The sequence below is a fragment of the Schistocerca cancellata genome, chromosome 10, assembly GCF_023864275.1.
Source record: "Schistocerca cancellata isolate TAMUIC-IGC-003103 chromosome 10, iqSchCanc2.1, whole genome shotgun sequence".
In the NCBI taxonomy this organism is placed as follows: Eukaryota; Metazoa; Arthropoda; class Insecta; order Orthoptera; family Acrididae; genus Schistocerca; species Schistocerca cancellata.
Window position 1 is genome coordinate 102,310,533 of NC_064635.1, and position 72,089 is coordinate 102,382,621.

The 72,089-nt window shown below is 39.8% G+C and overlaps 1 protein-coding gene across 1 annotated transcript; it reads right to left on the minus strand.

Moving 5' to 3' along the window:
• Window positions 1–3,328: 3,328 nt before the first annotated feature.
• LOC126106542 (zinc finger protein 865-like) lies at window positions 3,329–46,326 on the minus strand. The gene is made up of 6 exons (XM_049912880.1): window positions 46,160–46,326; window positions 45,584–45,727; window positions 42,824–42,909; window positions 38,733–38,794; window positions 25,448–25,953; window positions 3,329–4,321 (listed from the first exon to the last, which is right to left on the minus strand). The coding sequence occupies exons 1-6, from the start codon at window positions 46,160–46,162 to the stop codon at window positions 4,076–4,078; spliced, it is 1,047 nt and encodes a 348-aa protein (XP_049768837.1). The 5' UTR covers window positions 46,163–46,326; the 3' UTR covers window positions 3,329–4,075.
• Window positions 46,327–72,089: the final 25,763 nt, after the last annotated feature.

Here is a 72,089-nt window from a genome sequence, read left to right on the forward strand (position 1 = left end):
TCTTGCAAAAAAAAAAAAAAAAAAAAAAAAAAAAAAAAAAAAAAAAAAAAAATATATATATATATATATATATTTAAGTTAGCACTGATGTGTAGGGGGGAAAAATTTCATATCGTCAAATACAGCTTTAGTAGTGTACTGCTTGACACCGTAACGTCAATTAAATATCTTGGAGTAATGTTGCAAAGTGATATGAGGTGGAACGAGCATGGAAGGATTGTATTAGGGAAGGTGAATGCTCAGCTTCAGTTTATTGGGAGAATTTTAGGAAAGTGTGGTTCATCTATAAAGGAGACTGATGTAGAAGACTGCTGTGACCCATTCTTGAGTATTGTTTGGGTGTTTGGGATCCCCACTAGGTTGAATTAAAGAAAGACATAAAAGTAATACAAAGGCAGGCTGCTAGATTTGTTACTGCTGGTTCACTCAACACATGAGTATGCTTCATGAACTCAAATGAGAATCCATAGAGATAGGACGACATTCTTCTCGTGAAACAGTGCTGGGAAAATTTAGAGAAATGGTATTTGAAGTTGACCACAGTACGATTCTACTGTCACCATTGTACATTTCACTTAAGGAGCACAAAGGTAACAGAAATTACGGCTTGTACGGAGGCATATAGATAGACATTTTTGCCTTGCTTATTTGCGAGTGTAACAGGAAAGGGAACAACAAGTAGTGATACGAGATATCCTCCGTGAAGCACCATATGGTGGCTTGTGGAGTATCTATGTAGTTGTAGACGCAAATGTAACAGACACGACCAACATTTGGGCTAATATTGTTGAAGTACAGCATGGATAGCATCAAATAGTAAAGTATGTTCTCATTTAGTAAGCATTCTTGACTCCGCACGTACCATGGTATGGGAGAACCAGTCCCACAGCTTCCCGCATGTGAGGCACCTCTGACAACACCGTCATCAACAGAATGTATAACTCGATCTTCTTTCCTTTTATAGCACCCGACAAAGCTGAATGGCTACTTTGTAAAAATACTGTACAGGGAAAGGGAATTCTTGATCTGGCAGTGCACCTCAGAATACATCTTTCAGCACCATTTTGTTCAGTAATTAATTATTGTTACCTAAAGGCTTGTATCCTGTTACATTCAGAGGGAGGAAGTGTATAGCAGTTACGTGGGAGATCATGTAGCATCTCATTCAGAAAATAATTTAAACACACAACTCTCACAACATATAACAAGTTTCTGCATATGTGTCAGAAAATAACTGCACATCAGTTAGGCTTATACTCCCACAAAACATCTGAACAATTTTCTACTTCTCCCGCAATGCATCTCACATTACTTTCAAACATACAATGCATTTCTCATTTAGTTCTTCATCTTTAGGACATCCCTGGGACAGTGCGAAATTCTTGAGCAACACTGATTTTAAACTGCGTTCAGGTGCGTTTTATTTATTTATTTTTATTTATCAGGTTCCGTGAGATCACATGAGCCAAAGCTATTTGGTCATGGAATGAATCAGTAGATAGTTCACAGTGTACAGAATAGGAGTGTGCCACAAGCAAATGTTTCAACTTAGATTTGGGGTTTATCTTTCAATGTTTTAGTTTCCTCTGGAAGCCTACTGCAAATAAAACCTGTCGAACAGTGCACACCTTTCTGCACAATGCTTAAGGAATGCTGTTTGTATGTGTACTGTTTAGTGTTCACTACATCAATGTTGTAGTTTCTTCTGAATGAGTCAGTGCTGTTGACAATAAGTCCCATGATGAAAATATACATACAGAGATGGCACACTTAGAATTCTGAGTTACCTGGACAATGGCTTTCACAAAGTTTGTGAATTAACACTGCAGATCAATCTGACCACTCTTTTCTGAGCTAAGGGCACAGATTTGCCACACAATATAACACCATACAAGGGAACAGTGTGAAAGAAAGCAAAGTGAGCAAGCCTACACGTTTCAGTGCCAGGCACAGTGTAGATACCAGCAGTCAGCTTTTCCAAATCATCTTGAACATGATATTCCCAAGAAAGCTATCCATCTAACCTCTAAGAATTTAAAATGGTTGACTTTACGGACACTTTGACCACCTTAGACACTAAAATTTCACTTTTACACGAGTTCCATTTCAGACACTTGCAGGTTGGCTCGTAAGTTCATAGTGTTTTTGTTTTGACTATTGGTATTTCATATTGCTATGGGTTTATTTATAGATTGTCATTTTTTATTTGTGGTTCACTGTTGCTATTTGAGTTAACATATTGTCATTTGGAGATAGTGAGAGAAGCTGTGGATGCTAGAATATGGAGTGCCAAGTGGAGAAATCTGAATATATTAGACATATTGTTCTGTTTGAGTTCAACAGAGGGCTGGCAGCAGTGGAACAGCTAGAAACATTTGCACTGTGTATAGGGATAATGCCATTGGATGCAGCATGGCAAGAAACTGTTTTTCTCGTTTAAGGAGGATCATTTTGACGTTACTGACTCTCCATGCTCAGGAAGAGCTTCAGGGTTTGTTCAAGATCGTTAATAAATGCATTAATCCATAATGGCCCGTGTCAGTGTACTCGATACATGTCAAATGTGACGAACTGCGGTCATTCCACTATTGCGTGACATTTCCATGCAAAAGAGAAGGTTCAAAAATTGGGTTTATGGGTACCACATGCTCTAAGCCAAAATCACAAAAATCAGCAGGTGGTCATATGTGTATCTCTGTTTGCTCATCATCAGCTGCCTCATGCACAGTACTGACCATTCCTATCCTGCATCATTACTGGTGATGAGAAAATGGTGTCCTTTTGCTAACGTAAGGAAAAGGAAGGAATGGTTGAGCTCAAACAAAGGAGCAACTCTCCATACGAAGACCTGTATGCATCCACAAAAGTTAATGTTATGCATCTGGTGGAACAGTGACGGTGTGGTGTACTACAAACTGCTTCCCTGAGATGTAACCATCACAGCTGGCATTTACTGTAAAGACCTGAGACATCTTGCAAACACAATCCAAGGAAGTAATAAAGCAGTTAGGTTGGGAAATCATTCCACACACATCTTATTCATCTGATCTCGCATCCTCAGACTATCACCTTCTCCGTTCTCTATCAAACAACCTTCAAAGAATTTCCTTACCGGACAAAAATGCTCTCTGAACATGGCTCGACGAATTCTTCGCCTCAAAATCACATGATTTCTACAATTTTGGAATCAAAAAGTTTCCCCGTCTTTGGCAGATTGTTGAAAATAGTGAAGAAGAATATATTACTGATGACTAAATTCCTGTTATGTGTATTTGTTTGTTTATTAACATTATGGAAAAATACCACAAAGTTATGCACCAACCCAATACATGAACTGCATTTTGCCACGTTTAAGTGCTAATCTGTTCTCTGAAAAGAACCACATGCTGATGTTACCAATTATCCTATTAGTCAGCTCATTTGCATTCCATTCCGAGTCTTTCACAATAGCCCGTATGTCACTGTGAAGAGAACAACTGTAGCCAACTGCTGTGGCCGAGTGGTTCTAGGCACTTTAGTTCGGAACCACGCTGCTGCTACAGTTGCAGGTTCAAATCCTGCCTCGGGCATGGATGTGTGTGATGTCCTTAGGTTAGTTAGGTTTAAGTGGTACTAAGTCTAGGGGACTGATGACCTCAGATACTAAATCCCATAGTGCTTAGAGCCATTTGAATCATTTTTAACAACTGTAGCAGATCATTGACGTATTTCAAGAAAAGCATTGCACGTATGCACATTATACAGTAATTTCATTTAACTAGTAACTTCCTGATACTTGGCATCAAATCGAGAACAGAAATATAAAGAATTATATGTACCACAATAATGACAGCTAACCTGCTCCAGTGTTCTCAGTCAGTACACTTATAATGGATGCTAATTGCCATTGCTACTTAAACAAGCCTCCTTTTACTGCCCCCAAAAAGCCAGGTACAGCTAGGCCGCATTTTAAAAAAAGAACTCATTCTTGCCTACAGCCAGAAGATATACAGCTACAAGACGTGAACTGTTCCTGTGCACAGACCACGTGTTCCACATTAGAAGTGAACCATTACATTTACTGACTGGCACTTATTCACGTTCCAAACACGCCGACCAGAATCTGCTCTTCCATGTGCTCCTTCATGTGGTTGTGGAGCCTTATCTTCCATGTATACTGACGAGTGCAGAATGGGCACTTGTGTTTCTCCTTGTGGAAGTGCTTTGTATGATTGCTGAGTGATGACTCCGATCCAAAGTGTGACTTGCATATTGTGCACGGAAATGGCTTGAAGGTATTCATGCGCATGTGAACGTCATAATACTGCTCTTCGGAGAAAACCTGAAAATGTGTGAATAATACATTACATGTGTGACAAAAAAAATGAGACCATGCAAACGAGAGTACAGATAAATGTCTTGTGCACATCTAATCACATAATGTAATTTAACATAAATGACTCAATTACAAGTAAAGAAACTGTCCAACATGGATACTGATTGACCATCTGATGCCTGTACATGCACCAGCAGAAACATTGGATTTATAATGTACTGTGTGAAGTATAAGAAATCAATATTATGATAATAATAATAATTATTATTATTAGATAATTAATGAATAACAATCTGGTTCATGACATAACATATTTTTCATATTATATGTAAATAAAAATGTTATAAAGCAGCGGCAGAACACACGTGTAAAAGACAGTTGCAGTTGGTGTGCTTTTGGAGCCGGTAGCTCCCTTTTCGGGCAGCAGGGTTGAAGTGGAAGGAAGAGGACTGAAGGAAAAGGACTGGAGAGGTCTAGGAAAAGGGAAGATTTCGGGAAAGTCAGCCAGAACCGTGGGTCAGGGGAGACTCGCCGTACGGGATGAGAAGGGAAACTGATTCGGTCTGCCTTCTGTGAACGCAAATTCTCTCAGTGTTTTCCAGCTCTGACAGATGTGATTGCTGTTGAGATTTTAATAAACCGAGAGAAGGGCCCCGAGCATTATTTAAATTTAAACCTCCATCCCCGTTTAATAGGTTTCCTGACATCTTTATTTCAATAGACTCATTACTTATGCTGCCCCAGAAACTTGGCATGTGCAGCACAATACTATCTCACCATAATTCATTTCATGATTATATTTGATGCTGTGCTTGGTAACAGCTGACTTGCTCAGTTACTTTAGTCAGGTCTGTCACTCTCTTTCCTTGTGTCTCCCATTGAGTCTTCTGAGAGTCTGACCAATGTAAGACATGAAACATTTGCATGGATGGGATACACACCTCACTTTTTATCATAGCTGAAGGGAGCAAAATAAACTGAACAAAAGCGATTTTTGGCTTCTCTTCCACGGTCTCAGCCTCAACCTCTCACTCAGGCATTTTTTACTTTGACTGCATAGCCCACTCAATTTAATGATCTGAGTACTCATTCTTTCAGAACACCATTCCTACGTATTGTCATTCCCTGGCAGGGCTTTCCTTGTCTGGAAGTGTTTGAACTTTATGGACAAGAGTCTTTAGCACAGAATTTTCTTTGTGACACATGATGTGATGGCTCAAGGTGTGGAAATAGAGATCAGTGTATGAAACTCTGCAAGGTCATAATAGTGTTCTGTGTAGCTTCGAGTACATTACTGTGGTTCCATAACCTAGGTAGCAAGGGACCTCTCACTACGAGATCTCGATAAAAAGATATGAGACATTACAGCGTGTAGAGGTGCATTTAGAAGGTCATTTTTCTGGTTCTCAGTACACAAATAGACTAGCAAAGAAAACATAATATTAGTAGAATGTATCCTCCACCATGCACAGTACAGTGACTTGCGGAATATTTCTACATTTACACAGACTGTCATAAAATGCTATGGGATGCATGTATGTAGGTTTCACAAAATACATCCATGGCCCTTTAACTGACAAATGATAGTAGTACACTCTTTTGAAATGTGTAGTGAAAAGCAATTGTAAATGCAATGAAAACACAATACTTGTTAAAACAACAAACATCACTATGTTAGACATGTATGCTCAACCACACAGATGATGGTAGAAGATGAAATCAAAAGAATAATGGAGGTACTAATACGAAAACTGTGACCTAACTAACACAAACACTGACACAGGGATCTGCCAGTTCTACTCTTAACTAACATGTTGATGAAAGGTAGTTGGCCCTCTTTTCAAGTTCCATAATGAATTTTATATTATAATGGAAACAGTTTAAATATTCCAGGAACTCTTGAAGCTTTTCTGCCCCACATGCCCACATCACAAACATGTCTTTTACTTACTGACAGAAATACACTTGTTTTAACTTGGAGGATTCTAGTGCCTTTGTTTCAGTTTTACTACCCAGTGTCACACCATTGATTTCTTCGTAATATTTTCCAGTGAGCAGGAAATAAGAAGATACTAGAGCTAAAAAGTTCTGTGAGACAATTATCTAACTTTTCTGTGATTTTTTATAAGGAATCTGAAAGTGAAGTCTTGAAACTGATCATAATATCTGCATCCCGTAGCCACAATTGAATGTGGCTATGTACAAAGGCAGTGGAACTGCGAATGCGGAGTTCGCACTTCCCCAAATATTGCTGAAGATGCATTTCAGTATTTTGCCAGCTGGTACATAGGTGTGCCAGTATTATTAACTCGCACCAGCTGAAGAAGACGGCTGGGCCACATGTCAAAATATTGTGCAGAAAATGCAGCAGAACACAGGGAAGCTCATTACAAATGCTCTAATTTTAGAAGCTATTATAATAATGATGTATGATCCAGTGATAGGAAATTTCTTTTTATTGTACTTTTTCAAAAAGAAACTCTATTATAAAAAGAAAATGTGTATATAAGTAGAATATAAAATATAAAATAATTATTAAATGTATGAGAGACACACTGAAATGAATAGTAACTCAAAATCAGGACAACTGTAATAAAAGACTAATATTCTATAGTAACAGTACTAGTTTCCAAAATATTATGAGATTGTTTGAAGTGAAAGAGAAAAGCAAGCAACTTATAATGCAACAAACCACATCAAATCAGTGGAAAGCAGTGAATTTAATTGTAATGAATCTTCTTATAATGTACAGTTATTATCTGATTGTTATGGAAATATAAATGTATATGTGGCAGAGGTCATGGAGGGTAATTTCTGCGTAGAGTAATTGGATAACCAGGCTGTATGATTTTGTCTTGAAGTGAAAGAGAAAAGCAAGCAAATTAGAATGCAACAAACCACATCAAATCAGTGGAAAGCAGTGAATTTAATTGTAATGAATCTTCTAATAATGTACAGTTATTATCTGATTGTTATGGAAATATAAATGTATATGTGGCAGAGGTCATGGAGGGTAATTTCTGCGTAGAGTAACTGGATAACCAGGCTGTATGATTTTGTCTTGTCCCATACTTTACTAAATCAAAGTTTACACTTAAGTGTCAAGTTATTCAACTGCAAAACCTGGACCATTATTTGCTCCTGCTGAAATAAGTATTAAAGTTTGCAATTTTAAAATTTAATATCTCTTTATCACTGGTACCATGAGGTACTGTGTTATTGGTAAATTATAATAAAAACATGTCAGCTTTTTATAGTAAAGATGGATTCCTGATACGTGCAAAAATCTTAAGTACAGGGTTATTACAAATGATTGAAGCGATTTCACAGCTCTACAATAACTTTATTATGTGAGATATTTTCACAATGCTTTGCACACACATACAAAAACTCAAAAAGTTTTTTTAGGCATTCCTAAATGTTCGATATGTTCCCCTTTAGTGATTCGGCAGACATCAAGCCGATAATCAAGTTCCTCCCACACTCGGCGCAGCATGTCCCCATCAATGAGTTCGAAAGCATCGTTGATGCGAGCTCGCAGTTCTGGCACGTTTCTTGGTAGAGGAGGTTTAAACACTGAATCTTTCACATAACCCCACAGAAAGAAATCACATGGGGTTAAGTCGGGAGAGCGTGGAGGTCATGACATGAATTGCTGATCATGATCTCCACCAAGACCGATCCATCGGTTTTCCAATCTCCTGTTTAAGAAATGCCGAACATCATGATGGAAGTGCGGTGGAGCACCATCCTGTTGAAAGATGAAGTCGGCGCTGTTGGTCTCCAGTTGTGGCATGAGCCAATTTTCTGCGGGCTACACGTGAAACTTGCCCGCATGCGTTCAACCGTTTCTTCGCTCACTGCAGACCGACCCATTGATTTCCCCTTACAGAGGCATCCAGAAGCTTTAAACTGCGCATACCATCACCGAATGGAGTTAGCAGTTGGTAGATCTTTGTTGAACTTCGTCCTTAAGTGTCGTTGCACTGTTATGACTGACTGATGTGAGTGCATTTCAAGCACGACATACGCTTTCTCGGCTCCTGTCGCCATTTTGTCTCACTGTGCTCTCGAGCGCTCTGATGGCAGAAACCTGAAGTGCGGCTTCAGCCGAACAAAACTTTATGAGTTTTTCTGCATATCTGTGGTGTGTCATGACCATATGTCAATGAATGGAGCTACAGTGAATTTATGAAATCGCTTCAATCATTTGTAATAGCCCTGTACTAACATCAACACTTTTTGTAATGAACTTTTTTTAGATGGAGAAAGCAAGCCAAATAGTATATGTGTTTCATTATCACCACTGGTGTTTTATATTTCAATAAAACAAAATACATTTAGTGACAAAAGTACGCATTTTCTTGGAGTCATAAGACAGTTTTAAAATACCTTCACTGATTTCAGAAATAAACTCAGAAAAAAAGCAGGCCTCTTGAAAGAAGTGTATAAGGTGGGGAAGAATTGTGTAAACCAACACTGTAGATGACTGCCAATAAAATGTTCCTTATTGCTGATTATTACCCACTGTGTTATATCTATTATTTTACAGGTATTCTGTCATTTTTCTTTCAAGAAATATATGAGTACATAGCATACAAACCGCAAGTGACTGACACAATTTTCTTCTTCTTATTGTCTATACTTTCTAACATATAAACTACTTCTGAAGTGCCAAAATGTACTAGAACAAATAAAATGTCTATAAAACGCCACACTGTGAAACGAATTTGCAGTAAGACAGTCGCATTTCCTGAAATCCATCGCTCATGGCCTCTGGCCTGCTGAGAAGCACCGCAGTCCTGGGCTCCATAACCATGAAAACACACTGCATTATGTCACACACAAACTCCATAACAGATACCCACAGAAACGGCCTGCAGTTTTGACTTGTCAGGGAAATCTACTCTCGTGGCCAGCTATTCGCAAGACACAGATAACATGTTGATGAAATGAGACCACGGTGATCAATCTATTCAACAGATAACTTGTTCAAATACTCTGAGAATCAATAATAATGAGGATAGGTAGCAACTCACTGTAACGATGATTGCTGAGCCGCAAACAGACACATAGAGAAGACAGTCATACTCTCTCAATTTAATTTTCAATCATAGCTTTTGTCAGAAAACACAGAGCACACACACATTCACACAATCACTCAGACTCAACTCATGCACACATGACTGCCATCTCCAGCCACTGTGTCAGCAGTCTCTGAGAATCAGATCCAAACAAACCACTCCTCATGCCTGCCTGCCTCTTGTCGACAGCTGCTAGGCTCGCAGCAAGAAGTGGTCGCAGCACTGACTCCAAGCTGAGGGGAGTGGGAAGAAGGATAGAAGAAGTGGTAATGAGAGAATAGGGAAGTGCACATGCACTCAGCTGCATCCAGCCAGTGACGATGCACAACTCCTTAGTAAACAAATCATTTCATTTACGGAGACAAAAATGAGATTTTCCAGTGTTTTTTTTTTTTTTTTTTTTTTTCAAGTTTCCCTGATTTTCCTGACATGTTTGATATTCCCTGATTTCCAGAACCTGTGGCAACCCTGCCTTATTTGTGTACTAATTGTATGCTTGGCGAATAAAACAAAAGAGTGGAAAATTATTTGGAATTGTTATTGATGAAATTCATGTAGTGTATCTCTCAATTCATAAGCAATTGCAAGTGCCAGTTTTCGGAAATGTCATCCATTATATTGCCACAAAATTATTGCCAGTGAAATCTTCAGCAATGATGTTCCCTTTCCCGAGTGATATTCATATGAAGAAATCTCACTGTGACAAACCTGAACTTATGTGATGCTCTTGGTGTTCACAGTTTCTATGTTTCGAATGTTATATAGTCAGTATTATCCATCCACATAAGAATAAACTGTAAGAATTAAGAATTGATATGAGATTTAAATAGAAAATTACGAAAATTTATAAAAGGTTGTAAGCACTGAAAACACCATAGACATATACCCACATCAAAAAAAGTTTTGCATCACCTTGGTTCCGAGAGTTCCAAAACCTATACAGAAAATTGGAATAGAGATCAACATAAACATCATTTCTGCCTTTTTATTGCTCATGAAAACCACACATTGCATGCTGTACCACCATACAGCGAGACCTTCAGACGTGGTGGTCCAGATTGCTGTACACACTGGAACCTATAATACCCAGTAGCACGTCCTCCTGCATTGATGCATGCCTGTACTTGTCATGGCATACTATCCACAAGCTCATCAGCGCACTGTTGGTCCAGATTGTCCTCAACAGCGATTCGGCGTAGATCCCTCAGAGTGGTTGGTGGGTCACGTCGTCTATAAGCAGCCCTTTTCAATCTATTACAGGCATGTTCGATAGTATTCATGTCTGGAGAACATGCTGACCACTCTAGTTGAGAGATGTCATTATCCTGAAGGAAGTCATTCACAAGATGTGCCTGATGGGGGAGTGAATTGTCATCCATGAAGACAGATGACTCGCTAATATGTTGCTGACATGGTTGCACTTTCGGTTGGAGAATGGCATTCGCGTATCGTATGGCCATTACGGCGTCTTCCATGACCACCAGTGGCATACGTTGGCCCCACATAATGCCACCCCAAAACAGCAGGGAACCTTCACCTTGCTGTACTCTTGGACAGTGTGTATAAGGCGTTCAGCCTGATCGCGTTGCCTCCAAACACATCTACGACGATTGTCTGATTGAGGGCATATGTGACACTCATCGGTGAAGAGACCATGATGCCAATCCTGAGCAGTCCATTCAGCATGTTGTTGGGCCCATCTGTACTGCACTGCATGGTGTCATGGTTGCAAATAACGACCTCGCCATGGATGTTGGGAGTGAAGTTGCACATCATGCAGCCTATTGTGCACACTTTGAGTCATAACACGATGTCCTGTGGCTGCACGAAAAGCATTATTCAACATGGTGGCATTGCTGTCAGGGTTCCTCCTAGCCATAATCTGTAGGTAGTGGTCATCCACTGCAGTAGTAGCCCTTGGGCGGCCTGAGCGAGGCATGTCATATCCGTACCCCCTCCATGTCCGAACAAAAATCGCTTTGGTTCACTGCGAGATGCCTGGGCACGTCCCTTGTTGAGAGCCCTTCCTGGCACAAAGTAACAATGCAGATGCGATCGAACCACAGTATGGACCATCTAGGGACAGTTGAACTACAGACAACATGAGCTGTGTATCACCGTCCTGGTGGAATGACTGGAACTGATCGGCTGTTGGATCCCCTCCATCTAATAGGTGCTGCTCATGAATGGTTGTTTACATCTTTGGGTGGGTTTAGCAACATCTCTAAACAAGCAAAGGGACTGTGTTTGTGATACAATATCCACAGTGAAAGTCCATCTTCAGGAGTTCTGTGAACTAGGGTGACGCAAAACTTTTTTTGATGTGTGTATTATACGTGTTTGATACTTATTGCGAAACTCAGTGGTAATTTTACAATTAATATAATGTCATTGTATTCCCTAACTTGATAAGAAACATTCTTGTAGTAACCTTCTATGGATCTAGGTAGATAAATGAAAAATAGGAAATAAAGTAAAAAAGGAATGATGAGGTTTCGAACACAGAATGAAAAACTGGAAGTCCACAATGCTAGCCACTATGCTACCAGTTGGAATTGGGCAGAACCTACTGCATGTTGAAAGGCATCAAAATTACATCTAAAACTTTGATGGTCATTCGCTCATAAACGGTTGAGTATCTACGGACAAGCCGAAGACACTTGTTCACTTATATTGACTCCTTGTCAACTGAGCAAAGTTTCTGGGAAATCAGGTTATGGCACCTGCCGTGCTCTCCTCATAAGCAAATATGCTACCTGCCATCTTTGCTTCACTCAGTGTACAGTACACAATCTAAACAAACCTCAGACTGTTAATAAGGTAGTGCCACAGATTTCTCAATGGTCATACGTAAAGTGTATTGATGGCTCTTTAACTGACATAAATTCAGCTGATTATAATAATATAATCCTCTGAAATGCGTAATGGAAAATATAATGTAAATGTGATGACAACACAATTATTGTTAAAACAAATCACATCAGAATAATAGGTGCGTTTTCAACCACAGATGACGGTAGACGATGAAATTGAAAGAATAACAGAAGTACATACAGATACGTGTGTGTAACACTTTGTACAGATATGAAATGGAATGATCATGTACATCCAGTAATGGGTAAAGCAGGTGGTAGACTTTGGTTTACGGGTAGGATACTGTGGAAGTGCAATCAGTCTACAAATCACTCTTGTAACCCATTCTATAAAGTTGCTCAAGTGTGTGGGATACTTACCAATTAGGACAAGGTGGGATATTGAACATATACAGAGAATGTCAGCACAGATGGTCATAGGTTTGTTTGACACTTGGAAGAGTGTCACAGACGTGCTGCCGAAACTGATCTAGCAGACTCTTGAAGATAGACGTAAACTATCCTGAGAAAGCCTACAAATGAAGCTTCAAGAAACAGTTTTAATGATGACTCCAGAAATATACTACAACCCCTATGTATCACTCACATGGTGATCACGAGGACAAAATTAGAATAATTTCAGCATGCACAGAGGCATTCAAACAATCATTCTTCCAATGCTCCATACATGAATGGAGTGTCAAGATACCATGATAATCAGTACAGCAGGGCATACCCTCTGCTATGCATTTCACACTGGTTTGCAGAGTATAGATGTAGATGTAGATACTAACACAAGCACAGGTTGTCAAAAGAGTAATCCTTGCAGACAATCTCAATGAACGGATAGACAAACCAAACACTAAAACAGAAGTGATCTTTGAAACCCTTGAAAGAGCAGTATCAACAAATCCAAGCTCAAAACCTACAAAGCATCTAATGGAACAAGCACAATAGACTTTGTATTATTTAGAAACGAAGGCGTAATAGCAATTAACCAAAAGCACGTGGGACATCACCGGTAGCCCCAATAGGAAAACATATACCCATCACAACAAATGTTGAATTTAATTGGCCATTACCATTAACTATTCCGAGTAAAAGAGGATATCCGGCAAATTACACATAGGGAAGTTAAAAGAAAGCCTATGAAAAACAGAAAAAGCTACATGTTTAATACAGCTACAACATGCAAAGGAAGCAATGAAACTATGTACAACAACTCTGCAATCCTGTCAAACTGAAATAAAAGACAGGAAATCACACCCACGGTTTGATAATGAATGTTATAATGACCAGCAGAAGATGCTGGTTGCACTACACCTAGCCAAAACCACTATGCAACAATATGACCTGTCACTATTGCCAGGCACAGGAGGTCATACAAAACACTAATAGAGAAGAGGAAGGTGGGCCATACAGAAGAAGATGCTAGACAATGAGCATAATATGCATAACCTTGAGCATGAGGAAGCAGACTGTGAATACAGTACAACATAAATAACAGAAAGTCACATCCCTCCAACAAGACAAGAAATGCGCCAGTTGTTAACAGAAGCAAAAATCTTCAGGGCCAGACAACATATATATATACTTTCCGGGACTGGATCAGATTCTGAATGTGGCTCTCCAGCAGGGATACGACTTCCTCAAATCCTGCCCTGAAATGAGATCCATCCTTCATGAAATCCTCCCCACTCCACCAAGAGTGTCTTTCCGCCGTCCACCTAACCTTCGTAACCTCTTAGTTCATCCCTATGAAATCCCCAAACCACCTTCCCTACCCTCTGGCTCCTACCCCTGTAACCGCCCCCGGTGTAAAACCTGTCCCATGCACCCTCCCACCACCACCTATTCCAGTCCTGTAACCCGGAAGGTGTACACGATCAAAGGCAGAGCCACGTGTGAAAGCACCCATGTGATTTACCAACTGACCTGCCTACACTGTGAAGCGTTCTATGTGGGAATGACCAGCAACAAACTGTCCATTCGCATGAATGGACACAGGTAGACAGTGTTTATTGGTAATGAGGATCACCCTGTGGCTAAACATGCCTTGGTGCACGGCCAGCACATCTTGGCACAGTGTTACACCGTCCGGGCTATCTGGATACTTCCCACTAACACCAACCTGTCAGAACTCCGGAGATGGGAACTTGCCCTTCAGCATATCCTCTCTTCTCGCTATTCGCCAGGCCTCAATCTCCACTAATTTCTAATTTCAATTTGCCGCCACTCTTACCTCACTCTTTGCCTTTACAAATGTCTGCTTGTGTCTGTGTATATGCGGATGGATATGTGTGTGTGTGCGAGTGTATGCCTGTCCTTTTTTCCCCCTAAGGTAAGTCTTTCCACTCCCCGGATTGGAATGACTCCTTACCCTCTCCCTTAAAACCCAAATCCTTTTGTCTTTCCCTCTCCTTCCCTCTTTCCTGACGAGGCAACCGTTGGTTGCGAAAGCTAGAATTTTGTGTGTATGTTTGTTTGTGTTTGTTTGTGTGTCTATCGACCTGCCAGCGCTTTTGTTTGGTAAGTCTCATCATCTTTCTTTTTATATATATATATATATATATATTTAAAAAGAAAGATGATGAGACTTACCAAACAAAAGCGCTGGCAGGTCGATAGACACACAAACAAACACAAACATACACACAAAATCTAGCTTTCGCAACCAACGGTTGCCTCGTCAGGAAAGAGGGAAGGAGAAGGAAAGACAAAAGGATATGGGTTTTAAGGGAGAGGGTAAGGAGTCATTCCAATCCGGGGAGCGGAAAGACTTACCTTAGGGGGAAAAAAGGACAGGTATACAATCGCACACACACACATATCCATCCACACATACAAGACACAAGCAGACATTAAATGAAAATGTCTGCTTGTGTCTTGTATGTGTGGATGGATATGTGTGTGTGTGCGATTGTATACCTGTCCTTTTTTCCCCCTAAGGTAAGTCTTTCCGCTCCCCGGATTGGAATGACTCCTTACCCTCTCCCTTAAAACCCATATCCTTTTGTCTTTCCTTCTCCTTCCCTCTTTCCTGACGAGGCAACCGTTGGTTGCGAAAGCTAGATTTTGTGTGTATGTTTGTGTTTGTTTGTGTGTCTATCGACCTGCCAGCGCTTTTGTTTGGTAAGTCTTATCATCTTTCTTTTTAAATATATTTTTCCCACGTGGAATGTTTCCCTCTATTATAAATAAATAAATATATATATATATATATATATATATATATATATATATATATATATATATATATATATATGGTTATAATAGAAGGAAACAATCCATGAAGGAAAAATATACCTAAAAACAAAGATGATGTGACTTACCAAATGAAAGTGCTGGCAGGTCGACAGACACACAAACGAATTTTTTCTTATAATTTTTATCAGCGCCCGTACAATTTCCCAATCTTTGCTCAGTCCAATTTCGCCACTTTCCTGGATGATGATGAAATGTGTGTCTGTCGACCTGCCAGCACTTTCATTTGGTAAGTCACATCATCTTTGTTTTTAGGTGCCTCTGAGCACTATGGGACTCAACTGCTGTGGTCATAAGTCCCCTAGAACTTAGAACTACTTAAACCTAACTAACCTAAGGACATCACACACATCCATGCCCGAGGCAGGATTCGAACCTGCGACCGTAGCGGTCGTGCGGTTCCAGACTGTAGCGCCTTTAACCGCTCGGCCACCCCGGCCGGCTGTTTTTAGGTATATATATATATATATATATATATATATATTTAAAAAGAAAGATGATGAGACTTACCGAACAAAAGCGCTGGCAGGTCGATAGACACACAAACAAACACAAACATACACACAAAATTCTAGCTTTCGCAACCAACGGTTGCCTCGTCAGGAAAGAGGGAAGGAGAAGGAAAGACAAAAGGATATGGGTTTTAAGGGAGAGGGTAAGGAGTCATTCCAATCCCGGGAGCGGAAAGACTTGCCTTAGGGGGAAAAAAGGACAGGTATACACTCGCACACACACACATATCCATCCACACATACACAGACACAAGCAGACATTTGTAAAGGCAAAGAGTTTGCCCAAACTAAAGCTGTTTCTAGTTTAAGCTGTGTACTACCAAACATTTTTAGCAGATGCATACACTATTGCTCGGACCCTGCACACACTTTTGTGTAAAAATGTGCCTTTTTCCTGGTCCCCAGCTGGTTACTGAGTGTTCGCTTTGCTAAAATCTAAGCTTCAATTTGCCCCATATCTGGCCACTTTTCAGCCAGGTCAGCACAGTCTCAGCATGGTCTTGGTACACAAATAAACCACAACAAAATGACCTGTTGCTTATGCTTCTAAGACCTTAAATCCCACTCAGCAGTGGCATTCTCAGATTGTAAAGGAGGCTTTAGCAATTGCGTTCGTCCTCATGAAATTTCACACTTTCTTATATGGTTCTAAGTTCCATTTAATCAGAAATCACAAGCCACTGGTTGCTCTTTTCAACCCTACGGCTTCCGTGTTGGATGAGGTGACACACAATTTGCAGCAGTGGGCTCTCCTCTTATCATTAACAGATCCTTTACTGGCCGACAGTGCAATATGCCAACACTGATGCCTTATCTTGGCTTCCGATCTGGCTGAATCTGGGTTCAATCAAGACGAGTTGCTTTGTTTCCATTTAGGTACTGAGAACCAGAATGTGGTTGATGGTTTTCCCATCACTAGTTCCACAACAGCAACGGTTGTCATTGCAAATCCTGTACTTAGTCAGGTCATCTTGTCCTCTCTTTTGCATAGCATGGTTGGCCAGGAAAACCCCTGGGTCACACCTCGGGTTCCTTGCATAATTACTTCTCCCTCTAACCCCACCTTTAGTGTGTTTGATGGGGTTCTTTTGTTAGCTATGGAGGATGCTGCTCCCTGGCTTGTGATTCCTGCCTCCTTATGCCGTACTGTACAGCGGCTTCTGCACATCCGTCCCTTTCGCATCATAACTTTGGCCTGCGGGCATGTGTATTGCCCGAGCAGAGATCGGGACATTGCATGGCTTATTGTGCTTGCATAACTGGGTTCAGCAACGAGCAGCCCTGATAGTATCTTTTTTTTCCCCCTGGCTGACGCCGCAGCACCTGTGAGAGCATCTATATTTTGATTTTGCTGGGCCCTTCCTAATTGGTATTGACTCATTACAGTGGACATCTATTCCCAATTTCCCTACATGGCACATTGCCCGTCCACACCCACCGTGACCACTATTTCGGCCCTGTCTAAGATTTTTACAATTGAGGGACTTCTGTATACCGCAGTTACCAATAATGGAACCCAGTCTGTTTCATGAGAATTTGCATATTTTTGTCAGGATAGTGGTGTTTGCCATCTCACAGCTCCCCTGTTTCATCCTCAATCTATGGGTGAGGCTGAAGGCATGGTTCGGATGTTTAAAACTCATGTGTGACCGTATGTATCCTGTAGGTCCCCTGAAACTGTTTTAGACCTTTTTTTTTAGTTCGTACCATTTCACTCCAGTGGGGGGACAAGAACCCAGTGGAGCTGGACACTCCGTAACCTGCTGCTCTCGACGCCATGTCCGTCGGCACTGCCGGCTCTGCAACGTTTCTGGCTGGGTGCACCTGTCTGGGCTCATGGTTTCGGCTGCTGGCTGAACTAGTTTCCTGCTGCCATCGAGTGTCACTGCAGTCGGCACCTATGCATCATCTGCATTCCCGATGGGCAGATGTAGCATCAGTTCAAACACCTGTGGCCACACACCGGGGGGGGGGGGGTATCTGTTCCAGAGGGGCCATCACCTCACCTCCTGCGCACCCACCGATGCCTGTTCCTGTGTCACAGACAGCCTGGTTCACACCGCAGTAGGAGTCACTGCCTGGGGTTACTGCCTCTGGCCCCACTCTTTGACTGCCGTCACCAGCGCAGCTCCCGCTGCTCCTGACGCCACAGCAGCTGCCGCCCCCGATGCTGGATCCTATGTGGCCATTGTCTCCAACACTCCCAGTGACACCTCCAGTACCGTCTGCTGACCTTGACAAGGATGTCGCTATGGAGATGCTGACCCTTGTCCTGCCCCACGGCCTCTCACGAGGGGGTGGGACAGAGTGCGAACCTGCCCCCTCATCACTTCTGCCGCCACCACAGCCACTGTTGTTGGGCAACAAAATGGACATCAGCTCTGTCATTGGTGTTTTCTGTAGCTTGTAATCTCAGAGCCTTGTGAGTTCAGTGCTTTTTTCATCGTGCCAGAATTTTTTGGTACTAGTACTTTTTCTGTACCATGTATTTTTTCTGCACCACAGATTTTTGTGCCTTTTGTTTTTATGTATGTATGAAAGTATGTATGTATGTGGTTTTCCCACTACCTGGAAGGGAGGACTGATGTACCTTCACTCATGATGTGCAAGATTTCAGAGATCACACATCCATACAGTTCACATGCCCGCTTATAGAGGCCACCTGAATCGGCCCCTGGCGCGCTGTAGTGAGCCGCCAAAGAAAAAGTATTATTTAAGTGATTGCAAATGAGAGCTCGACCTATACTGTAACCTGTATTACTGTTGTCCAGCCAATATGTTCAGCGCTACGCACAATCTGTACTTCACTGTATCTTACATGTTACACTGTACAGTACATGTTTCATAAATCTTGCTTGTTCGTGATAAAATCGTGCTTGTTCTTGCTATAGCAGTGTGTATTTACATTAAAAATAAAATATGACTCATTACAGGAATTTGTACTTTCATTTGATAAAATGGAAGAAATTCGGCACTGACCACCAGTGTAGCATGTTCTCCGAGCGTGCAAATCCATCTGTTTTGCCAGGTAATGATGAAAAACTCTGAATGGTTCTTGGATACCCTGACTATGGAGTTCTTTCTCAGAAATAAATATGTCACATAAAAACTTCAAACACTTTAATGTAGATAGCTGATGGACTTTTATCAATAAAATATATATCCACGACTGTCTCTAAGTGCCACATGAAACCATTCGGATACATTAATACAATAAAAAATAATAAATAACCGAAGAAAAAGAAGAAGAAGGCAGTAGAAAAAGAAAGGAATTGGCTGGAGGCTTTTACAATGTATGGAAGGTAGAGAATGAAAAAAAAATGAGTAAGCAGAGTGACAAAGAAAGAAGTGCTGATGACCAGCAGAAGAAGTAAGGCAGTTACTGGTTGTAAATGAATGTTGACAAAGAAACTAACAGGCACTGACAAAGAATTGCTGAATTTAAAAACTGATTTACAAGGATACGATCTGCTCAGTGAATGACTGTAAATACCAAAACCTGGAGCAACAAGTGTCTGACCACAAAAAGTAGAGACAACAAGAACCTGCTTGCAGAGCAGCAAACTGACGTTAATGATGGTCATATAGAGTATCTTCACAAATAGGTGACCAGCTGGGGAACACATTATACTGGGTGCTGAAAGTTTCACAGAAGTGAAAATAATGTCAGGCATGCCACAACGAAGTGTAATAGCATCTCTAATGTTCCCAGTATATAGAAGTTTGACAAAAACGTTGAACCACAAAATGTTGAACCACAACGAGAAAAGTATGCTTGGACAGAAATGCAGATTCTAGCCAAGCCTGCAGGTGGCACTGTTGGTCGATTTCATCTCAAATCACACAGGTCAAGAATGAATGTGTCACATCACTATTTCAAAGTTTGCTGAAAAAAATATGTTAAGTTCCACATGATACATCTCCAAAACTACAAAATTTTGATTTTCTGATGCTTTGTTAAAATGCTACAGATCTCTCTAAATAAGAGTATATGTGAAAGTGTCATAATAAAAGAGGAAATCGAAAAACAGTAATAAAGAAACTAAAAGTGATAGAGATCTGAATTTATTTTCCATAAATACTTTGAGACATGATTAACACACGCACACTTCTGAGCTTTTTTTCATTTTTTAAAAATAAACTATGAAAATTTGTAACTTTTTGTGAGTTTCAAAATTATGTTTTGGAAATATGAATAGTCACAGGATGTTAACTGTCTTGAGAAACTAACTGTCAGCTATGATAGTAATGCATGAAATTCTTAAACTATCAAAATATTTGTACATAAAGATGGAAGAATATGAAATTTTTTGGTTATTTAGAAATCCTTTTTTCCAAACCCTTCCATCTTAAATATTCTAAAAATTTCATAGTACATTAGTTGGTCATTGTACTTAGGGAATGTACAATCAGAGTGGGCAGTACTTGTCTGTATAAAATGTGAAAAAATTTTTATGCACACCTAGCTCTACTCTCAATGTAAAAAAAAAAAAAAAAAACTAATACTGCGGAGACATGGCTTAGCCACAGCCTGGCAGATGTTTCCAGAATGAGATTTTCACTCTGCAGCGGAGTGTGTCATGAAACTTCCTGGCAAATTAAAACTGTGTGCCTTTCACAGGGCAAGTGCTCTACCAACTGAGCTACCCAAGCACGACTCACGCCCCGTCCTCACAGCTTCACTTCTGCCAGTCCCTCGTCTCCTACCTTCCAAACGTATATCCTTTCTTTCAGGAGTGCTAGTTCTTCAAGGTTCACAGGAGAGCTTCTGTAAAGTTTGGAAGGTAGGAGACGAGGTACTGGCGGGTAGGTTTGCTGTTCCTTAATGTATCTTCTAAGATAAGTCGTAGGGTCAGTATTTCCTCACTTGTTCCAATATTTCTATGGAATCCAAACTGATCTTCCCCGAGGTCAGTTTCTACCAGTTTTTCCATTCGTCTGTAAAGAATTTGCGTTAGTATTTTGCAGCTGTGACTTATTAAACTGATAATTTGGTAATTTTCACATCTGTCAACACCCGCTTTTTTTGGGATTGGAGTTATTATATTCTTCTTGAAGTCTGAGGGTATGTCGCCTGTCTCATACATCTTGCTCACCAGATGGTAGAGTTTTGTCAGGGCTGGCTCTTCCAAGGCTATCAGTAGTTCTAATGGAATGTTGTGTACTCCCAGGGCCTTGTTTAGACTTAGGTCTTTCAGTGCTCTGTCAAACTCTTCATTCAGAATCATATCTCCCATTTCATCTTCATCTACATCCTCTTCCATTTCCATTTATATTGTCATCAAGTACATCGCCCTTGTATAGACCCTCTATATGCTCCTTCCACCTTTCTGATTTCCCCTCTTTGCTTAGAACTGGGTTTCCATTTGAGCTCTTGATATTCATACAAGTGGTTCTCTTTTCTCCTGTAGGCAGTATCTGTCTCACCCCTAGTGATATATGCCTCTACATCCTTACATTTGTCCTCTAGCCATCCCTGCTTAGCCATTTTGCACTTCCTGTCGATCTCATTTTTGAGACTTTGTATTCCTTTTCGCCTGCTTCATTTACTGCATTTTTACATTTTCTTCTTGCATCAATTAAATTCAATATTTCTTCTGTTACCCAAGAATTTTACTAGCCCTCATCTTTTTACCTACTTGATCCTCTGCTGTCTTCACTACTTCATCCCTCAAAGCTACCCATTCTTCTTCTACTGTATTTCTTTCCCCCATTCTTGTCAATTGTTCCCTTATGCTCTCCCTGAAACTCCATATAACCTCTGGTTCTTTCAGTTTATCCAGGTCCCATCTCCTTAAATTCCAACCTTTTTGCAGTTTCTTCAGTTTTAATTTACAGTTCAGAACCAACAGATTGTGGTCAGAGTCCACATCTGCCCCTGGAAATGTCTTACAATTTAAAACCTTGTTCCTAAATCTCTGTCTTATCATTATATAATCTATCTGAAACCTTCCAGTGTCCCAGGTTTCTTCCATGTATACAACCTTCTTTTATGATTCTTGAACCAAGTGTTAGCTATGATTAAGTTATGCTCTGTGCAAAATTCTACCAGGCGGCTTCCTCTTTCATTTCTTACCCCCACTCCATATTCAGCCACTATGTTGCCTTCTCTTCCTTTTCCTACTGTCGAATTCCAGTCACTCATGACTACTAAATTTTCCTCTCCCTTCACTATCTGTCACAGGGGAGTGTTATGGGACCATTGCTTTTCACAATATATATAAATGACCTAGTAGATAGTGTCGGAAGTTCCATGCGGCTTTTCGCGGATGATGCTGTAGTATACAGAGAAGTTGCAGCATTAGAAAATTGTAGCGAAATGCAGGAAGATCTGCAGCGGATAGGCACTTGGTGCAGGGAGTGGCAACTGACCCTTAACATAGACAAATGTAATGTATTGCGAATACATAGAAAGAAGGATCCTTTATTCTATGATTATACGATAGCGGAATAAACACTGGTAGCAGTTACTTCTGTAAAATATCTGGGAGTATGCGTGCGGAACGATTTGAAGTGGAATGATCATATAAAATTAATCGTTGGTAAGGCGGGTACCAGGTTGAGATTCATTGGGAGGGTCCTTAGAAAATGTAGTCCATCAACAAAGGAGGTGGCTTACAAAACACTCGTTCGACCTATACTTGAGTATTGCTCATCAGTGTGGGATCTGTACCAGCTCGGGTTGACGGAGAAGATAGAGAAGATCCAAAGAAGAGCGGCGCGTTTCGTCACAGGGTTATTTGGTAACCGTGATAGCGTTACGGAGATGTTTAGCAAGCTCAAGTGGCAGACTCTGCAAGAGAGGCGCTCTGCATCGCGGTGTAGCTTGCTCGCCAGGTTTCGAGAGGGTGCGTTTCTGGATGAGGTATTGAATATATTGCTTCCCCCTACTTATACCTCCCGAGGAGATCACGAATGTAAAATTAGAGAGATTAGAGCACGCACGGAGGCTTTCAGACAGTCGTTCTTCCCGCGAACCATACGCGACTGGAACAGGAAAGGGAGGTAATGACAGTGGCACATAAAGTGCCCTCCGCCACACACCGTTGGGTGGCTTGCGGAGTATAAATGTAGATGTAGAATGTAGATGTATCTGAATAATTTCTTTTATCTCATCATACATTTCATCAATCTTTTCATCATCTGCAGAGCTAGTAGGCATATAAACTTGTACTACTGTAGTAGGCGTGGGCTTCGTGCCAATCTTGGCCACAGTAATGCGTTCACTGTGCTGTTTGTAGTAGCTTATCCACACTCCTATTTTTTTTTTATTCATTATTAAACCTACTCCAGCATTTCCTATATTTGATTTTGTATTTATAACCCTGTACTCACCTGATCGGAAGTCTTGTTCCTCCTGCCACCGAACTTCACTAGTTCCCACTATATCTAACTTTAAACTATCCATTTCCCTTTTTAAATTATGGCTGTAGTTTCCTCTTGCCTTCAGCTATTCAAAGCACCAGCACAGCAAGGCTGTTTTGGTTAATGTTACAAGGCCAGATCAGTCAATCATTCAGACTACTGCCCCTGCAACTACTAAAAAGGCTGCTGCCCCTCTTCAGGAGCCACACATTTGTCTGGCACCTCAACAGATACCCCTCCGTTACGGTTGCATCTACGGTACGGCTAGCTGTATTGCTGAGGCACGCAAGCCTCCCCACCAACGGCAAGGTTCAGGGTACATGGGGGGGGGGGGGGGGGTAGTATCTGGTAATATGACAGAAAAGATGGAATTCTGTGACTTTAAAAACCAGAAAAAAAGAAGCGGAAAAATTAACTTAGATTTTGTATTTTCATCCTTAACTTGTAAGTTAAAGGAAGCCCATAAGTGTGTGGGTGTCAACTAAATTTCAGCACACTAACAGAGAGCTTTGATGCAAAACATATGCCAGGTCTCCAATACTTTTGGTTTATTAGTTGTATTTTTTTGCTCTCTAGTGTTATAAGAGTTATTTACAAAATATACATTTTCAAAGGGCCATACCATTTACAAAAATTAAGATAAAATGAAAATACTTTATTTCTTAAATCTTATGATACAGAGATCTAACATATATTTTGCTGGAGACATTCATGACCACAAGTTGACAAGCCCTGTATAATTTGAAGTGAAATCACCCTGTTGTATTTAACCACAAATGGCAGTCATGCATTGTCCTCAATACATTGCAAGTGTCAGTCAATGTCAAATTGTGTTCTGTGTAGCTTTGAGTGAATTAAACTTTCTGTCCGGAAAGTATTGCATCACCAACTTAAAATTCTTTGAAGTATAACCCTTCTGCATTGATACAGTTTTGCCACTGTGATTTCCATGCATCATCACCAGGATACTCTTCAGGGAAGTCGTCAAAGTAGCTTGCACATTGTCCGCCAACCCCAGATGCTTTCCTTTGATGTCCCTTTTCAGCCAAGGAAACAAAAAGTCCACAGGGGCCAGATCAGGACTACAGCACCATTTCACCTGGGAGTTGCTCATGAGAGCCTCTCTCTGGCACGGTAGCGATGTCTTATGCCATTCTGCACTCTGTCTATTTGGGTTATACTAAAAGACCCATGACATCACTGGTGATCACATTGTCCAGGAAATTGGGATCAGTTTCACAGAGTTGCTCAAGTTCTTCACAATCTGAGTGCAGATTTTGCGCAAATTTTCCGTACGGCCAACTCCTTTGATACAATCTCATGAACAACCATTTTTGGCAAGTCTAATATTTCTGACATCAAGCAAACAGTCATTTGACAGTCTGAATTCAGTAACTGGAGCACACAAGTCAGACAGTCGTCTGCTCGTGATGTTGACAGGCATCTGGCATGGGCCTCACTGGCAACCTCTTCCACCCTGCGACGCATTACTTTCCACACCACACCCTGTATGTGCTTCCATAACACAAAACAACTGCAATGGATCTCTTGCTTAGAGCTCTTGAAAAACAACATCTTGTGCCACCCGTTTGACTGAGATCTGGAAAGGCAATCGTCCCAGAATGCTTCCTTAGGCATTCCAAAATTTTTCAGTGGCATCTTGTTGAGCTTCATGCAAAAATTTTATTGCATAGTGTCACTTTAACAGATTTGTCTAACATAAGTTCGATACAACCGCTATGTAGAGGTTCACAGAAGACTCTAGCCCCCCCTCCCCAACTGGTCCGACCTCTCTGTGACTTGCAGTCACCTTACGAAAAATTGTGACACATTACTTTCCACACCACACCCTGTATGTGCTTCCATAACTGCAACAGATCTCTTGCTTAAAGCTCTTGAGAAAAAGATACGAGAGATTAGGGCTTGTACAGAGACATTAAAAAATCATTTTCCTCTTTCTCAGTATGCAAATAGAACAGCAAAGAAAACTGTTAATTGCCCTCCACCACACACTTTACAGGGGCTTGCAAGCTATTTATGTAGGTGTCGACTGACCTTCTCACAGACAGAACACACGAATCTACCGGTCGGCTCCTCCTTGGTCTCCGTGCTGTCTCCTCCAGCTCGACCCGGGCCACCACTGCTACCGGGTGCCTTCTTCTTCCTCGGGGTACGCCCGCCACCTCTGCCGCCTCGCCCGCGGGGTGCGAGGCCACCCCTCGTACTGCCGGGACCGGGAGGCACGGGCGGTGGGCCCATGGTAGGCGTGCGGCAGAGCACGCCACTGCCGGGCTCGTGCGAGCGCAGCTCCTGGAGGGTCGCGAAGCGGCGGTCGCAGCGCGGGCACTGGTACTGCCACGGCAGGCCCGGTGGGTAAGGTGGGCCTCCGGGGACCGGGCCGGGACCCGGGTGTGGCTGGAGGTGCATTCCGGGATGTCCCTGCAGCTGAGGCGGACCTCCGGGAATGCCGCTCCCGTCGCCACCTCCCCCGTTCGGCCCACCGGGCCAAGAACCCTCCACGAATACTAAGGTAGGTGTCTGACCGCACATTAATAAACAGCCTGGCAACAGAAAGGTCATATTATAATTGATTAAGCCTCTGCGACTGGAGTCATGTGACATAAAAGCTTTCTGGGTACGGTGCAATGTCATACTGTAAAACAACTATCACCTTCTGTCATGATTTTTGAACAAAATATAAGCAATTATAAAATTGTGCTGAGTGCAAAATTCTGACAGGAGGTTTCCTATTTCATTCCTTTTCTACAGTCTTACTATTTTTCCTTCTCATTATTTTCCTACTATAGAATTCCAGTCCTGTTTACAACTAAATTTTCATCTCCCTCATCTAATTAAATAATTTCTTTTATCTTTTCATACATTCTCTTCAATCTCTTTATCATCAGCGGAGCTAGTGTGGTGGCGGTGGTGATTTCTTCACCTCTGTCTTAGCTATTACCGAATCACCCAATCATGAGACAAGGTTTTTCCCAAATTCATCAGTTGAAAAATACGGGTTCATCTTGTATTTGCAAGTTAAACTATTTCTGCTGAGGTAAACATTTTCACAGTGTTTAATAGATTAATATAGGGGTTGTCTTATATTTACATATGAAGCTGTGCCTATTGACGTTTTGTAAAAATTTATTTTGAAGAGTTCCAAAGGATACAGCTTAGCAAATAATACTTGAATTTGAATAGGCCCAAGATTTCCCATTATGCAGAGGCACTCGACACAGTATCGATCTTGCCCAATCAATCATGTGACATTTCATCGTGGTGTTTGTGCAACGGATGGATTTTTGAGAAACTATGAATTAAACACAATCTAATGCTTTGCTCAAAAAAATTGACACTTTTGCGAAATGCAAGAGGAAATAGCATTAAATTATATCAACTCACAAACTTGTGTTGTATTTGAATAGGTTTGCAATAGAGGTTCTCATCAGTGGTGGATACATATCACCCCCTTGTGGGGCTGCCCGCATTGCCACCCACACTGCTCCTGCCAGTCATCTCGCACGCTAGTCATTCGTGTCTTTCATCAGTCGACTCGACTGCAGCACGCCAGCACGCACGTCCACGTCATCGTATTTTATACGTTTCTGTCTGGCACATAGATAGCTAACACATACCTATGAGATCTCAATATGTTATTCTGTCTGTCATTTGTTCGGGACAAGTTGTGAATATTCTACTGTTTTGAGATTAAAAAGAGACTAATGAGAGAAATTCTTCAATATAAGGAAATGAGCATAAACACCCTTAATGATTGTGCTTCTGTTATGTAAGTGATGTCTGTTTGTCATAGATCTGACTATCATACTTTGCACACACTGTACAAAATATTTGCTTGTCTAGCTGGATCTACTACTACAATAGAAAGAAGTTTTTCAACATTGTGGCGTAACCAATTTACCAGAAAGAATAGGCGCATAGAATTCATCATTTAAGGAAGAGAACCACAACTGTAACTTTTTTATATCATAAGATGGCATTGTCTTGTATATGTGTATAATCATTTTAAATAAGAATTTCTTAAACTTTGCATGTGAGTTGATTATTTTTTATTACGGTAAAAGTAAAGGTAGGTCAAGATATTTTTAGTGCCCCCTCCTTGAGGGTTTTCTGTATCTGCCACTGGTTCTCATGCATATATAAATAGTGCTCAAATACATTTATGCTGCTTTTTAACTAAAGGTAACATTCAAAAGCGAAAATCAGAAAATGTTACCAGCTTTTAAATCAGATTTAGAACAGGATAATGACATTCATATGAAACGAGAAAGAAAATTAATCCAAAATTAAATGTCTACCAACACAAGTCACACAGAACTAACAAACTGTAGTTTGCCTGAATCCATTTGCACTCAGAATTGAACTGATTTTAAAACTGGACAACTCCTCAACAGTAGCATACATTTCTGAAGGAGATGTTAAAAGTCTAGACTGGGGCCAACAGTGTACTTTCTTGTTCCGTGCAGCAATGTTGTCGACACTCACTGTGAGGTCTGACACAAATGACAAGGGGATGTGTCAGCTGCTGGTTCTACACAGCCAATGAGAGAGTGGCAGGCATAAAATATATTTTTCTAGCAAACGACATTGTAACATTCTAAGGCCAGTATAGAAGCGAAATCCACTCTCTCTCTCTCTCTCTCTCTCTCTCTCTCTCTCTCTGTGTGTGTGTGTGTGTGTGTGTGTGGGGGGGGGGGGGTGTTGGTGGGGGGGGGGGGGGGGAAACACAACACACAACATATTCAGAAGAAACAGCCCAATATTTGTGACAGCAAAGGTATAAATTTCACACAGCTGCCCTGTTAGGATGATGATGGTGATTAAAAATATGGGTGGCACAGACGACAGTCTAAGCAAGAGAAGCAGCGAAGATAAAATTTAATGTAAACAATTTCTTTCTGTTTATTTTATTTCTCATTGTTTTATGAAAATGTATACAACCAATAAATGTCATATATTTAGTACAGGTGTAATGGTAACTTTTTAGGGAGATACCTTACATCAATAGAAGTATGTAATTTTTACTAGGGTTGTCCAGAAAGTAAGTTCTGATCGGTCACTAAACTGAAACCACAGTGATAATCAGAAACATATTATTTGTAAGAGTTAGCTAAACTTTGCAGATACTTCTCTACATAGTCACCGCTCCAACTCTCTATGCTGGCCTATAGCGTGTAGCCTGTGTCCAAGTTTTATCTTCGTATCCAGTGTTTCATGGGAACAGAGATGATACTCAGGACGAGCCAATTAGGGCTGTGTTGTGGGTGATCAAACACTTCCCATCGAAACGGCTGCAGGAGCGTCTTCACTGCCCCTGCAGAGTGCGGCTGAGGATTACCATGGAGAAGGAAGTGCATGACAGTTGTGTTAGGTGGACTGCATTCATTAAGGTGAAGCCTCTCAGCGGGCCCTCCTACTTGGTCGGAGAAATCGTTGTTCTAGGTACCTTTACTTGCTCACAGTGTGCTCACAACTGCAAAGAGCGTCTTGATGCTATCGACGGTCATACTGGAGACACTGTCCAACACATCTGTGCAAAGCTTCATCGGGTTTTCACTGTGGTGTCCATTTCGTAACCGATTGGAACTTACTTTCTGGACAACCCTCGTATTTAAGGGACACATTGTTTACCAAACAAAGCAATAAATATATGAAAACAAAGTACATTATTTTATAACTGTTTGTCTCCACAGCAAAATTAAAATGCCCATAACCCTGCCTCTTATCAAGGTATAATTTATTTTTATTTTCTACAGATTTAGGTGTGCTACCCAGAAAGCTATCAGTGTTAGGTTATAAACAAAATACTGCTGCACTGTAAGAAAATTTATTACGAAAGCTGTCTCTTTGTACTACTTCTCTATATAATCTCCATTTGGATTTCAGCATTTATGACATCTCCAGAATGAGTCTTTCACTCTGCAGTGAAGTGTTTTCTGATTTGAAACTTCTTGGTAGATTAAAACTGTGTGCTGGACCAGGACCTCTGTCCTTTGCAGACAATGCTCTTACCGGTGGAGTCCTGGTCTGGCACACAGTTTCAGTCTGACAGGAAGCTCCACTTATTATATCTCTTAACAAGTTGACAAATTGCCTTTGAATAATATCTTACTGCCTCTGAATTTTGCAATTCAGTGAGCACAGAACTTGTAGTACCTTAATAGTTTAGTCACAATCTCATGCACAAAACACCGAGAAATCTTAATAATGGGTGACAATACTGTCACAAGTGATTCTGCAACTGTTAAAGCTCTCTTTCATAAAATTCATTATAACAGCTTCAGTTATAACTAGTACCACTAAATAATTACATTGGGTCACATTTAATGATCATCTTCAGATTCAAAAATAAAATAAAATAAATCATTTAGCTATTTCTGTGGATAGTATAAACTGAAAAAATTTGAAAGGTACATATTTTTTTAAAAATTGTACCAAAATAAACAGATAACACACACTCCTGTATATTTTAAATTCTTAGAATTGTGCCTGATTACTTATGAGTTGTGAAAAGTCAAAATTCTTTAAAATGAACACAGTCAAAACAAAATAAAAGTAACAGCACAATTGCGTGCTTGTGGAAACATTCTGTGGCATCTAGCATTTTATTAAATCCACTATGCGTCATACAGAAAAACCCATGTGTCATGGATGTTGGATAGAGGAGGCATGAAAAGTATTGATATTGTGTGGTATTAAAAGGTTACAAAGAGGTTTCTAATTTAAAATTAAAAAGCAATATAAATAATGTGATTTTTGAAACTTTCCGGGCTTAAAGAGTATTCTGTGAAGTTTCAGGATTGCAGTAGAATGGCACTGACTTCTTGCCATAATATGAGGTACTACCCAAAGTATTCAAAAATTTCATTGCACTGGTCAAACCAGTAGCAGCATGACATTCTGCTGCCAGACGTCTCGAGGTACACATCTTGGCTAATGCATCATCTTTGGTACATGCAGTTGCGCATTATAGTGGTGCATATCAGGATGTGTTTCAGTGCTTCTGTGAATTGTAAAATGGATAATGAGAAGAAGCAACAGATTTGAATCAAATTTTGTTTTAAGTTGAAGAAAATTGCACCTGAAACCCATCGCATGCTGACAGAGGGATTTGGTGAGAGTGCACTGAGTCAAGCAGGAACATTTGAGTGTTTCAAGGAAGGCTGAGCATCTGTGAAAGAGGAAAAACATTCTTGTCGACCATCAACATTCACAATACCAGAAATAATCACAAAAGTGAGTGACATGATTCGCAAAGACCAAAGGCAGACAACTCATGATGTTTGTAACAGATTTGGGCTGTCGTACTGTACATGTTGACGAATTCTAGCTGAAGAACTGAACACGAGACACATTGCAGCGAAGTTTACCCCTTGCCTTCTCAACACTAACCAATGAAACTTAAGGATGCAGACGTGCACTGAGCTGCAATAAAGGGATTGAGAGTGCCCAAAATTCTTATCCAGAGATGTAACAGGTGATGAATCTTGGGTGTCTGGTTGTGATCCTCAAACAAAACAGCAATCATGACAATGGAAAATGCCACACTCTACAAGGTCAAAAAAAGCTCGACAAGTTCCCAGCAATGTGAAGTCGGTGTTGATCACTTTTTTCAACATTCAGAGACTAGTGTATAAGGAGTTTGTTCCATCTGGTCAGACTGTCAATGGGCAGTTTTACTGCAAGGTTTCGAGGTAACTGGGAAAATGTTTGGTGCAAACGGCCATAACTGTGGAAAAAGAAAGACAGGTTGGTGCACCGTGACAACGCACCTGTGCACATCTCGGTTGTGAAGGAATTCCTGGCCAAAAACAACATGGCAACAGTCCCCCAACCTTCCCCACTCACCAGACCAAACTCACGCAATTTCTACCTGTCACTGAAGATGAAAATCGTGTTGAAGGGGGCTATGTTTTGACTTGACTGAAGACATCTAAGAGGTATTGCAATGGGTTCTAAACAGCCTTCACCCGATTGGCTTTCAGGAGTGCTTCCAAAAATGGTAGCAGCCCTGGTATCATTGCATAGATGCTCGAGGTGACTACTCTGAAGGTGACTGGGGACATTATGACGTAAGTATAGTTTCTGATTTTTACAATGAAATTCTCAGTTATTTTGGATAGCTGACAACCTTTCAGCCATCTTCGGGAGTATTTTGCACTGGAGAGTTCTAGTTCACATCACTAATTTTATACCAAAAATTGGCGCAGAGATGCAAGTGCAAAGGCAGTCGCTACAAGAGAAACCTCTGTTGAGTTTCACATCCTCTTTGAATATTGCTCCATGTATGGCACGCTGGCGCATGCATAATGGTGACTCACATGCAAACTCTCTTTCAGAATGTGGGCTTGTCGAGGTGAAATTCATATGTGGTATTAAAAAATTTAACTGTCACTAAATGGGTCATTACTCATAAAACGTTTTCTTTCTGAAGATATTAAATAAATCAGTGGGACCCACACCTTATCCAGCTGAAAGCCGCCATGAGGATTAATAAAATCTTCCACCAAATGAATTTCCACTGATTCTGTAATAACTGCATCCCAGACATATCTTGCTGAGGCCGAGATTTCCATGGCAGAATAATCTGTGCTCCTTCTCCTCTTGATCTTGTGGGTGGTCACATATCTTCTGTCTCAAAGTTGTGCTGGCCTGATGTGGAGAATATCCATTATGTTTGAACACAAACTTTAGGTGTTTGTGGTAGTTTGCAAGGCTGCCTCCACCAGACACAACTTGTGTCCAGTGCACCAGTGTTTGTAGGACGCCCCTAGTTTGTGATGGATGGTGGCACCTAGATACTTGCAAATGCAGGTCTATCTGTGTGGGACTACGATAAACGGAATGCCCCAATGATCCAACCACTTTCTGACTGACCAAAACATCCAAAACAACGGACAGCCACCTTTCTCCACTTCCATCGTAAATTTGATATTCTCGTACATTGATTTCAGGTGCTGCAGGAAGTGTGACAGTTCTTCACTGTAGGGCAACACTACAGAAGCTATCATCTACATATTGTCAATGTGTAACACGCACATCTGAAGATGGCTGAATGGTTGTTGGCTGAAATACCATCGGAAACTGTCTATGTCATCCAATGCAATCCTGAAACTTCATGGAATAATTTCGATAATGCACCTAATACTAATTTATCAAAATTTACAATTAAATTAAAACATTGAGTGCACACAGCTCTTCATCAGAGGGCACCTGAGGTATGTTATTCTTGCATACATTGGGCTCAGTTTGCCTGCACCCACACTGCCAGCGAGTGCAGCAAGCTGCAGAAGTCGTCTCCTGCTGCATGAGAGCGTAGCACATCGCTTCCGACTGGGCTGTCTGAGGACTTTGTCAAAATTCTTGAAATACACCAAATTCCTGAAGCCACTCTGAAGACTATTTATCTGTTTCTTTCATATGGTGTCCATATATTTCAAGTTCTTCCAAGACAGTCAAAAAAGTCCCTTAAGATGTAGTGTGTAACATTTTAGAATGTGCCTCCATTGGTCCTACTGAGTGTTTAGCTTCTCTTAGATGCTCTCCAAATTCTGTCTTGTTATTTCATAGTAAAGTGTGTTTTTTAAAATCTGATCTCGAAAGTTCTACCAGTCTGACCTATGCACTGTTAATTACAGTCATTGAGCTTAATATTGCACATATCCAATGTCCAATGTACTAAATTGGCAACTTTGTTTATGTGTATCACATTTTAGCTTACAATGAAGAGTTTCACTTGCACAAAAGTCTATTCTCAACCCCATTTTCTGACACTGTTGCACTATTTTCTCTGGCACCCTTCCTATATATTCCATAGGCATGTGCAGAGAGTTTTGCGCCTTATGTTGCTCATTTAATCTGTCCCCCCTTGTGTGCTCTGTTGTAATTTTTTGAAGCATTTGAGTCACTACTTCAGTCGTGTAACTGTCACTGAGAAACCCGTGAAAAGTTATTCCACACATGAATACTGTGAAACATGTGTTTTAAGGGTTCTTTCTTCAATTTTCTGTACCAGTGCATTGCTAATTACAGACACACTGCCACTTTTGACTTTGTTGTCATCACAACCACCACCGCATCCACCACCAACCACATTCTGTCCGTACACAGCACGGATTTTGTGATGAGTATCTTCAGTCTTGAGATTTTCACCATTAAAAACCTTATTACAGAATGTATTTCACATTTGGAGGCCTTTAAATTGCAAGTCTCATTCTGAACAGTTACATAGGCAAATGTGGCTGTCTCACAATCACAACTTTAAAGCACATTGATCTACAGTAGGAGGCAGTGTAGCGTGCTTGCCCCCATCCCCCACCCTTCCCAAGTTACATGAAAATTGTAGTTATTTTCTAGTCAGCCATCATATTTTCATCAATGGAAGAAGACCATCGAACACATTACACACCTAGAACTTTTAAGAGAAGAGAATTGGGATGCTCATAATGTTTACCTAAGAAACGTTAAAACGAAAATTATAACAATAATGAAAAGCAGCATAAATATTTTTTTCATTCTACAGTGTTTAAAAATGAAACTGCACAAGAAAAGGGGCATAATTCAACTATCAGTATGAATCATCTCAGCATTAATCTGGAATGATTTCTGAAAAGTGTGGAAAATCTAAACTCGGTGGCTGGATTAGATAAATAAGCTACACTCCTCTTTTTGTGAACAGCATTTTCTACTTTTCTATTCATTTTCAGAACTATTATTATTATACCACAATTAAGTGGACCTGAAATATTTAGGAAATACAAAGAGTTTTGCAGCAGAATGGCCTTCAATCTGGGTTCAAAACTGAAGTACCTAATGACAACATAGGCAAAATGGCAGAATTTAGAAAGGTAAATTAAATAAGGCAGGAAAACATTTATTTTCTATTGTATGCCATTTTGACTAGAAAGAAGTACATGCCCTTCCAGTTTCTGTTTCTTTTGGGTCTGCCTCTGTAGCCAATTGAACAGTGTGGGTTACTGCTGAGCAGTACGTGGGGGACTCAGGTTCAATTCTAGGTACTGCCAGGGATTTTTCCTCGATGAGTGCACTCACTTCATGATGCTGCTTCACTGATTAGTGGCAGTACCAGGTCTGCTAACCTGATGTGCATCTCAACGATGCTACTTGCTGCAGAAGGTGCAGCAGGCAACTGGATCAGATTGGCTGTTAGTGGCCAGAACTGCAAACTGTCATTTTTCCTGTCATTTCAGTTTTTAAGAAAAGCTACATAACAGGTATACAGAACTGAAGACACTGACGTAAATTTGTTGTACAATTATGGACCATATTTTGTGCCCACATATGAGGACTAAGTTATAAAGTTCCAATAACTACTTCTTTTTGTAATCTTCTGGGTCTGCTGTGTAATAAATGTCTTTCAAGGACATAATATATTTATATGACTAGTTATTCTGCTATGAATATTATTTTTATTTGAACTGTAGGCCTATTTTAGCTGTACAGCCATAATCAAGTTATCTGTAATGAAACCTCTTATAAATTGTGGTACATCCGTTGTATTACACATAAGTTAATTATGAATAATGTGATTTTACATGTGTTTTCAAGTCATGACTTCCATGCAATATCATTGTTTCTGTCACTGTCTATTTGTTACTGATTATATTTTATATTAATGCGGAAAGAATAACCAGTTTTGTGGTATGTTCTGATTTTTGTTTTAGGAGTAGTCCAAAATAAGTTTTAGTCTGTTGAGTTGTCCAATGTCTTATTAAAAAAATACTTTAGTAAACAACAGAACCAATAAATACAATACAATACAAAAGACATTTAGCAACAGCAGATGTGACATATGATCAGCGATTTTGTTATTTCTGTTGCTGTCTATTTGGTTATGAATTATATTATTTTGTTGTTATTTTAGTAGTAATCAGCTGTGTGTTATGGTCTGAAATTTCATTAATCATGGTCAGAAATAAACTTACTTTCAAGTTGAAATTTTGTGACAGCAATTATGTCAGACAATCAGCGATATTGTTGGTTACATCCACTTGTAGACACTTCTAACTGGGATGTTATTGGGTTATATTGAATGGATATCTGTTTTATTTAAGTTAAATTTTGTCTCTGGCTGTATTATGGTTTATCCTGGATCTTGGTGGACAAGGTCACTAAAGTTTTCGATAAAGTGTTTATAGTTAGGGTCAATTTGTTCATTTGGCACAACTGCTGTCACTAACTGTCAACTACAGACTAAGACTCATTTCTCAACACTATCACCAGAAAATTCGAAACATTCTATAAAACATTTACTTAAAATATAATCAGTAACAAATAGATAGCAACAGAAACAATACTGCATGGAAGTCAGGACTTGAAAACATATGTAAAAAGAGATTATTCATAATTAACTTACATGTAAAGCAACAAATGTAGCAAAATTTATAAGATGGTCTGTTACAGATAACCTGATGATGGTTTTTGTCATAAAATCCAGTTCAGTTTTGCGTAATAAATAAGATACGAGTTGTCAGAACCTATACTACTATGTAAAGACAAGACATGGCTTAAAGTTGTTTCCAAAAATCTTGAAAAGTTCCTAACCAACTTACTTCAAGTTTTTACACAATGCTTTAATGGATGGTCAAAGGCTATACATTTTTAATATGTAACTATACCCATGACATATAAAGGCAAAATATAGCTAGCAGATTCTTGACCATTTACTTCAAATTTTTTACACAATACTCTAATAAATGTTTGGATGGTTGTAGGCTACATACTTTTTGATACACCGATGAACCAAAACATTATGGTCACATGTTTAATAGCAAGTAGTTCCTCTCTTCAAACACAGTATGACAGAGATTCTGCCCGGCATGGATTCTACAAGTCGTTGACAGGAGTCCAGAAGTATGTGGTACCAGATATCTACACACAGATCAAGCAATTACTGCAAATTACAGTATGGTGGTTTACTGGCACACAACTGACGCTCAATGTGTGTTTGAATGGGTACAGATTGGGCATATTTGCTGTCCAAGAGAGCAATGCGAATTCACTATAACACCCCTCAAACCACTGCAGCATGATTCTGACTTTGCAACAAGGATAGCTACCCTACTGGAAGATGTCACTGCTGGAGGGGGACACTTAATTTAAAAAATGAAGGGATGCAGGTGGCCCACAATAATGTTCACACAGTTCACTGCTGTCATGATGCCTTCAATTAGTACCACAGATCCCATGGATGCCCAACTCAATGTACCCCATAGAATAATTCTGTCCTCACCAGTCTTCACCTATGGTGCGGTGCATGTTTCGTACAGCCATTCGCCTGGATGACATTGTGTAAGGACCCAACCATCAACCTGGTATAACAAGAAATGAGATTCATTTGACACACTTATGTTGATTCACGGTGGAAACTCAGTGATGCTGTGCCCACTGCAATCGTAACTGATGATGTTGTTGGGTCAACACAGAAACACTTAGGGGTTGTGTGATGTGAAGCTCCATGTTCAACAATGGCCTTTGAATGGTGTGCTCCGATACAATTGTGCATGCACCAGTAATTAACTCTGTCAGATCAGTCACAGATCGCTGCATATTCTGGATTACACAGTGGCGGATCCTCCAACCTCAACGTTTTGTGATGAGATGTGGCCGTCCAACACCATACAACCTACTCATTATTTAAACATCCTTCAACCTCTTTCCACAGGCGCTCAAGATGGTAGTAGGCTAACAGGCGACATGCTTCACCATTTCAGACATTCTTGTTCCCATCTGTAGTGCCACAACAATGTGCCAGTTGGTAAAAATAACCAGAGCCACTTCATCATCCCCCCAAACCCAGAACCTCCCACAGAAGAACCCCAAAGGTGCCCCACTTGTGACAGGATACTTTCCGCAACTGGATCAGACTCTGAATGTGGCTCTCCAGCAGGGATACGACTTCCTCAAATCCTGCCCTGAAATGAGATCCATCCTTCATGAAATCCTCCCCACTCCACCAAGAGTGTCTTTCCGCCGTCAACCTAACCTTTGTAACCTCTTGATTCATCCCTATGAAATCCCCAAACCACCTTCCCTACCCTCTGGCTCCTACCCTTGTAACCACCCCCGGTGTAAAACCTGTCCCATGCACCCTCCCACCACCACCTACTCCAGTCCTGTAACCCGGAAGGTGTACACGATCAAAGGCAGAGCCACTTGTGAAAGCACCCACGTGATTTACCAACTGACCTGCCTACACTGTGAAGCTTTCTATGTGGGAATGACCAGCAACAAACTGTCCATTCGCATGAACGGACACAGGCAGACAGTGTTTGTTGGTAATGGGGATCACACTGTGGCTAAACATGCCTTGGTGCACGGCCAGCACATCTTGGCACAGTGTTACACCGTCCGGGCTATCTGGATACTTCCCACTAACACCAACCTGTCAGAACTCCGGAGATGGGAACTTGCCCTTCAGCATATCCTCTCTTCTCGCTATCCGCCAGGCCTCAATCTCCGCTAATTTCTAATTTCAATTTGCCGCCACTCATACCTCACCTGTCTTTCAACATCATCCTTGCCTCTACACTTCCGCCCCGACTGACATCTCTGCCCAAACTCTTTGCCTTTACAAATGTCTGCTTGTGTCTGTGTATATGCGGATGGATATGTGTGTGTGTGCGAGTGTATACCTGTCCCCTTTTCCCCCAAAGGGAAGTCTTTCTGCTCCTGGGATTGGAATGACTCCTTACCCTCTCCCTTAAAACCCACATCCTTTTGTCTTTCCCTCTCCTTCCCTCTTTCCTGATGAAGCAACCGTGGGTTGCGAAAGCTTGAAATTTGTTGTGTGTGTGTGTGTGTGTGTGTGTGTGTGTGTGTGTGTGTGTGTGTGTGTGTGTGTTTGTTATTGTCTCTATCAATGTACCAATGCTTTCGTTTGGTAAGTTACAGAATCTTTGGTTTTAGATATATACATGTGGGGAGGGGGGAGGGGGGGGAGAGGTGATGGACATGGAGGGGGGAAGAGGAGATAAGGATGTATATCCATTTCCCTTACATGTTTAACAACTGTGAAACATTGCCAGGTTCGCTAGTACTAAATAAAGCTTGCCATTGGATTGAAGACTTTTGGGCCAGGGGAGGCACGATCAGAAGTGAATGAATACCATGTCTTGTATATGAGGGTGAACTTATAAGCCTGTAACATTTCCATGAAACAGATGGAAATTTTGTTAACTTGCACAACTGTTTATAAACAGAACATTTGTATTGCAAAATTGTTTGTTGGTACCTATCTTAAGAAAAAGAACTCAGTGTGTAAGCATCTCTTGTGGGTTTTGGAACTGATAGTGTCACAAACCTGTTACTTTTCCTGGGTTAAAATCTCTTGGTGGTGAGAAATTTTCCATTCCTGGACCAGGCCTGCAATATAAAAGCAAGACATAAATATTAAACAAAATAGGCCACAGATACATAATTCTGCAATGAAAATTCTTTGCAGTACAATAAACTTTTCAGCTTTCCATGTTATTTACTGAAACATTCTCAATTAGTTCAACAATGATAAAATTATGTGCTTTGATATGTGAGAAGAAAGATAATCACAGTAAAATGCAACCAAATTAAACTTTTATCTTTATTGTTGGTATAAACAGCTAATACCCTTGCTTTTGAGAGTGCTGAACACAAAAGTCATTAAAATGCAAGTTTTGTGAAAGGTTGTTTCCCCTATTTCAACTTTTCTGCATTGCACTTAATACTGAATGCACCTTGCATAATTTATGAGAATTGTGTGACCTGTGCGTAACATTTAGTGGCACATACCTCTAGAAAACTACAAAGGGCTTGCCAACATCATGTTATGCAGAATTGTTGCTGTATTGCCATCCAAAGATGGACCAACATGCCATTAGGCATGTGGTTGCAGCGTTTTGGTTTATCAGTATACTTTGTTTATCATGATACACAAAGTGATAACCATTTATATGATTTGACGTTTCTTCTCACGCCATGGGAACAGCAAATGCCACAGGTGATCTGCAATTAAACAGAGAAAGCAAACCTGAGGCACGAGATATCTAACACATTAGGGGCTCAGGATTGTATGTCTGATGTTATTGTTCACTTTCATAGTTCACCCAAATGTTCACCTTCATCATTGTCGCCACTATCGTCACGACAACTGTTGCCACCATACCCCCTCCCCCCCTTCATTGACATGACATCCCCCATCCCCTGCCACACAAAGGTCACCTCTAGACTTTTCCATCTAATCTTGTATTTGTCAGTGTATACTCTGATTCAGTACATATCCATGAAGGTCATCTTTCATCATGGGTTACAGAACATAATGAGTGAAAGAATGGACATTATTTAAAGCAGTGGCAGAGCAAATAGTTACAAAATTCAATGTATATGGTCTTTGGCTACAAAAATATTAGTATTCATTAATGCTAGCAGGGTGCAATTACTGGCATTCTTCTTACATGGATGGAATCTTACCTTTATAACAGAAAACAGAGATTCAATTTCATAAACTCCTCCATAGGAATAAAATGAAATTTATAAGAGAGACCACATAACATGGTGTTAAAAAAGGTTCATTACTGGGCTATCTTGAATTTTTAATCAACCAACACTTTGAAAATGGACATGGCAGATCCCCCCTCCCTTCCCTCCCCCATGTTGTCTTTACTGTTGACATTAAACCCTAATATTCCTTCAGTGTCTCATGCTTGTAAACTATATAATTGACACAATGCTGGTATTAAAAATGCAGTGTTTCCTGGTGACACAAGCATACTTCACAATGACCAATTCAATCGTATTAGGTACAACCCAGACTGTAGCTGAATGGGCCTGCTACTGGTTCATAACAAACAATTTAGTCCACACAGAACTTGTACTTAATTTCAAACACATACAAAAGGCATCCGTGAACCACAAATAGACATGAAAGGCCATATGCTAAATGAAACACTGTGTGTAGAAATTCTTCAGTTCTGGCACTAAATAGTCACTAAGTAAATAAACTAATTTAGAAATAGTAGCTTGATATTTACATGATAAGACTAATACTAAAAAGAATCCACTTCTATAAAAGAATGAGACTAGTTCACAAGACACTACTAATTGTCATATAACTTAACAATGCTACATGCTAGGTAGCTAACAGGAATTTTCAATGCTTTAACATAAATAACCAGTTATGTGCAGATGCTAGAGGGTTATGGGCATCCAAGGGATACTGAAGTAAACCAGGAGGTTTCAAAGGCAAAATTTAAGCAAGTAGGGTTGGGTGCACCCTGCAGTTGGTGTACAAATCCCCAGCCAATCAAGAGGGTCACGGTAGTTGAACAGGGATGGAACAGAGTCCGAGAAATCATTAGGGCAGACGAATGAAAAAAAGATGTCAAGTTCCGCTGGGAATCAGGACGAGAAAGGTATAACACCTCTCACTGACTACCTGGTCTCAGAATGTGATTCCTGTCCCATTCACCCCATTGGTCAGACAGTGCATGGGAAAGCTTTGTCGGTCAGGATCCTTTACAGAACAAACCACTTTCATACTGAGGTGGTAGATCGATCCAGTACGTAGGCCACAAAAGGTGGTGCTGAAGTAAAGGCAGTGTCAATTTTGAATCAACAATAAAATAGTCCATTAGCCCCTAGACTGGCGGTGGCTTGCACAGATAACCCATAGAAAGAATGATAGCTTTTTATACTTTTGTTTTAACTGTTATATTGGAGCTTGTTTAAAGCCTTTGTACTCTGCTCCATATTTCCACCCTAAAGAAATTATTCTTGTGTGTCATATTTAAATAACACAAATCACAGAGCAGCTGAAACTGATTTTTACTGTCAGCATCAAAAAGCAGTACCTAATAACTGTACTGGAAGTGAATCTACAGTTAAAAGATTCATAAAGAGACCTCTTTAATATGCAAAGTTACCTGCTTTACACAGTATTCCTACAGCTTGTTTCTGCTGAATAGTTACATGATCTACTTCTTGTGCACTGTCCCAGAAGATAATTCTCTGGATGAAAGGTAAAATATGAGGCTGTTCAAAAATTTCTGGAACATTCATAATTTCCACCAGTCATGTGTTGGAGCGAAATGTGGTTTGCATCCCTGCACACGCCTATGTTTAATGTGTAACTGCTAGAAGTTTCATTGTTGTATGTCTGTTAATTATTGTTCATTACTGTATTAAGTAGAATGTTCTCACACATTTCGCAAATTTCAAGACGGAAGAGTTCGATGAGCACATGTCTGCATTAAGTTTTGTGCAAAACTCAAGAAAACCTTTACAGAGACACACCAAATAATGCAGGAAACCTAAAGTGATTAGTATTTAAACCATACTCGGTGTTATGAATGGTTCACATGGCTTAAAAATGGGCACACAGAAGTTACTGACAACATTCTAACAGGTGTAAAGAGGAAGAAGCTAGAAGCAAGTGATGCTCAGGACAGAGAGATATGGAGAATGTCCAGTTGAGATCGGTCTACTAAAAGAAGATTAGTACGGTATTTGTTTGTACCTACCAAGATGAATGTGTTTGATTTCAGTAATTTTCATGTGATGTTCTGACAAGCAGAACACACCTGCAGACATTCTATCTGCTGCTTCACCTGTAGTAAGTGTGATATTAAACTATAGCTGAATGAACACACCTTCTGCTACTTTCCTTTTCTTTTACTGATGGCTACTTTTTTTCTGTATGTGTTTCTGTTCCATCATGTGATATTTTTGCACTCACACACTTTATCCACAATGCTATACATATTTAATTGTCTTCACATATATTGGGTGGATATACTGTTTACCCCAGAACATCTGTTGTGGCATTTCTGTGAACTGCAGTCTCAAAGCTTCTTATTCTGTTCCTATGCATCTGAGTTTCAGTTCAGCATAGTGCAGATGGAATGTGTACAATTTAGTGGAACCTGTTTTTCTCTTCAGGAATTTGTGGATTGTTCCACACATCTCACAGAACTTACTAGTTTCGTCATACTGTTCTTTCTCTATTGACATTTGCATGCACATAATGTTTAACATTCTCTAGGGTGATGACATGAGAACACTACAATAACCACAGTATCATTTTCATTTTCTGAAAAAAGAATCTGTGGTTCTGAAAAGTAGGATTGCTGTTATTTATTTTTACACATGCCTTCCGGCATTACTAAGCGTTGTGCTTCCTGAAGAGAAGATCCAACAGCCCATCTGTCTCTTTGTGCATTAAACAATGTAATGCTTTTATTTTAATTCTGGCAAAGAATATAAAACAATTTATACAGTGCATACAAATTACTCCTAACCTGCCAAAATTATGTGCCGTTAATAAAACAGGAGTGAAAATTACTGGGTATTAAGAAGATAAATCTGATGAAAAGATTAGACTACACAGTGCACTGCAATAACATTGCTTTCTACATTAATTACCCATGTCCTTGATGTCCCTGACAGTCGATGCCCATACCTGGCTCCCGTTTGATTTCTGATGGATCCCATGGTGGATGTCCATGAATCTGCAACAGTTAAATCTCCAGTTTATTTTGATTCTGTTCAGAGGAGAATAAAAGAGTGAAATCTACATGTAAACATAAAAAAACCTGTCAAATAGTGAACAGTCCTCTTGATTTCAAAAGCAGCAGTTCCTCCACTGAAATTTAATGAACAGGATGAGGCAGCAAAGAGGAGAACAATTCTGTCAAAACACAAAACTGCTGAGAACCAACATGGTCCCCAGAACAAACTGAAAACAATGTCATGGAATGCAGTTTCCCAGTCCTTTTATAAAAAAGCAAGCTTCAGACTATCCGGTCATGGATGATAGAATTTACAAATCATCTGTGCACTATTACACAATTTAATAAAAAATGAACCTTAAGTAGTTTGTTACAATTAGAGTGAATTTTTTTTGCTTGGAATACAGGTTTCTGCTTGAAAAAACTTAGTTGACAAAAATATCTACGAGTGGTTAGATAGAAATACCTAAGAACTGGGATCTGAGCAGCTACGTGATGAAATAGTGAACAACGTGTGTTCAGAAGAGAAAGCAAGAGAAAACAGCTCACTATCATCCACACTGTGCAGTGAAATGTGTTGATCTGTTATTAGAGTATGCAACACAACATTAACTGGACTATACTGATGTTTTGACTCTCCAGAAAATGAGAACTGCCATTATGAAAAAGGTGAATAAAAACAGAAAAAAGAAAAATGCAAGGATTATTATTTCCCGATAATACACAGAAAGTAAGTGATAAAATAGTGTGTTCTAAATGTAAATTTGTAAATAAGTTAACAGTATTTGGTAATTAACACGTAAGTAACACAGTAGAAAATGTGACATGCAGGCTAGCTTGTTTTGTAAGTACAGCAAATAGTAGATTCCAGTAAAAGCATGTTTGTTTTGGATTGTCCTTGTTTTACAGTTATCTGTGCTGTTTTTGGTCTGAATTCAGACGAATAATCGAGAGCTTGCTGCAGGCCTACTTAATAAAGGTTGCCATAGATACACAATTATTTCAGCACTGTATAAACGTAAATGTTGTAAATAACAAAGATATTGAAGATTTATTAAATTTTTTATTACTGAAGATGTCAGATTTCTTGTGCTTGCCTTCATCTCCATCAATATGCTTCAAATAACAATAAAATGTGCGGCAGTGCATGCTTTTAAGTTAACCACATACTAACATTTTTCTCCAGTTCCTTTCAGGGCTTGAAGGTGGCCAAAATGACAACTTATAAGCCCCTGAGGAAACCAATGTTATAATTTGACCTTCATAGTCCCTACACACGTAATATATATGGAAAATATAATGTACCACTTAAAAGAGGGAAAGGAAAAAAGGAAAAAAGCAGAAACAATTCGACCAGTTTGTGGATGGTGATGATGACAATATTTGGTTTGTGGGGCGCTCAACTGCACGGTCATCAACACCCGTACGTAGATCCAATTTTTTTACACAGTCCAATTTTTTACACAGTCCAATCAAGCCACTGTCACGAATGATGATGATGATGAAATGATGAGGACAACACAAACACCCAGTCCCCAAGCAGAGAAAATCCCCAACCCGGCCGGGAATCGAATCCGGGACCCCGTGATCCAGAGACGGCAATGCTAGCCACTAGGGATGAGGGGGTCTTGCAAAACGTTTACGCACTGGGATGACCATCTTGTACATGTGTCAGGGAACATCTCAACCAAAAACACTGTCAAACTGTTCATTGGACAATGTCCACTATGAGATGTAACTGGTTTATTAATAATTATTTTATGCTGCTAGGTTACCTTATGTAGAAAGAATACACTTGTAAAAATATAGTTTACATGGAGGTTTTAAATAAACAAGTTAGCCTACTGATGATACTACCACTGTCAATAACTGGGCTTAAAAATGCCGATCACCACACGTTGACAGAAACAAATTGCTACTCACTGTACACAAATAATTTAGCTTTTAATGTAACATTTAATACCTGAGTTCTCCTCATATTAAACAGTTTTTAAGGAGCTCAAGGCGAACCACGTTCAGTGTGTTGTCTAGCAGGCTGTTTGGTAAAGGTTTGGCATTAATGTTATACCAATGTTTAGATGTCATGACAATGCATATGTGTGTGTGAGGGGGGCGAGAAGGAAGGAAGGAGAGATTTGGCATGCATTCAATTATGCAGCTGAAAAATATATCAGTAATATTATTATTGTAAAAATGAATAAGGAAAGTAAAGTAACTATACCAATGATTTAAGTAATTTCTGCATGAAATAGTATGTATTTTATAAAGATCATCATTAGTTTCTATATCACCTTTTTCTTTTAATACCTGTTGACCCAAATTATGTATATTTGAAAGAATTCATGGCATATTGTCAAGAGAAGTTGTTCTTCCATTATGGGAGTTGATTCATAATGAAAAAAAATTAATTGTCACTTACTTAATTTTAAAATATTCAGCAAAAATTAACCAGTATAAATAAAAGTAACCGCCTTGTGACACAAACTATCATTAGTCTGCATCATTGTTAGTAGGCCTATATGGAAGTAATTAGCCCATTCCAAAATGAAATGACTGATTTTTTAGCAATGATGGAAACCATAAAATGGAAATATTGTAGTACACACTCTGGGATGAGCATATATGAAATGTTTTTCTCGTATTCTAATGAGATGGTGAAAACTGTGCATCATACCTGAGCACCTGGATCTTGCCCTACAGATGCAAGCTGGCACTGCATTCTCGCAAGGGGTTCGTTCTTAATACACAGGCCGTCCGCCACCGGCCCCAAATGATGTTCTGAGAGTTTATTCTTCCATGTACGCAGGTCTTCGCCTTCCTGACAAAATGGACAGCGTTATTATTTTTTATTATGGCCTGACGGTGAACCAAATTTAAAGTTATATGTGTAAACAGGAACACTGAAACAAGAGGCAATTAATGTGTGGCTAATAGTCTGTAAATCGCGATTATCATGTTCACATTTTACGGTCTGCCTACTCCCATGTCTTTTATGTATATTACCTAGATTTATCTTCTACACTAATATCAAATCAACAGCATAAGCCTATAACTGTCAAATGACGAAATTGTGGACATCACAAAACTCGCTCATGGTTGTTCTGATGCTACGAATACACAACAAAAATAGATACTGCAATGAAAGTATGTAATTTACACGAACAACACTGTACACTGCATTTGTAATAAAACAAAAATACATACGTACAGTAAGGTAATGTATGTTGGTAAGGCAGGTTCACAAACTAACCATAACGCTTTACGACTCAGGTCTTCATTACGCAGAGGTTTTTGTTAATGCGTAGCAGACTATGGGTCAGAAATCCTTGCGGCAAAAAATGATATTTCTCACCAAACAAATAGTAAAACAAAAGATCACAGTACTTTCACTTTCAAGCTTTAGCGTAACACAGTCCCTTGACGACACTCGCCATATTTACAGCCTTTTTTTTACGATACCGGAATTATATTAAAAAAAAACCTCTACTAGTGCGCATATCGCCACCTGACTCTAACCTTTCAAAGTAATTCAGCAATTCCTAATGAGAATGAAATACAGTTGTGATGGTTTATTGGTACGTACTTGTCTTAAATGATGTTAGTAACAGTATATTTTTTTGCTGTAATGGTTACTTGTGACTTTTAAAATGTGATAACGTCTGTATTTCTGCGAATCTTATAACCTTAAAAGAAATATTACGTCTAGAACAACAAACTTGCAGATTACTAACTATTCAGTTACGTGCGGCTGCTCTTTCTCTCCGTTTGGGGTAAAGTATGTTGGCTAAACGATTAACAGTCTACGAAGTACATACGCCTATATATGCGAGGTTTAATTTAGCCACAGTTTTGTGATTAAACAAACTGTGATAATAAAAAGCTTGCCGAAAGTCTACTCCCGTCAGGTGAGTATGCGCGAAATCAGTTAATAGGTGTAAGTGGAAATCTTTCGTAACTTCAATTGTGAACTTCTTTTTTATTTATCATCGTACACACACAGTGCGTTTGTATTCTTTTGTAGCTTCAAAATGGTAGTTTTCTTCGCCTTTTTCCATATCCGCGCAGCGGCATCAACTATCTTTCCGTCCCACAACTATATTTTACGGCGCATGCCACAGATGTTACACATAATTGTTAAGCCAAAAACAAACACAACAAAACAAGCAGTTTCCCGCGTTCATGAGACAAAGATATACAACTATTCTCTGTACTCTCGAAATTAGCAATGGCTCGAAATTTGAATTGAAATGAACTCGCTCAATAAGTTTAGGTACTTACAATTAGCCGTGCTGGTGCAGTTATTTTTTGTGGTGGCCGACCACAATAAACTGCCATAAGTATTAATGTACATGCATTATAATATTTAAAAGAAAACCGGAGTAAGATGCTGTATCGGTACTGGTATTTACGCCTCACGAATTATATGATACTAACAAGCGTAATATGTGTATGTGGACGTAATAAGCGTAAATAAAAAATAAGGATAGTTCTGTCGACGATGAGGTCATTGGTGACGCAAATAAGTTTGAATTAGATAAGGAACTTACTGTAGTGTCTCGACAACTATTGTACAGTACCGGTACTTTAACAGTTTACCAAAAGCCGATTCACGCCAGACGTATTACACAGTAGCGTAGCGCCAAACACTCCGTAGTATGTATCAAATGGCAACATTCTTTGGAAGTTTTAATGTTGGTCGGGCAAAGGTGGGTCTGCTAACATGAGAGTTAAACTACTGTCTGCGTTTGTATTGGTTTTGCTGGAGCATATTAATAAGAAAAATATCCAAGCCCTTATGGAACCGTTGCATTGTCACCAAAACAAACCAAACACCAAAATAACCACTATTAGGACGCAAAGGACAAAACCTACTAATACATGTTAATAAGTTAACTTATAGTAATTAGCAGAAAGTTGTTCTTAATATTTCTGTTGTATTCCATAAAAATAGGGAAAATTGGATATATTGGGCATGAATTGCGGATAAATGTTTAATTTTATAGAACAATTTGGTTGGTCTCTTAATATATTTTTTTAAGCGTGAAAAGCACAACCAATGAATCGTTATTATCTATAAATTCACTTATGACATAAGACCGATATTGCTATTTGCGATTGACCTAGGTACAAAGCTGAAACTGGCTCCACGATACTCACCAATAATAAAAAAAAAATATGTTTCGAAGACGCCAAGTATATTAATATGCCCATAAAAACGAACATCAGTTATTATTTACTTCAATTTATGTATGTAGCTACTGTAAAATCCCAGGTAAACACCAAATACATATTAAGACATTCATAATCAAATTTTAAAATTCAAAGAAAAACATTTTAACAACGTATTTCTCTACAGAAACACCTTCGGACAAAAAAGAATGGCAGAGGAACAGAAACAAAAAATAAAGCATTATTCAGTATTTATTTATTTCATTTTAACACACAGCACAACAGTACGAGACATGTTAGAAATAACATGCACATTTAGAAACACATGTAAAGTAAGCTGGGATTACGAGTGGTCAGAGGAGGAATTTGGCCATGGTGTTATCAGAGAAACCAACATAGCATTGACCTTAGCAGCTTGGGAAACCTGTGGAAAACCAAAATCAGGATGGCCAGACAGTGTATGAATCCATTCCTCCTGAATGTGAGTCCAGTGCATTAACTTTGCCTTAGGCACCTCGTTTGATATATGATTTGGAATGAAAATCACATGTACCTAGGCCTCAAGGAGCTTACATCATACAAAAAAGGTGTAATCAACAATATAAATAGGACACAAAACTTTGTTATACCTACTACACTTCTGAAAAATATAAACACAAGAACACACTATAAAACACTTCTGAACATTATAAGCACATTAAAATCTGCTACAAGAAGCTGGAAGTAACCAAAATAAGACATTCCTAGCACCTCATGAGGAGCATGATTTTGAAATGATTCTCAGAGCAAAACATGCTGAACTGAGTCACTGGGAGAGAGTGGGGATACTTTATGTATTTATCAATGCACAGTTTTAAAAGTTTTGCACATTAAACTCTTTCTGCTTCATTTCTACCCAGTACCAATGGAGGCCTGGGTTTTGACTCGTTCTTCCAAATTTAATGTAAATGGTTTTCTTCACATCAAACATTGGTCTGTTGACATTTGACTATGAGTGTATGTACTTAAGAACAGTATCAGCTGTCATAGACAGTGTGTCCTTAACACCACTCACTATTACACTAGTGTCGAAAAAAAAAAAAAAATCTTCACAGCAGTTTCTGAGGCTTGAATCTCATTTATATAAACTGAAGGAGGCTTAACACATTGCCATGTGGTACATATTTCAACTTTGTTTATGTCAGATTCTAATCTGATATGGTGATTAGAATCATCTGATGTGAGTTATACAATTTGTGATCTATTTTGCAACTAAGACCGAAACCACTTACTTTCTATACCTTTTGTCCCCATTACTTTCAGATTATCTAAAAGAATTTCATAGCAAACCACATCAAAATCTTAAGAAAGGTCTAAATTAACTCCTACAATTCTATTGTTGTTTCCTAGGTTTCTAATTATTTCATCTGTTTAATTCATTAATGCTGTTTCTGTACTTCCACTTGCTCTTAAGCCATGCTGATTACTGTTCAGTAGCTTGTGGCCATTAAATACTTAATCACTCTTTGTCTTATTAAGAAAAGAGGAAGGAAGATTAGAGTTTAATGCCATATTGACAGCATGATTAATTGAAGAGGACACAAGCGTGGATTATGAAAAGTTGAGAAGGAAGCTGGTTGTGCCCTTTTCAAAGGAACCACTGTAGTATTTGACTAGAGTGATTTAGGGAATTCACAGAAAACCTTAATTTGGATGACCAAATGGCGATATGAACCGTCGTCTCCCAAATGCGAGTTCAGTGTACTTACCACTGCACCACCTCACATAGTAAATGCTTTAGAGAATGATGAAAGGAGTGATATAGGTCAATAATTTTCAACTTCATGCCTATTATCACCCTTGAATAAAGGTATGACTTCTTAAATTTATAATCTATGGGGGAACACTCCCTCAGTAAATGATAAATTAGCAATGTAGCCTAATTCAGAATTTGTGAAACAATATGGGTTGTAAGTGATGCTGATACCTCACCTACACCTGCCATATTTGTGAAATAAGTAATCATTTATGTAATTTTGCAAGTCTTTTGTTTTTGCCAATATTAATATTATCAGCATTTGTAAATGTGAGTTCCAGCTCTTCATGTCTTTTCCCTGTTTCATTTTTTACAATTTTCCATACAGGTTTAGATTTATTGCCCATCAGCCTTATGATGCTACCATTTCTATGTTGTTTTGCCTTAGCAGTTACATGCTGGTATGTTTTTTTTTTAATATATAAATTCTTACATATTCTATAAACTGGAGGTCTGTGGATCTTTTCATTTGAAAACTAAGCCTTTTCAGAGTTCGGCAAGAAATCTACATGTCCTACGTAACACAGGTGCTAGATTTAGTGATCCGCGTGAATGGATCTTGATCAGTTTCTTCAGAAAGCACACATAAAAGTTAATGACTAATGACTAATGAAAACATTGTAAGCATTATCAGTACTTCATTGCATAAGTACTTCTAACCAGGATGCACTAATCAGACTAGTTGTAGAACTGACAGTTTTCTGCTGAGAAATTTCTTCTACAAGAAAAATATACATACTATTCTTTCACAGGTACAGCAGTAACTGTAAAACTGAGGGGGTTATGATCAGACAGTTCTAAATTCCCCTCCATGAACCACAGATCTTGCTGTTGCTGGGGAGGCTTGCGTGCCTCAGTGATACAGATAGCCTTACCATAGGTGCAACCACACTGGAGGGGTATCTATTGAGAGGCCAGACAAACATGTGGTTCCTGAAGAGGGGCTGCGGCCTTTTCAGTAGTTTCAGGAGCAACAGTCTGAATGATTGACTGATCTGGCCTTGTAACATGAACCAAAACGGCCTTGCTGTGCTGGTACTGTGAACAGCTGAAGGCAAGAGGAAACTACAGCCATAATTTTTCCCGAGGGCATGCAACTTTACTGTTTGGTTAAATGATGATGGCATCCTCTCGGGTAGAATATTCCGGAGGTAAAATGGACCCTCATTTGGATCTCTGGGTGGGGACTACTCAGGAAGATGTTGTTATCAGAAGAAAGAAGACTAGCGTACTATAGATTGGAGGGTCGATTGTCAGATCCCTTAATTGGGCATGTAGGTTAGAAAATTTAAAAAAGGAAATGGATAGGTTAATGTTAGATATAGTGGGAATTAGTGAAGTTCGAGGACAGGAAGAACAAGACTTCTGGTCAGGTGAATACAGGGTTATAAATACAAAATCAAATAGGTGTAAAGCAGGAGTATGTTTACTAATGAATAAAAACATAGGAGCGTGGATAAGCTACTATGCATAGTGAATGCATTATTGTAGCTAAGATAGACATGAAGCCCACACATATCACATTAGTACAAGTTTATATGCCGTCTAACTCTGCAGATGATGAAGAGATTGAAGAAATGTATGATGCAATAAAAGAAATTATTCAGATAGTTAAGGGAGACAAAAATATAACAGTCACGGGAGACTGAAATTATACAGTAGGGAAAGGAAGAGAAGGTAAAATGGTAGGTGAATGGTGAATATGGACTGAGGGTAAGGAATGAAAGAGGAAGCCGCCTGGTAGAATTTTGCACAGAGCATAATTTAATCATAGCTAGCACTTGGTTTAAGGATCACAAAAGCAGGTTGTATACGTGGAAGAGGCCTGGAGGCACCAGAAGTTTCAGATAAATTATGTAATGGTAAGATAGAGATTTAAGAACCAGGTTTTAAATTGTAAGACATTTCCAGGGGCAGATGTAGACTCTGACCACAATTTATTGTTTATTAACTATAGACTAAAACTGAAGAAACTGCAAAAAGGTAAGATTTTAAGGTGATGGGACGTGGACAAACTAAAGGAACAAGAGACAGTAGAGAGTTTCAGAGAGAGCATTAGGAAATGATTGACAAAAACAGGGGAAAGAAATACAGTAGAAAAAGAATGGGTAGCTTTGAGAGATGAAATAGTGAAGGCAGCAGAGGATCAATTAGGTAAAAAGATGAGGGCTAGTAGAAATCCTTGGGTAACAGAAGGGATATTTAATTTAATTGATGAAAGGAGAAAACATAAAAATGCAGTAAATAAAGCAGGCGAAAAGGAATACAAAGTCTCAAAAATGAGATCGACAGGCAGTGCAAAATGGCTAAGCAAGGATGGCTAAAGGACAAATATATGCATGTAGAGGCATATATCACTAGGGGTAAGACAGATACTGCCTACAGGAAAATTGAAGAGACCTTTAGAGAAAAGAGAACCACCTGTATGAATATGAAGAGCGCACATGGAAAACCAGTCCTAAGCAAAAGAGGGAAAGCAGCAAGATGGAAGGAGTATATAGAGGGTCTATACAAGGGCAATGTACTTGAGGACAATATTATGGAAATGGAAGAGGATGTAGATGAAGATGAAATGTGAGATATGATACTGCATGAAGAATTTGACGGAGCACTGAAAGACCTAACTTGAAACAAGGCCCCAGGAGTAGATAACATTCCGTTAGAACTACTGATAGCCTTTGGAGAGCCAGCCATGATAAAACTCTTCCATCTGCTACGCAAGATGTATGAGATAGGCAAAAAACCCTCAGACTTCAAGAAGAATATAATAATTCCAATCCCAAAGAAAGCAGGCGTGAAAATTACCGAACTATCAGTTTAATAAGTCACGGTTGCAAAATACTAACACAGATTCTTTACAGATGAATGGAAAAACTGGTAGAAGCTGATCTCAGGGAAGATCAGTTTGGATTCTGTAAAAATGTTGGAACACATGAGGCAATAGTAACCCTATGACTTGTCTTAGAAGACTGATTAAGAAAAGGCAAACTTACATTTCTAGCATTTGTGGACTTAGAGAACGCTTTTGACAGTGTTGACTGGAATACTCTCTTTCAAATTCTGAAGGTGCCAGGTATAAAATACAGGGAGCGAAAGGCTATTTACAATTAGTACAGAAACCAGATGGCAGTCATAAGAGTCGAGGTGCATGAAAGGGAAGCAGTGGTTGAGAAGGGAGTAAGACAGGTTTGTACCCTATCCCCAATATTATTCAATCTGTATATTGAGCAAGCAGTAAAGGAAACAAAAGAAAAAATTTCGAGTAGGAATTAAAATCTATGAAGAAGAAATAAAAACTTTGAGGTTTGCCGATGAGATTGTAATTCTGTCAGAGACAGCAAAAGGACCTGGAAGAGCAGTTGAACAAAATGGATGGTATCTTGAAAGGAAGATATAAGATGAACAGCAAGAAAAGCAAACCAAGGATAATGGAATGTAGTTGAATTAAATCAGGTGACGCTGAGGGAAATAGATTAAGAAATAAACACTTAAAGTAGTAGATGAGTTTTGCTATTTGGGGAGCAAAATAACTTTTGATGGTTGCAGTAAAGAGGATATAAAATGGAGACTGACCATAGCAAGGAAAGTGTTTCTGAAGAAGAGAAATTTGTCAACATCGAGTATAGATTTAAGTGTCAGGAATTCTTTCCTGAAAGTATTTGTGTGGAGTGTAGCCATGTATGGCAGTGAAACAAGGATGATAAACAATTTAGACAAGAAGAGAATAGAAGCTTTCGAAATGTGGTGCTACAAAAGAATGCTGGAGATTAGATGGGTAGATCACGTAACTAATGAGGATGTATTGAATAGAATTGGAGAGGAGAGGAATTCGTGGCACAACCTGACTAAAAGAAGGGGTCAGTTGGTAGGACACATTCTGAGGCATCAAGGGATCACCAATTTAATATTGGAGGGAAGTGTGGAGGTTAAAAATCGTAGAGGGAGACCGAGAGATGAATAGTTAGCAGATTCAGAATGATGTAGGCTGCAGTAGTTACTCGGAAGTGAAGAAGCTCACGCAGGATAGGGTAGAATGGAGAGCTGCATCAAACCAGTCTCTGGACTGAAGACCACAACAACAGTTCTAAATCGGTATTATTAATTCGTATCTCTGCATAGTCCATATTTGAAAATATGTTCTGTATAAGACTTTCCATTCTATTTGCTATTCTTGTGGAGCTATTTATAAGAGGAAACATGTTGAAGCTGTGCAATAAATTAAGAAATAGATCCTTAAGTGCAGATTCATTCACAAGGTTCTCACAGACAATTATAGTTGCTTTTTCAGTGTCTATGTCCCCACTAGATTTTCCATATTTTGCTACAATTATTACTTTGTGCAGCACCCAATGCAACTGAACAGCAACTGTCTCAAAAATACCTTTCAATACTCAATGCTTCTGTCTCACAGCTCCTTTTTATTAGATATTAGATTTAATAAAAATACAAATTCCTTTGATTTTTGCAATCATCCTACAGAATCGATTAGCTAAATTATAGTGAGCAGTGTTAACAATACCTAATTCAAAATCCCTGCACCAGTGCTCCATAATCCACATAATACGCTATTGGGAAAAGAGTTGCAACACCAAGGAGTTGTGAGACATAAACAAAAGTTGGTAGGCATGTTTCCACATCTTAAAGGTGATGTGTATTCAAGTTTCACACTAGTCACATCAGAGTGGCACTAGCAGTGCCACTATGAAGATGCAAATCAGATTTACTCTAAATACATGCTTTAACAGTCATGAGAATTAGTTACTTTTCAGACTGGACTTGGTGATTTGATGTTAGTCAAGAATACCTTTAAGGTGACAAAGACAGTATTATCAATGCCCAACTGAGTTTGAACAAGGTCGTGTGATAGGGCTACGAGAAGCTGGATGTTCCTTCTGTGATATTGCAGAATGACTTGATAGGAGTGTAGCCACTGTACATGATTGCTGGGAGTGGTGGCCATGGGATTGTACGATCACAAGAAGACCAGGTTGTGGACAGCCACATGGCATTGCCTAGGGGGAGGACCATCGTGTTCAGCATATGGCTCTGTTGCATTGTATTGCACCTGCAGCAGCAGTTGGCACGACAATGACTTATAGAACTGTTACAAATCGGTTACTTCAAGGACAGCTCTGAGACAGACACCCTGTAGCATGCATTCCACTGACTCCACATCACTGCCATCTGCAACATTAATGGTGTTAAGAGAGAGCTCATTGGATGGTTTTTACTGTTTTCTGATGGAAGCTTGTTCTACCTTAGTGCCAGTGAGGGCCATGTTTTGGTTAGGAGGAGGCCAGTTAGGACCTGTAAACAACCTGTCTGTGTACTAGACACACTGGACCTACACTCCTGGAAATGGAAAAAAGAACACATTGACACCGGTGTGTCAGACCCACCATACTTGCTCCGGACACTGCGAGAGCGCTGTACAAGCAATGATCACACGCACGGCACAGCGGACACACCAGGAACCGCGGTGTTGGCCGTCGAATGGCGCTAGCTGCGCAGCAGTTGTGCACCGCCGCCGTCAGTGTCAGCCAGTTTGCCGTGGCATACGGAGCTCCATCGCAGTCTTTAACACTGGTAGCATGCCGCGACAGCGTGGACGTGAACCGTATGTGCAGTTGACGGACTTTGAGCGAGGGCGTATAGTGGGCATGCGGGAGGCCGGGTGGACGTACCGTCGAATTGTTCAACACGTGGGGCGTGAGGTCTCCACAGTACATCGATGTTGTCGCCAGTGGTCGGCGGAAGGTGCACGTGCCCGTCGACCTGGGACCGGACCGCAGCGACGCACGGATGCACGCCAAGACCGTAGGATCCTACGCAGTGCCGTAGGGGACCGCACCGCCACTTCCCAGCAAATTAGGTACACTGTTGCTCCTGGGGTATCGGCGAGGACCATTCGCAACCGTCTCCATGAAGCTGGGCTACGGTCCCGCACACCGTTAGGCCGTCTTCCGCTCAAGCCCCAACATCGTGCAGCCCGCCTCCAGTGGTGTCGCGACAGGCGTGAATGGAGGGACGAATGGAGACGTGTCGTCTTCAGCGATGAGAGTCGCTTCTGCCTTGGTGCCAATGATGGTCGTATGCGTGTTTGGCGCCGTGCAGGTGAGCGCCACAATCAGGACTGCATACGACCGAGGCACACAGGGCCAACACCCGGCATCATGGTGTGGGGAGCGATCTCCTACACTGGCCGTACACCACTGGTGATCGTCGAGGGGACACTGAATAGTGCACGGTACATCCAAACCGTCATCGAACCCATCGTTCTACCATTCCTAGACCGGCAAGGGAACTTGCTGTTCCAACAGGACAATGCACGTCCGCATGTATCCCGTGCCACCCAACGTGCTCTAGAAGGTGTAAGTCAACTACCCTGGCCAGCAAGATCTCCGGATCTGTCCCCCATTGAGCATGTTTGGGACTGGATGAAGCGTCGTCTCACGCGGTCTGCACGTCCAGCACGAACGCTGGTCCAACTGAGGCGCCAGGTGGAAATGGCATGGCAAGCCGTTCCACAGGACTACATCCAGCATCTCTACGATCGTCTCCGTGGGAGAATAGCAGCCTGCATTGCTGCGAAAGGTGGATATACACTGTACTAGTGCCGACATTGTGCATGCTCTGTTGCCTGTGTCTATGTGCCTGTGGTTCTGTCAGTGTGATCATGTGATGTATCTGACCCCAGGAATGTGTCAATAAAGTTTCCCCTTCCTGGGACAATGAATTCACGGTGTTCTTATTTCAATTTCCAGGAGTGTACATCTGGAGTTATGGTCTAGGGTATGATTTTGTATGCCAGTTGGAGCACTCTTGTGATTATTCCACAAACACTGAATGCAAGTTTGAACATCTATCTGATGATATGACCTGTTGTGCTCCCATTCATTAATAGCATTCTAACAGGATGACACTTGCCCACATTCTGCTGTTGTAATTCAGCATGCTCTGTAGAGTGTAGACATGCTGCCTTGGCATGCTTGAGCACCAGATCTGTCTTCAGTCAAGTTCATATGGTTTACCATCAGATGGCAACATAAACCTCATCCACAAACAGCATTAACAGTCCCTGTATTGACCGGCCAAGTTACACAGGCATCAAACTCCACCCCACAATTGACATCTGGCTCATGTGCAACACAATGTATGCATATCTGCATGCTTGCATTCAACATTCTGGGAGTTACATCGGTTGTTAATGTACCAGCATTTCACAATACAATGGCTTTTCTCACGGCGACATTAACCTGTGATTTTGCAAGACAAATGTTTTCCTGAAATTTCATTACTTCACATTAATTGTTTTCTGGTGTTGCATATTTTTCCCATCAGTTTATTGGCATCGTAAATCACAACTTCAAATTCGAAGGATTTATTTCTCAGACTCTGGGTATTGTAGCTTATAATACAAAAACCATTAGAATAGAGACTGATAGCAGTTGTACTTGCACTTTGCTATGACGAGGGGTACCAAAAATACTTGAGTACTACAGGCTTTGTGCACAGTGTAGGTCTTCCCTTGGGCTTCATTGTAATGATCATTGGACTGCTGCAAATGAGATTGGATATATGACTGCCAGTGAGAGGTTTTCATGTGCTGCTGCTGGTGTCAGATGTTATATTAAAAATATGAACTTCCCACTCTCATGTAGTGTTGTTAGATGCCCCATCAAGCACTTCCCCTGGTGGCAGATAGTGGAAACCCTCCCAGATATGGGTGGTGCTGAGGAAATGAAATACGCAGGAGGACCAAATACTACAGCAAAAACCCATCAGTGTCTGATATGGTATCCAGCGGCTGTCCGGCAGTGTTTGTTAACCTAGAAGGTGCAGCTGTGAGACATATGGCTTGATCTGAACAATTAAGTCTTCCGCTCTCATGATTACCCAAAAACATTCTTCAACTTGAAGCAACCATGGCAGAGCAACAGGAAAGAATTCCACTATCCCAGGACCCAACCAATAAATTGGATTCCTATTCTGGTCATAGGATTCTGGGGGACTGGACATGACATGTAGAGAAGGATCACAGCTTCTCAAAATATCTTTGAGCAAAACCAACATTTGTCATAGGTACACTGAACGTAAACACTTTACTGAAACAAGGGAAAATGAAATACGTAATTAATATGCTGGACACTTTTAGCACCAAAGTTGTGGCACTACAAGAACTCCAGCTTACAGATGAAAATCACCCCGACTCTGAGAAGAGTTTCTATAAAGGAAAACCTGTAGTCCATATCAATGCAGGACCGAAAGAACTTGGCACAGGTTTTGCAGTACACAGGTCCATCACAGTTGCAGTCATTGACTTTTTCATCTTCAGAAGGACTCTCATCACTGCCAATAAAATCAGTAAACAAGGCATATAACATTCGTGCACCAACAAATGACTACAACAGAAAAGATGCATGGGTGTTAGAAGATGTCTGGGAAATTCTGGAAGAAGTCACATCAAAATTCTACTGTTCAACTTCATTGGGCAATTAGGAAAAGTAAAGAAACACAGGAGAATCACGGGACCATACACTGCTCATAACAGGACTAATAAAAATGATGAACACCTCACAAGCTTCATCCAAAATTTTAATCTCAGAATTATGTCAACAGAATTCAAGAAACCTACACAAAAACTAAAGACATGGAAATGCCCCAAATAAAACACACTGAGAATTCTAGATTGCTGTCACCAACAGAAACTCCAAAGGAGCCCCAATATACAACACAGGAGAGGCTTCTTCGAGTCAGACCACAACTTATTGCAAATCAAAGTAAAATTTCAGCTCAACCTAGAATCTCGAACTGATCCTAAATACCTAGAACTCAACAAGAAGAAAGTAATTGAAGAAATCCATAGGGTGCATACCACAAACTGGTCTGAGGCCGTGGAGAAAGTGAAGCAAATAATAAAATTAGGTCAACCCTATGAAAAGGATAAAACGTAAGTGGTGGAACACTACATGTGATCAAGCTGTAGGATATAAGATTAAAGCAGTCATAAAACAACAGAAAAGTGGCAGGTAGTTGTAGGGGTGTTGGGAAATGCCTCTAAACTTATTTGATGAGAAAAATGCAAATGCAATAAAAAGAAGTTGATTGAAATAGAAGAAGACTTTACCAAGAACAATACCAACAGTTTTTACAAAATCTTCAGAGAAAATTTAGCTGGCTACCAACCTCCTAGCCTACTCTTTCAACGACTTGATGGATCCCTGGAAACTAATACAAAGAACAATGGGGAAATTCTAGCCAAATATTTCAGTACACTCTTCAACTGTGAAGAGCCATCTGCACAACTTCAATTTGTAAAAACAACACCAAATCCTGATTCAGTTCCACTCGTACATGAAGAAATAGTGAAAATAATAAAAAAAAATCGTGAAAAACATTTGAGTACCTGGTGAAGATGGAATTATTGTAGAACTATGGAAACTGGATCACAAAAACATAGTACCAAAACTACACAGAATAATGTCAGAAGCCTCCCCACATGAACCTTGGACCTTGCTGTTGGTGAAGTGGCTTGGGTGCCTCAGTAATACAGATATCCGTACCATAGGTGTGACCACAATGGAGGGGTAACTGTTGAGAGTCCAGACAAATGTGTGATTCCTGAAGAGGGGCAGCAGCCTTTTCAGTAGTTGCAGGGGCAACAGTCTAGATGACTGGCTGATCCGACCTTCTAACATCAACCAAAATCACCTTGCAGTGTTGGTACTGCAAATGGCTGAGAGCAAGGGGAAACTAGAGCCATTATCTTTCCTGAGGGCATGCAGCTCTCCTGTATGGTTAAATGATGGTGTTCTCTTGAGTAAAATATTCTGGATGTAAAATAGTCCCCAATTTGGATCTCCGGGCTTATGGGGATGTTGTTATCAGGAGAAACAAAACAGGCAGGTCAGAGCATGGAATGCTAGTTTGCTTAATCGGGCAGGAAGGTTAGAAAATTTAAAAAGAGAAATGGATAGGTTGAAGTTAGATAAAGTGGAAATTAGTGAAGTTAGGTGGCAGGAGGAACAGGACTTCTGGTCAGGTGAATACAGGGTTTTAAATGCAAAATCAGATAGGGGTAATACAGGAATAGGCTTAATGCTGAATAAGAAAATAACAATGTGGTAAGCTACTATGGGCAGCATAATGAATGCATTATTGTAGCCAACATAGACACAAAACCCACACCCGCAACAATAGTACAACTTTTATGTCAACTAGCTTTGCAGATGGTCAAGAGATTGAAGAAATGTATGATGAGATAATGAAATTACTTAGTTAAAGGAGACAAAAATTTAATAATGATAGGGGACTGGAATTCGATAGTAGCAAAAGGAGAAGGAAAAATTGTAGGCGAATATGGACTGGGGGAAAGAAATGAAAGAGGAAGCTGCCTGCTAGAATTTTGCACAGAACATAATTTAATAATGGTTTAAGAATCATAAAAGGAGGTTGTATATGTGGAAGAGACCTGGAGACCCCAAAAGATTTCATATTGATTATATAATGGTAAGAAAGAGATTTAGGAACAAAATTTAAAATTGTAAGACATTTCCAGGGGCAGATCCTCACCACAATTTATTGGTTATGAACTATAGATTAAAACTGAAGAAATTGGAAAAAGATAGGAAATTAAGGAGATGGGACCTGGATAAGCTGCAAGAATTAGACAATGGTTGACTAGAGCAGGAGAAGGGAAGACATCAGAAGAAGAATGGGTAGCTTTAAGAGATGAAATAGTGAAGGCAGCAGAGGATAAAATAGGTAAAAAGACAAGGCCTAGTAGAAATCCTTGGATAACATAGGACATATTGAATGCAGCAAATGAAGTGGGTGAAAGGGAATACAAACAATTCAAAAATCAAACTGATAGGAGGTGCAAAATTCCTAAGCAGGAATGGATAGAGGATAAATTTAAGGATTTAGAAGCATGTTTCACTTGGGGAAAGATAGATACTGCCTACAGGAAAATTAAAGAGGCCTTTGGGGAAAAGAGAAGCAGCTGTATTCATGTCAAAAGCTCAGATGGTAAACCAGTCCACCAGTCCAAGCAAAGAAGGAAAAGCTGAAAGGTGGAAGGAGAATATAAAGGGTCTATAAAGGGAGATAAACTTGAAGGCAATGTTTTAGAAAAGAAAGTGGATGCAGATGAGATGGGAGATATGATTCTATGAGAAGAATTTGACAGAACTCTGAAAAATTCAAGTCAAAACTAGGCTCAACGTATGGATGATATTCTGTCAGAACTAATGATACCTTTGGGAGAGTCAGCCATGACAAAACTCTTCCATCTGGTGAGCAAGATGTATGAGACAGGCAAAATACCATCAGACTTCAAGAAGAATGTAATATTTGCAATTCCAAATAAAGCAGTTGCTGGCAGGTGTGAAAGTTACTGAACTGTCAGTTTAATATGTCATGCTTGCAAAATACTAACACAAATTCTTTGTAGAAGAATGAAAGAAACTAGTAGAAAGTCAGTTTGGACTCTGGAGAAATGTAGGTGCATGAAAGACAATACTGACCCTAAGACTTATCTAAGAAGATAGGCCACTGAAAGGGAAATCTAAATTTATAACATTTGTAGACTGTGAAAAAGGTTTTGACAGTGTTTGGAGTATTTTCTTTGAAATTATGAAGGTAGCAGGGCTAAAATACAGGGACCAAAGGAGTATTTACAACTTGTGTGCAAACCAGATGGCTGTTATAAGAGTCGAGGGGTATGAAAGGGAAGCAGTGTCTGAGAAGGGAGTGAGACAGGGTTGTAGCCTATCCCTAATGTTAGTCAATATGTACACTGAACAAGCAGTAAAGGAAACCAAAGAAAAATTTAGAGTAGGAATTAAAGTTCAGGGAGAAAAAAGAAAAACTTTTGAGGTTTGGTACTGACATTGTAATTCTGTCAGAGACAACAAAGGACTTGGAAGAGCAGTTGAATGGAATGAACATCGTCTTGAAAGGAGGATATAGGATGAACAGCAACTAAAGCAAAACAAGGATAATGGAATGTAGTCAAATTAAATCAGGTGATGCTAAGGGAATTACATTAGGAAATAATATGCTTAAAAGTAGCAGATGAGTTTTGCTATTTGGACAGCAAAATAACTAATGATGGCCATATTAGGGAGGATATAAACTGTACACTGGCAATGGAAAGAACAGCATTTCTGAAGAAGTGAAATATGTGAAGATCAAATATCGATTTAAGTGTTAGGAAATCTTTTCTGGAAGTATCTGTATGGAGTGTAGCTTTGTATGAAGGTGGAACATGGAAGAGAATAGAAGCTTTCAAAATGTGGTGCTACAGAAGAATACTGAAGATTAGATGGATAGATCACATAAGTAATGAGGAGGCGCTGAGTAGAATTGGGGAGACGTGAAATTTGTGGCACAACTTGACCAAAAGAAGGGATTGGTTGATCATCAATTTTGTACTGGAGGGAAATGTGGGGAGTAAAAGTCATAGATGGAGACCAAGAGATGAATACAGTAAGCAGATACAGAAGGATGTAGGTTACAGTAGTTGCTCAGAGATGATGAGGCTCACACAGGATAGAGCAGCTGCATGAAACCAGTCTTTGGACTGAAGATCACAACAACAACAACAATATCAGAAGTCTGGAAGACAGAGAAAATCCCAAAAGAATGGAAGAGCACCTCAATACACGCATTCCACAAGAAAGGAGACAAAATATGTGTACAATTGCAGAGGAATCTCACTTTTTCCAATAATATACAAAATTCCCTCTAAAGCTTTGCTGAACAGACTTGAACTGCAAGCAGACTTACAGACTGGTGAGTATTACGCAGGAGTCAGAAAAGGGAGATCCTGTATTGAACAGATTGGGAACCTCAAAACCATACTACACATCTGATGATTTCAAAACAGTGCAGTCACATTTATGACTCTGTTGACAGGCAAATACTGTGTCATAGCCTAGAAGAATTAGCAGTTGATAGAAATACCAGAGCAGTCATCCATTAAATTTTATCAGAAACCAACTCAAAAGTGAAATACAAGGGAGACATCTCAGACTCATTTGAAAGTCACAAAGGAGTCACAAGGAGATGCCTATCACCACCCTTGTTCAACGTTGTACTGGAAAAAATAATCAGAGAATGGGGACAGCAAGACAAAGGTATCCAATTTGAAAAAGAGAAAGGGAAAAGATTCACTGCAAAATGCCTGGCCTTTACTGATGACCTGGCTACATTAACAAACAACAAAGATGAAGCCAAACTAGCACTAGATAAACTACATGAAATTTCCTGTAAAATCAGACTCCCAATTTCCTGTGAAAAAACTCAGTGTATGGATACCAACTCAAATGGAAAACTTCCACTGAAAATGCAATATGGAAAAATCTCTGAGGTTACTCGCTTCAATTAGAAGAAACCATTGAACCCACAGGACTGAATGCATTCTCCAACACATAATTGTGAATTGTGGTTTATTTATCTTATAATGTACATAATCTAAATCATTTGATTCAGGTACACGAGATATGTCAAATTGTGGTAAAATTTTACCACAAAAAGAACAGCTGATGTTAAACAACATAATAATAATAATAATAATATAATTTGGTTATACATACATACATACAATAAAATCTAACACATAATTACCCCATGCTCAAATTATCATTTCATCCTCTATGAATTCTTCTATTGAATAGCCACATTTCTCCCACAGAATCTGCTGTAACCTGGTTATTAAAATTTTTGGCTTCATGTTAAATATGTTTTTGTCCATTAACTTGTTATACATTGTCATCCCCATATATTGTGAACTCTGTGTAGATAATTTCAACTGGTGTCTGGGTTGCATAAAATTATTTTTATTTATTATGCTATATTTATGGTTGAATTGATTCTCCTCAAATAATTTTTCTCTGCTGTGTAGGAAGACTATGATTTCATAAATGTATATGGAGAGAGCTGTTAGAATTTGTAGTTTCTGAAATAATGGGAGGCAAGACTCTGTTTACTGTGTAGTACACATGTATCAGACAATTTTCTTTTGCAGTTTCAATATTCGAGATACGCTAGTTGCACTTCCTCAGAAAATTATGCCATATCTAATGACAGATTCAAAATAACTACAATAAAGAATTTTTCATGTACTCAAGTCAGTGGTATTTGCTAGTATTTGCACTGCAAATGCAAAACTGCATTGTTTACTTGAAAGGAAGTCAATATGCGTATTCCAGCTTAAGTTCTTGTCCACATTTGGTCTCAGGAATTTGACTGTGTCAACTTCTTTCATAGGTTGATTATTATGTTGTATTTTAAGCTCCTTACATTTTGAATTTTTGGCTTTGAAACCTATCACACGGTTTCTGCAATGTTCAGTTTCAACCCATTTAACTGGAACCAGTTTTCTAACGTTTCCAGTGTGCTTACGATGGGGCTCGGAATTTTTTCTGCATCGTCATCTTCAATTAAAACAGAAGTATCATTTGTAAACAGAACTCATGGGTAATTTATATTCATGGGTAAGTCATTTACGTAGAACAGGAACAGGATTGGCCCCAAAAAGGAGCCTTGAGGCACACCTTTTGATACTGTACTGCATTTACGATAATAATTCACTGTATCTGAGGTGACAGTTAACGTTTGTTTTCCGTTGTGTAAGTACAATGTTAGCCAATTTACAGCATTGTCCTTGATCCCTTATTTGTCTAATTTGTAGATAGCATGTCATGGTTCATAGAGTCAAATGTCTGCTTAGTCCACACATGCCTGCTTAATTCACACATGCTTGATTAGTTCACACATGTCTGCTTATTCCACATAGGCGTACTTAGTCCATGCCTGTCACGACTTGATTGAAAACGCGTGCAGTTATTTTCTGGAAACAGTCATCACAGCTGATGGGAGTTGGTGTTATCAGGGCTAATCTACCAGAAACCGACAAGCTGCAACAATTCATATAACACCTTCATGACACAATCGACATTTAAGCCAATGTGACGCGCGAGTCAAACAACATCCGAAACAGGGACTTTTGTGAGTTGTGACAGTGTCACATGGCTGTAGGAAGGTTCTGCGCGTTGTACTCCTCAAATGGGGAGACGCTATATAGAACATTTGAAGCACTAAACCTTTTTTTTTTTTTTTTAAATCCGGTCTCGAAATCTTTTGGACTGACAAGGCATGTGGTCTTCAGGGAAATACAGAAGCGTCCGATCTTACCCGTCGGCTTTGACCCATGACGTCACAAATACCGCGGAAACGACTATAAACAATTCCAATATGGCGGATATAAAAACATCGCATACGTATTGTAAACACTGAAATACACAAGTTTCACAAAAAGCCTAATGACTGTAACGGGACAAGCGTGGGAAATTAGGGGTTTTTGGGTGCGGAGAAACTAAATATACAGAAATGTAGCCACCGACCGCCATTCAAAACCACGCAAAACAACGAAATAAATCAACATCACAAAACTGACCAAATACCAAAAAACACATTCCTATCCATAATCGGACACTTCCCTTAACCTATATAGCTCAACAGAACCTACCGATCACATCCCCCAATAGAAAACTAAGAAACGAAAGCTTCCCTTACACCTACATACATCGGCACTTATGCAGTTTAGCAGGTACGGAAAAAATTTTTCATTTTTTTTCAAAATTTGATCATCATGTGTCGTTATGCGGTGGGGGGAGTCTGCAGTGCCCCCCCATCCTCCCACAGGCTTCATTAGTGTCAAATCAATACTTTCGAATCATAGGCGGCCGCTGCCGCGGCCGCATTCCAAAAAAAAACTCCCAACCTAACCTCAAGTGGGCTACGCTACAGATCAATATGTTCATCAAATTGCTTCATATTACGTATACATGTTCATTAGTGTCAAATCAATATTTTCGAATCATAGGCGGCCGCTGCCGCGGCCGCATTCCAAAAAAAAAACTCCCAACCTAACCTCAAGTGGGCGACGCTACAGATCAATATGTTCATCAAATTGCTTCATATTACGTATACATGTTCATTAGTGTCAAATCAATATTTTCGAATCATAGGCGGCCGCTGCCGCGGCCGCATTCCAAAAAAAAAACTCCCAACCTAACCTCGTATTCAGGGCTACGCTACAGATCAACCGAACCACAACCAAATACACTCAATAACAAACTCACCCGACGTACAGCAATGAGCATTAAATTAACCATTAACTCACTAATAGAAATTCCGCTTCAAATCCAACACCTGAGCAACAGAAAACTGACCCCACCACACGAAACAAACGAAACAAACGAAAACCATGAACACACCACCAGAGAGCACGACAAACAAAAACAAGACATCTACAAACACGCCACAATCGCAAATCAAACTCCGCGCCGTAATGACGTCACACACCACAACACGCTTACGTCACGGGTCAAAGCCGACGGGTAAGATCGGACGCTTCTGTTGACCCGTCTTCAGACCTATAATATATGGTAGCGCTGCTGCTCTCAGTAACGACCAGTTTCGCTTCTTCTTTTTGATTCTATAACTGAATGGTTGATATAAAAAAGAGACATGTCAATCAACAGTAATTTTGAGATATATTGAAAAAAATGTTTAATCTTCAATAGTGTTATTCCCTGTTCTTATAGTTACTTCCACATGATCATAATGAAAAATACAATCTTTTGCCAAAATCTGTAATCATAGAATAAAGGCTACATATGCCATTTTTGGTTTAACCAATACTCATTTTATCATCAACATCGTGTGACTAAAAAAATAGTATATTTTCAAGCAACATATTCTTTTTAATCATTTCAGCATACTCATGCACATTTCTGTTATTTATATAAACATTCATAATTAAACAATACGTACCAAAATAGACAATATAATGGAAGACAATATCCTTTTTTGAGCGTTGACTTGTAACATGGGAAGAGTTAATTTCACACTTTTTTAGTTATTAAGCAACGTTGTTTATTTTGGAAGGCACATGTGTTCATAAACTTGTCACTCTTGATCACTGTCCCAGACTTACTTCCAGATTCGTTATCTTCCGTTCCACCAGTCACCTTATTAATGACAGATTTCTTTAAAATATTATCAAAGGACTCACGAAGCTGCAAAAGGTTCAAATGGCTCTGAGCACTATGGGACTTAACTTCTAAGGTCATCAGTCCCCTAGAACTTAGAACTACTTAAACCTAACTAACCTAAGGACATCACACACATCCATGCCCGAGGCAGGATTCGAGGCTGCGACTGTAGCGGTCGCGCGGTTCCAGACTGTAGCGCCTTTAACCGCTTGGCCACCCCGGCCGGCAGCTGCAAAAGGATAACATCAATTATGATTGAAACATTCTGTAGTTTCTCTGGTTTCAGAGGAATGACGTAAATCTATGGACTCAGCAGATTATGAAAATGAAGGACTCTCCTAGTCTTAACCAAAGGAAATTAACACGATTGTGGTTTGAAAATTACTCGGAAACGCCACGAGAGATCACCTTAGCGCAACGAGTTGTTGACGTGATATTCATTGGACTGTTGCCTGCTAACACGTGCCTCTTCAGCGCTCTTGACGGAGAGCTGTGGCGGTGACGCGGCTCTGTTCCCGCGTAGTGATTTGCGAAGATGAAAAAATTCGAGATTCGAGCAGTGATTAAGTTCTTCGTAAAGAAAGGTATGAAAGTAAAGGACATTCATGCCGATTTCCAGAATACAATGGGGGACTCTGCTCCTTCATATTCAACTGTTGCCAAGTGGACAAATGAATTTAAATTTGGTCGTGAGAGCTTAGATGATGATCCGCGCAGTGGTCGGCCAAGATGTGTCACTACTCCAGAAATAATTCCAAAGTTACACAAAATGGTCATGGAGGATCGCCGATTGAAAGTGCGTGAAATTGCTCACTCTTGCCAGATGTCATCTGAAAGGGTATATCACATTTTAACTGAAGAATTAGAAATGAAAAAATTATTTGCGAGATGGGTGCCACGACGACGCTGGATCAAAAGCGCATGAAAATACACATATCGGAACAATATTTGGCATGTAGGAGAAACGAGCAAGGTTTTTTGCGCCGGTTTGTGACCACAGATGAAACATGGGTGCACTACTATACCCAACAGACAACATTCTCCGCCACCAAAGAAAACAAAGAAAATTCCTTCGGCGGGAAAAGCCATGGCATCAGTGTTTGGGGATGCGAAGGGGGATTCTGTTTGTAGATTGTCTCCCAATGGCAAACAATTACTGGAGAATACTGTGCTAACCTCCTGGACAAATTGCAACAAAAGATATGCGAAAAAAGACCATGTTTAGCAAGGAAGAAAGTCATCTTCCATCAAGACATTGCGCGCCCGCTATGCCGTCGCCATGGAAAAATTGCACGAACTTAGGTATGAATTGTTGCCACACCCGCTTTATTCACCTCCGTCAACTTCCATCTCTTCCCAAAACTGAAAATTTTTCATGGTGGATGAAAATTCACTTCAAATGAAGAATTGATAGTCAGAGTTGGCAACTATTTTGCAGGCCTGGAGGAAACTCATTTTCGAGATGATATCAAGGCACTGGAATATAATTGGACCAAGTGCATTAATCTACAAGGAGACTACACTGAAAAGTAAAGTTTCAGTGATTTTCTGCACCGTTCCGAGAACTTTTAAAACGACCCTCGTGTTTCACCGTTCCACTGCTATTGGGTGAAATAGAGACGCATTTTGACTGAACATTGTCCTCAAATGTTTTGTTTACTGCAGCCCGCTACAGTGCTTCCGTAACGCCTCAAGTTCTTTCACGCAGCATAGGGTCTTGTCTCTGTGACAAGTCCTCTTTCCATACGACACGAAATTTCAACATTGATTTAGAAAGGGTAAAAATCACTGAGCAAGTGCCATTTTAGAACAAACAGGTACGGGATAGTGTGAAAATAACAACCACAGTAATAACTCATATACCACAAAATGATGACAAGTCATCTTTTTGATCACAGCGCCTCAATTTGTTTCCCTACACACACTCCTGTCAGTAAAACCCATTATGCAACCAGTTACATGACCAGCGTTCATCCCGTACCGACTAATGTAACTCTTAAATAAGTAAATAAATATTAACATTTTGTACTCATGAATTATTCTGGCTGTCAGTTCATTAAAAACCAGAACCCCCCCTCGCGATCCCTTAGCCTACATAATCGAATTTTCCATGTATAATACAGCTTGAAACGTCTAACAAGGTTAAAAAACAGTTATGTGTTCAATATTTCACATTAAGCACGTAAGCAAGAAACAGTTTAAAAGACACTTTCCATTGTGTTAACGTTTGTTGGTGGTCACTAACTGCTCTCTCTATCAAACACTGGACGAGAATAGTCTCAGCAACTTTCATTCCATTTTAATCAAAAACTGGTATAGCTGTTTAATAAATTTGTTCTTAATATTTAAATTAAAATGTCCACTTAATATTACGGTAGAGCAACGTCATTTTGTTTAGAAGTTAAAAACTTTAATAATACACGTAATTGTTTCATAAACAACTCAGAATCTCCAAATGGAGCCCATTGTGTCTTGACTCTTACGATGATCTTCTCATTAATTCTGCACAAGCTTCAAAATGCTAATCACTGAGAATTCGGATGGTATGCTTTGTATTGCTTTTTAATATAAGTTGCAACTCCAGTATCCACTTCAATTTCAAGAGCTGTTCGTGGTCCCCGAATAACTATAAGGTCCAACGTGGAGATCTTACTTAACGTTTGTAAAGAGAAATGAAACAAAATTGCACAACTACGTTTAATAACTAGAGAACTACACTTAATAGGTGGAGAAACGGTTCGCGTCGAGTATTAACTCTGGATTACGCAGTCTGTTGCAGACTGGCTGTTTCTGGATGCTAATTTGCTAAATCTGGAAAAAAATTTAAAGCTCGCAGTGTTTCTTAAGCCCAGGCTAAGAAATTGTTCTCATTAACGAAAGGAATTATGTAGGAGTGATAAGGGGATATTCCGGCATCTGTGTTTACACTTGAGTGGTAGTACATCTCTGCTCTCGGTTGATCATGTTGAACAGATAAGGAGCTTTTAAGCTGCTAGAGGAATTTTTGTAGTGTGAGTCAAAAAGTAGCTTGTCACTCGATTTATTAACCCAAAGTGAAATGGCGTAATCAAGAAGTTCTTCAGACACTGCGTTTGATCGAAGCGTATTTCCCTCTGTTGTATCAGTGACGAATGGAATACTTCCGATATTGTCTCCTGTCATATTCACTAACGAACACAAAGAAAATGTTGTTCATTATCATCGTCTAGTTTAACTCATTGTCAGCTAAAAACTCTGTTTTAATCTTTGCAGGAATGCCGATTTGTAAAAATAACAGATTTGTACAAATAGTAAGAAACAAATGGCGTAGCGCAGCTTCCTTAACCCGACATTTCCTTAACCTTACCCATGTCGGTACCCACTAACGAGACGGAAGCAATTTTAGACACATAAAAAGACCAATAAACTGGGTTTGTCAAATCTTTCATCCATGTCTATACACTTATGGAATTAATGTAGGTCTACATACAGTCCAAAAGAAACAGAGGTGAATGCAGAATACGTTCAACAGCATGCAAAAATATTGTACTTTCGCTGTTCTTGAGATAATATGCTTATAACCCCAGTGACGGCAAACCAATTAGAAATATTGCCGTTTCTAATTTTAATGGATATGGCTATATTGTGAGAGGTACAGCGTTCAATAGACGAGTAGCAACCTATAAGGTATACCTGTATAGAAAAAAACGAAATGTATTAATTCATACAGGCGCCAGTTGAATGTGCCAAAGATATATTTGTTCAAATTACGCCGCAGTAATGGAACCTAAAAGGGCAGCGGAAAAAAACTTGTACCTTCAACCTTTTTAATATCACCACTCCTGTTTTACTGATTGTAACATAGCTCTTCTGTTCTCGTCTGCCGTGGTGTCCCCACGTTAAAATTTTAAATTATACTTTCCCTGGGGCACAGACACCGAACAGGAATGTAACTGAACGAAACATGGTGGGCGTACACTGAACATGAAGCAGATAACGAGATATTTTGATGCGAAATTCAGTGATTTAAAAATGATTTTACAATGGAACAAAGCAAACGTTTGACAAATTTGGTGAAAAACAAACTTTTAACGCTCTTAAGAATAAACAAAAGCAAACCTTTGGCGGTCTTAAATTTCAGTTAACACAGCAGTTCGACGACTTTAGTCAGAATTTACGTACTGACTTTTCCAATGAATTAACGTGTAAATTTGTAAACATCGGAAAGGAGAAAACAGCAGAGTTGCGGTTGGTTTGTTTGGGGGAAGAGACCACACAGCGAGGCCATCGGTCTCATCGGATTAGAGAAGGATGCAGAAAGAAGTCGGCCGTGCCCTTTCAAGGGAACCATGCTAGCATTTGCCTGGAGTGATTTAGGGAAATCACGGAAAACCTAAATCAGGATGGCCGGACGCGGGATTAAACCGTCGTCCTCCCGAATGCGAGTCCAGTGTGCTAACCACTGCGCCACCGAGTTGCTCACTGGCGTATCGCCGCGTGGGATTAGCCGAGCTGTCTTGGACGCTGCAGTCATGGACTGTGCGGCTGGTCCCGGCGGAGGTTCGAGTCCTCCCTTGGGCATGGGTGTGTGTGTTCGTCCTTAGGATAATTTAGGTTAAGTAGTGTGTAAGCGGAATTAAAATACAAGGTGAAGGGATATCAATGATACGATTCGCTGATGACATTGCTATCCTGAGTGAAAGTGAAGAAGAATTAAATGATCTGCTGAACGGAATGATCATTCTAATGAGTACACAGTATGGTTTGAGAGTAAATCGGAGAAAGACGAAGGTAATGAGAAGTAGTAGAAATGAGAACAGCGAGATACTTAACATCAGGATTGATGGTCACGAAGTCAATGAAGTTAAGGAATTCTGCTACCTAGGCAGTAAAATAACCAATGACGGACGGAGCAAGGAGGACATCAAAAGCAGACTCGCTATGGCAAAAAAGGCATTTCTGGCCAAGAGAAGTCTACTAATATTAAATACCGGTCTTAACTTGAGGAAGAAATTTCTGAGGATGTACGTCTGGAGTACAGCATTGTATGGTAGTGAAACATGGACTGTGGGAAAACCGGAACAGAAGAGAATCGAAGCATTTGAGATGTGGTGCTATAGACGAATGTTGAAAATTAGGTGGACTGATAAGGTAAGGAATGAGGAGGTTCTACG

Coding starts and splice junctions, on each gene's coding strand:
- LOC126106542 (XM_049912880.1), bottom strand. Junction 38,795..42,823: donor CAGGGACATCAAGGACATGG/GTAATTAATGTA, acceptor TTTATATTGCAG/GCCTGGTCCAGGAATGGAAA. Junction 4,322..25,447: donor TGTGTTCTGTCTGTGAGAAG/GTCAGTCGACAC, acceptor ACACATTTTCAG/GTTTTCTCCGAAGAGCAGTA.